This window comes from Dreissena polymorpha, chromosome 13 (genome assembly GCF_020536995.1).
Source record: "Dreissena polymorpha isolate Duluth1 chromosome 13, UMN_Dpol_1.0, whole genome shotgun sequence".
Lineage (NCBI taxonomy): Eukaryota > Metazoa > Mollusca > Bivalvia > Myida > Dreissenidae > Dreissena > Dreissena polymorpha.
Window position 1 is genome coordinate 10,171,730 of NC_068367.1, and position 60,948 is coordinate 10,232,677.

The following is a 60,948-nucleotide window of genomic DNA, read 5'->3' on the forward strand; positions in this document are numbered from 1 at the left end:
AGACTGCTTGAAGGGGGTTGAATCTTCTAACACAATCTTTTGTTTTCGAAGATTTGTACATCCTATATCAGTAGGACCTTTAGAAAACACCTGTGACCAATTTCCTAAGACTTGTTGAACCCTTTTTACTTGTTCGGGTGTTTGATTTTTAGTATCAATCTAAAATCCAAGGTCATTGGTACACTCTTTTACTGGTGTTTTCTGTTGAGAGTCATTCTGAAAACTTGAGGACAAATTATCTATGACCTCAACTTCAGAAATCTGACAAACATGAGACTTTGGTTTGAAAACAATGGGTTTGCCAGTCATATTGCAAACGTTTACAGAAATTTTGCAACAATTGCCATGCTGTAGCATTTTAATTACTCTTGGACATACAGAGTAATTAGCTGAGAGGTCATGATTTTCAGTTACTACATTGGCTAAAGCACGATTCACCCCTCTAGCAACACAATTCAAAGAAACCGTTTCAAACGGGCCTAGCTTGACTGGTCTTTTGCTTGATAATTTGGCTGCAAATGATGTCATATTTAAGGATGCAATTGCAATGTTCCATTCCTCTGGAATGACTTCACTACTATCATGTAAAACTATCATGTCACGTACAAGTCTGATCACATTAGTGCCCACAATAACAGGACACTTTCTGTTAAATGAGTTATCTTTGATAAGTAGAATTGGCACATCAAAAGCAATATTTGACATAAAAGGAACGCATATTGTACCTTCTATATACCCACAGTACTTAAGCAACGAACCATCTACTGTACTAAGTTTCAAACCTAGGGTATCTAACGGTAAAATTTGAAGTTTTTCACTCAAAGAGTTTAAACCATTTTCAGAAATAGTGGTAACTATTGAACCAGAGTCAATCAATGCTGTAAACAGACAACCGTTGAGACTTATTTTGCTGTTATTTGGTTCACCCACTAGTCTGAAATGCAAATTGTGTTTTTGTTTACCAACCCCTGTTTGGCCCGCAACAGAGGCAGTTATTATTTTGGGTCATTCATTTTATAATTGTGTTTGGGGTAGTTATTTTTATAATAACCCCTACCACGACCTCTATCTTGATAGTTAGGTGTCGGGTAGTATGGTCTTTGCTGTGGAGGCCTATTGTTGGGCAAAGCAGATAGCACTTGGTCCAATCTTTTAGTAAGTGCGTATACTGTTTGTCCACCCTTAACTCAAGAGATTTCAACCGACACTCAATGTCAGAGGAATCAGCTGACACAGCAATCTGCTGTACTCTTTTGGTTTGTGAACCAGTCTTGGTTGCACCTGTGTGAGGGTTTAAGGACATTTCATGTTCAACAACCCGCATTTCTCTTATAAAATGTTCAAAGGAAAGAACATTGTCAAACTTATGTCTAGTCTGGGACTTAAGTTTCTCAGAGTGAAGGAAAGTCCAAAATTTGCAACTAAGCATTTCATTTCTAGCATCTGAACTCATATTTATTGATTGTGATGAGTTTGACAAAATGTATTCCAATCGACAGGCAAAAGCAGTCACAGACTCATCTGAATGCTGAGAAGCATTGAAAAATTCTTGCAGAACATTATTTTTATCAAATGTTGTACCAAACAAAGAGTTAAATTTCAACAGAATACTGTCTAATGATGCAATCTCACCTGCTGAGATCAGTGTTTGACGGGCCGACCCCCTGATTGAACGTCTTACTGCTTGAAGAACATTGGGTGGTAACAAATTCTTATCATTCAAAAGCCATTTTACCTCAAACAACCATTCCTTAAAAGAAACCTCACCCTTAGGACAGGGTTCCTCTCCAGAAAAGAAAGGCAACTTTTGTACATTACCATAAACATGTGGAAATTCAAAATGTGAGACATTCTGTAGACTAGCACTAGCCTGATCAGAAAGGACTGCCTGCTCAAATTTAAATGTTTTTGGAATAGCAGATGGCTTTTTCTCAACCTTATCAAAGGCACTTGAAGAAACATAAGTATCTGGATTTTTTCCGGCATAAGTACCTTATAACCTGAAGCAATCAATTTATTAATCATATCTTGTTCAGACATTTGCAATGAAATTGGCACTTTAAGCACCTTCAACCACTTCAGTGTCTGACATTTTTCAGACTTAAATCAATAAAATCAATCAATATAGAGACTTTAAAAAATAAAAATAACAGGGTAATGGGTATGTGCAAAATACTCTCTCACTGTGATAGTGCTTAAATAGTTAGCAGTTGTTAGTATAGTTTAACCTATATAAGTTAAGTACTACATGTTTGACACAAGAATATTACAGAAAAATGTCTATTGATGTAAAATAATCACAAGTAAATTTCAAAAGAATTGAAATTATAATTAAAGCAATGTCAACTGGTGAGCAAGCTTAATTCAGATATTTAAATATTTTGTTATGACAATTAACAGTATTACACTATTATTTCAAAAAGAATTATCACAGTTATGCATACAATATTCAAGCAAAAACATTAAACAAGCATACTCTTTTAAAATGTGAAGATATTATTTTCTATAATCTGATAAAATCTTTACCATCAAATTTTACTAATGTTTACAATGGGTACTACTGTAGTGAAATAACTATCAAGGAAAATTACCTCTCCACATCTGTTGGTGTGGATAACATTGAAGAACGGTGCAGCAACAAGATATTAACAAATTAACTGGAACCGGAATAACACAACTTGTTCTTCTGGATCAGGAAATGCACACTGGGTCCCGGCGTTCTTTGCATCGGACATGGCCATCGGTCGGAACGGTCTTGTAACGGCTTGGTCATTTCACCACACTACACAAAAACTAGTGACGTCAAAGGTCAATACACTATTTAAATTCCAACCTACAAAATGTATCGGAATAGATCTACTCCACAATTGAGATTTAATTGAAAACTTTTTAAACAGTATTACGATTAAAGTTCTCAATCGATTTAAATCAATAAAGCATAGAAAATCTGCTTTATAATGAAAGTTCAAAATCAAGCACACTATCTCCAATTAGCTATCGACGTATCGTAAACAAATAGGAAATGTGTTTGCCTCACAATTGTATTTAATACAAAGTCTAAAAAGATACTTAAAAACACAGAATTTGAATTCTGTCAAATGCAATATTGTTCAATTATGATACAATATTTCTGAAATGACTATTAATATTAATAAAAAGATTGATATTATGTATCCGAATAGCGATTATTTAGAATTAATCTCTAATCTGTTCAAAGAGTTGCGAGTTTCAAAAATCGATGAAAATCAGCAATATGACTTGACGATAAATGTAATTACTCAAACATTTGAAACAATTTGGTACTTACATCAATTGCTGTTCCATATATCCTTTAAAACACATTTAAAACATTTAAAAAATATCATTAACTAAAATGTGTCCACAGATTTGCACAGTTCACGTCAGGGTAACTGTAGTGTAACTAGTACGCGGGAATTCGTCTTAAGCGGTTCTCGATCCTGGGTCGTCGCGCTTAATGTCACTGGAAGTAACTACTCGTCCTGGTTCGAACGTAAAATGTTCTATACGTTAAAGTAAGTCCATACTTTCACGTATACAAACACGTAATGTATTGGAGTATTGGGAGTCAAACTGTGTAGTCTGACACTCAGGAGGACGTCTACCTCCCTACAGGAACTCCTGGTTTTCTTGTGGAAACTCCCGAGTTTCCTGGTTGTCTGGATATCTGGATCTAGGATTAGATCATGGTAGAGCAGAAAGGAATCTGCCGTTGCAATATTGCAAGGAATCTGCCGTTTCCACCTTCTATTGGACAATGGCAAAATGTCCTCGCTAAGACTAACACTTGCCTTAGCTTCTTAGGTCCTGACCATCAGAATTTCACGTCGGAAATCAAGGTGGGATTCGCGTTGGAATTCACGTTGGAAATCACGTTGGAATTTACGTTGGAAATCACGTTGGAATTCACGTTTGAAATCACGTTGGAATTCAAGTTGGACATCACTTTGAAAACACGTTGGGCGCCATGTGTAGCCGGGGTTTGAGTTTATAACGCAACCTGGGTTTTACGTTCCAAGCTTTTAATACTATAAAGTATAAATGATGTAAATGGTGGCCTGAAACATGAATAAGAATCATATTATAATAAACAAATGACAATTATAATAACAATTTAAATAATTCATTGTAATACATAATAATATGCAATACAATACAATTACAATTCAAGAAAATACAATTATATTAACATAGAATAATGCACTCACCAGTGACCTCAATACTTATTGCAGAAAGTGGCAATTGGAAAAAGCCTACTACCTCTTACAAGGTTTTACAAACAAGTGACCAAATGTTGAGTTATGATTTAAAATTATATAGATGACTGAAATCATCTCACAATAAAAGAATGCACTGTTAGTAATTAAACTCACTCATACATCACAAAGTATCTCTCACACTGAACTTCTCTCTGTCTTTATTGGGTTAGTTTTGTTAAAATGATTAGTGTCAGAGTGAATACCCTGTTACACAAACAATATTTGGTCTTTTTAAATATAAATATGTGAAAAGCCAATGAACTTTCGTCCAAATAACATACCTCGTTTTACATCATTGTCATGCCTTTATATATATATAAAAAACAACCTTTTTCGAGCGTGACTTGTATTTAATTTGATTAATTTAATTTAATAAAATTAAACACTATGTAAACATGTAAAATAACACAGGATTTTGTGTTTTCTGATCATAGAACGGAACGTCATTTGGACGAACAATCGCTTGGCTGATCACAGATGTTTTTACAATTTTATTATGATAAACATCGCATTAAAAGTAAAACAGAAGCAGTTCAGTTGATGTACTTAAAACCGTTCAGACGATGTACGCAAACAAAAAACGTTCAGACGATGTACTATTATCCAAATTCCTCGCCACAGATCTATACAAGCTTAAACAACGCGCAAAACTATCTACGAAATATTCTAAGCATGTTATCAAGCAAAAAATGTTGTATTTATTTCGTTGTTTGTCGTCTTGAATAGCAAACACGTCAAAATAAAGTATGTTCAGACGATGTACAATTTTCATTGTTTATTGTTCCTGAAGTTTGAGAAATCTACAGAAATCTAAGAAAAACGACAATTACCAGAGTACATAAGGCGACTAAGCGGGTACTCTGCGCATAGTTATCATTTATTTTGATATTATAAAATATGAGAAAACCTTGATTTTCGTCATTCAGCGAGAGCTTTTTCCGCCATTTTGTGCATACGATGTACTTTTGTGATCACGTGATTCCCCGCAGTGATATCATATGTGTCAATCAGTCTAAGGCTAAGAACTTATCAGGACCTTTATTAACAAAAATATATCATACTGTGAATATGTATTGGTCTTAAAGCCTCTGACCTAAATGCTTGTATATCCAATCTATTAATAAATCATATTCATCAATCATTACTTATACAATATCTTGAGTATTGAAACACTATATGCCATTATCCATGTGTGTTGTGTACTCATTCATCCAAAACACGGACGATCTGTGCAGAAAACGTTGCAACGTTATCTGAAATGAAAGACGCTAATCATTTACTTCATCTTTGAGTAGGATCATAAACATAAAGGAGGCAAATGACACCCGCATCACGTGTATTAATAGCCCCTCCAGGAAAACGGCGTTTAGTTGCTGTCGTCGTAACTAGTGACTTACATGACTTACACGGTTCCTGCTTCCGTTGTTCACGACGGAACGTCATCACGCACATTTACGGACGAGATGTCAGTGGAAGACACGACCAAGGAAGTAAGTAACATATCTAGGTCCACAGCTTATAAATAGAGTCTTCCGTTCGAAACGAACGACGTAGATCCAGTTTGACAAATTTCAGTTCGATTACACAATAAGGTTCACACGTTTAGTAGAGAGTCTTTTGTCTGTACCACAAAGCTGAACATCTAAGGTTCAAACGTTTAGTAGGGAGTCTTTTGTCTCCACGCTCTGATTATCACCCTAGCATTGTTTGTGTGTTTTTAATGCAAAGAAAGTTTGTTATAACAGATTATTTAGCCAAGTATGGACAGCACACATTGTCACCCATTACCCGGTAAATCATATGCAGTAGAGACCTTCAATGTTCCTATCGTAAGAATACGGCTAACAATGTACATGCTAAATTGAATTCCTTATTGTTTGTGTTATCATACGATAATTTTGATTTACTTTCTGTGCGTTTTGACTTCAATGGTAATAAAATATTTGGCTGCAACAGCTAAATAATTCAACAATATCTTAAGAGTCAGTAAACAAACGTATATAATTGGTTCTGAACAACAAAGGTGATCATACTTAATAGTTAAACAACCGGTTTCATCAATTAAGATCTTACTTATCAAGTGAGTTAACTTTTGAATAAAACGTCGTTGTTTTTTAGTTGGTAACCACAACAACACTTCAGAGACCTATGAGAACTTAATCTTCAAAGACTTTGGATAAGATCAAGGTACATAAATATGGTTTACTGATATTTGTTATTTAACTTCATCAACGGAATATATTGAGTATTAAATCCAATTTAACGAGATGAAAGGTCCGGGCCTTCATGTATTTCTTGTTGAAATTGGGTTAACTTGAATAAGATAAGAATTTAGAACTTCGTATGAACATTTTGTCAAATTCACGGCACTATGTTCAGCTCAAATATGAAAACCAATATGTTAGTTTGTGTCATTGATTTTTTATTCGGATTTGTATACACTGAAGCCGTAACAGATGTCGAATTCCAAGATTTATTGATCAGGTTTTCTGCACTGGAAGAAAAACAAGCACTTTCCGATAAACGAATTGGTGCACTGGAAAACGAAATTTGTATTTATGTTGGTTTGTATTGTGCTGTATTGTGTTGTTTTGTACTGTTTGGGCAATCGGTCACTTGCCTTAAATAAAGGACCAACTACTTGTTTATAATGAGAATTCAATACTGGTTCAGCAGCTGGAGTTTCACTTCTTGATATTGATGTTATTTAGTAATATCATATTGACTTTTCTAGGTTTACCTATAACATATTTTTTTAATCATTAAGAACATAAACGCAAGTAATATTTGATCTGCTATATTGTTTTTGCAGAACAGCCAGTTGTTGCTTTTTCTGCAATGAAAAACGCTCACCAAGAGCATATCGGTCTCAATCAGAACATAATATTTGACAATGTCATTACAAACGAAGGAGGCGGATACCATCCTCTACACGGCGTCTTCATAGCCCCTCAATACGGCTATTACGTGTTGTCATCTGCAGCTTTCACCTTCGGGAATGGAGAGATAAATACCGCCATGGGTCACAACGGAAACATCATTGCATACATCTACGGTCATGGTGACAATGGAAGGCACGACCAAGGAAGTCAGACTGTTGTCACGTGGCTGGATGTTGGCGATGAAAAAGCTGTTCAAAATAAAAACTACACAGGTACCAGTATTTTCGGATATCTGTATTCGTCCTTCAGTGGCTATTTATTGTGACCGCAGTAAAATGTCCTCTTGTCTATGAGGACAAATATAGAACGATTTGCTTTTTAACCTTTATTCCTTATGGTTAATTATGGTGCTGGAAAAGCGCAAGCGTACTTCAATTTCTTTACGTTTATTCATGATAATTACAGACTTGTTTCAGATTATGTCAAGTCTTGAATCTGTGTTGAATAAAATACACCAATGCAATAATACCAGTTTGCTTGTTTGAATGTGTGAATTCCTAATAAACATAACACGAAAACATTAACAACAACAACAAAACCAACAAAAACAATAACCAGTATTGCATAGTGAGCATTTGAGATCTCCCTTGTTAGTTTGATAGATTGTCAACAATTGCTTTTAATAGTGAGTCCATTTGCTTTGTTAAATTATGGACAATCTGGCGACAAAGCTTTTATAGTAAATGTGTACTTGGCTTTCATTTTAGCAAAATAGGAAGTATACCGTTGCGGAAAATTAAATATATTAATGAATGTTTGATTGTGTAACAGAAAATGAAAGTAAATAACTCTGTAACACACTGCAATAAATAAGGCCAAAAAGTGTGGTTTTCAACTACGATCGCAAAAAAGCGGACGTAGGGTAGCACATTTGTTTAACTTTATTTTATAATACACACCTAATTTCACTTTTTGTTTGAAAATTCAATGACAGAAATTTCCCATATGTCGCCGTTTTATTATTATATATACAATTGAATTTTGATATTGTAATCGAAAATTGCAAACGATCGTTAACTAAACCTGGAATAACATGTCAAGGATGGCAACACACTTTAGGTTCGATCATATTAGTGACGGCAAATGACTTGGTTAAGCCTTACATGCTTTTCATGCTTAATATATACTTTCTATGCATATTAAACGACACGCAAACAACACTGTACATATCTTATACTCCGCATCGTCGTAGTGCGTGTTTTACATAATGTTTTTGTTCTTTTCTCTGCATCATAAACTCAATAATGGTTTGATATCCATTTAACATAAGATCAATCTTTCTGTTTTAATATTTTAAAACAAAGATAAATTAAATTCCTTAACTGTTGAAAGATTCAGTTTCACGACATAAAGAACGTAGAACGTGGACGACTTAGATCCCTTTCTGAAAGAACAAGATCAAAGAGATCAAATAATAGATCAAATAGATCAAAATATAAAATAACAACATACGACACATAGAAAATGTTATGTGAATCGTAACTGTTAACTGCATTTACATTCATGCTTCATAATAAATATAATGGACCTCGGCTACGATCACATGTAACTTCTAAAAAAATACATGTATGTATTTTTCTGAGAAAATGTAATCAACGGTCCAAAACAGCACCCTCTAATTCACCGTTATTAAAACGCAACAACCAGTAGTTTATCTTTTGAATCAGTACACCGTTTAAACCTTCATGGTTTTGATGTACAAACTCGATCATCAACTGAGTTATGATTGCTGTATTCACCTATCCGCGTACGACAGGCACGTAGGAACACATGCTTCATGAGCCGCTGAGACTAATTGTGTCGAACATCCGCATTTGAGATATTCGTATTGTTTACTATTAAATTAGCATGCCATTAATATACACAATTTGTTTGAAACACTTATAATAAAAGATCATCGATTATACTCAACCTGCAAAATAATCCTACCAAGAATGCAATAATGCTATTAAATGTTTGAACGGAATACAGATTACTGTACGCGATCATTAAAATCGTTATTAACAAACACTAACGTTGTGACAATTCAACACTGAAAGGCCGTTCCTTCCACCGGATAGCACTGTGATCTAAAGCATAAGATCTACACACCTGGAGTGTCTCGGTATCAACAAGAACATCATTGTCGAATACGCATGCATACAACCAAAACATGAACACATTGCAGGCACCAATAAACCGTTTAAACCAGGACGACGAAATACACCGTAATATACGACCGAGCATAAATACACCGCTTTAAAAGAAGCTCGCATGAATTCATAAAAACTAACTGCGGGCTGAAAAGTGATAACTTAAGTGTCAACATGATAACATCAACATGATAACATTATGCAATTGACTGTTTTTGTTTTCATGTATGAACAGATTCAAGGAACTTACAAAGAATTACTGCAATAATCATTCACAAGAACATTTACGCTACCTGTTATTAAGAGACATGTGGCAGCATTAGTATATGATACAGCTCTGAGGGGATGGTATGCCATTGTGCTTCTTTTGACTATAAATTAATCTTTATAAGCCAATAAGTCTAGGTGTGGGATTGATATTTGGCTATTTGCAACCACATAGGGACACGTGTTGACATGAAGCGTCAACTATGATAAGATCGCCGGATTGGAACCAGCATATGTTCTAGATCTGCATTTTCGTGTTCATGATGATATTTCTGTCTCTAATGTCGATTTCATCGTTTTCTGTACTTTTTCGGTCAGAATTATATTGCCTCAAAGTGAAAAAAGCTATTCAAAACGAAAACAATATTTAAAATATTTAATTTTTTTCGATTTAAAAAACACAATACGTGCTTGCTCGTGTATCTAAAATTTAGTTGGTTAAAATATTAAGTTTTGATATTTCAGTACAAACCGAAAGCAGACGGTTTGTGTCGCAACAGGTTTTCTGGCGGCCAAACATGTGGCAGTTAATCAAAACATTACAGTTTGTATATGCAAATCTGTCCTGATAAACGTCGGTTCGTATCACAGAACACTGCGTGTTCGACGACCAAACACCACAATGTACATGAACACACCCTCTGTACTCAGTAGCGAGGACAATTTTTGTAATCAGAATGTCGTTGAGCGCCTCTACGGTATTATATTTTTGGAAAAATAGCAAACTTTGTAACCAAGAAAAAATGAGCTATCCACTCATGTAATGAATGAGGAATCATTAAAAATAGTATGTTCAATACACAAGTACTAGTGTTTACTAAACATTCCTGAATCATTTCGATATATCATCAGTATACATTTCTTAATAATTACTTTAAGTTAACATCAAAAAAAAGATACAGATTACGTATCACTTAACAAACATCAATTATACCGAAATATTTTTCATTTCAAAATGAGAACAGCAGTTATAATACCATAACACATGTTTAATGTTAGATGAAAATAGCTTCAAACATACAAACGGCCTTACCAAAAGTGATAAAAACGCTATAAAAAAAACATCAAAGATACACATGAGGAGCTTAAAGAAACATTACTTATATCATTCATAAAACGAATTGAAGTAATCCAGAGCAATATGTTTGACCGGACGAAATAATTTGCGTCGCTGAAAGTGCAGCTCAATGCGAAGGGAAAGTGAAATCGAAATTTTAAAACAGTGTAATCAGACCGCAAATCAAACTTACAAGGCTAGTAGAAATGACCTTGTACAGTCCGGGCGCCGGAACAGTGTTCGTATATTTTGCGAACGAAGGCAAGATCTTTGTGAGATATAAGGACAGTGAACGCCATGAACATGTACGGTTTAACCAATACCAAAACTGGCTTAGCAAATGTGGGCAATTAAGAAACAGACTCGTACGCGAAGAAAGTGCAATCTACTGATGCAAGTCTCCGACCAACAAAACGTTATTAATTATGGGAACAAGGTATAAACGTCTAAAAAGTGTGAAAACAATTAGGTGTATTATCATTACGTAGCAGATGTCCTATACGCATTTGTATACCCACCTGTACCAGAAAATCACCAGGTTTTCATACACATATACGTGAATACATGTGTACATACATTTAGTATAAGTTAGAATGTTTCAAATGCTTACATACACCTACAAAAGCTAAATATTTGACAATAAATTTAGTTGTAACTCAAATTTAAATATTCAAGCGTACTGAAAATTTACCTCAGCGCAAAGTAGTAACAAAACATGAAAGAAAGCAGTATAGTTGCACTGTTATTGAAAAGCAATGCATGTCCCGCTAAAATATTATATTTTTCGTAAATATTATGTTTTATAAGTGAATGTAACAGCTGTAATATTATTCTTAAACATATAGGTAACTTTTCGGGATATTGGATATGAACTGTTGAAATATTAACGAAAAAACTAAAAAATTTGCGGGACATGCATTGCTTTTCAATAACAGCGCTAATATAAATGTTATAATCATTCTTGAAACATTTAAATGTAGCACTACGATATCCTTTGTTCATTTTAATACATACAATAACGAGCATATTTTTACGTACCAATAAACTATAATATATAGTAACAAACAAATATAAGATAGTTTACCTTGCATATTTAATACATATTGTGTATTATTCATTGAACATTGACATGAACATTGCAGAAAAAGTGTCGATATTGCTTATATTCGTCCATATCCGCACTTTTCGGTCATATCCGCGGATATGAGTCATATAGGCATTTTAAACGGACCGCTTTTTACTCGGGATACTCGTGATACCTACCCGAATGTGAGACAACTTATTAATTACGAAAATCCCGAATAGGGGACCGTCAATGCGTGAAATATAAAATGCTAATGAAGCTCACTGGTTCCGGGTCAATGTTGTCGAGCAATACAATTATGTTTCAGTTTTTTTGTTTGTTTCCAGTATTCTTGGTGTTCTTTTATACTGTTATAACGTTCTTAATAGCTTCATTTCAAATACAAAACATCGATGTTTGTGTTGATACTGCGTACTTTTATTTCTTTTTTCTTTTTTATTCAATATAAAACATATAATGTAAGCATGTACATAAGCAAGAACAAAGTGATAATGTTAAACATATTATACAATATATGTTAATATTTATATATTGTTTTACCTCTATATAATAATTAAACTATATATTCGTTGCATAAAGTGGGGTAGATAAATAACTGGACTAGATTATGAAAGTTTATTGTGTTCCCATTTTTGTCCAAAAATGTTAAGTGTATCGTTGTTGAGGGCTATTTCTTTTTCAATTTGGATCTTTAGTTTAAAATAATTTATAAAACAGTTCAAAGTAGGTTTTTGTTTTTTATAGTTCATGCTGAATATGAAATATTTCATTAATATAATAATGTGGTTAACTGTGTTATTAATTTCTGGTATTTTAAAAGTATTTACACCGAAACTGATATTTAAGAGAGACCGTTTTATTCTTAATTGTTGTTTCTCTAGAAATCAATTGATTCCATAGAGATTGAATGTTTACACTCCCTGAAAAGGTGTTCTATTGTTTCAATATGTTCACTACACATATTACATAGATTTGTGTTGGATAGTTTGCACTTAAAAAGATATTTATTTGTAGCTATGATTCTCTGTGTGTATTTATATTGAAAATTTCTCAGTGTGCTGTCAGTAGTTGATTTGGCATGACAAATATTTGTTTCTAATTAAATTCTTTTTCTCCAAGAAGGTTTTGCCATTTAGTTTGAGCTTTTGAGATTTCGGCAGGGTTTTTAATTTGAAGTGTGTGAAATATTTTGTTCGTTTTGTTTTGTTTTGCAATTATGTTTTCTACGAATGTTTTTTTGAGTACATGGTGTGTTGGTAGCAGCTTTAATATGTATGTGTATACTTTTGATCAATGTGTAGTACATCAGGAAATTACTTGAAGGTATTCCGTATATGTAGCATAAGTTTTCAAAAGAATAGATGTCGTTTATTCTGTTGTCGTACAATTGATCTACAAATTTAATGTTTTGTTCAAACCAATGTTTATAGAACAACGTTTTATTGTTAGTATTTATATCTTTATTGTTCTATTAAATGATTTTACTGTTTATTTTGGTTTATTTTGGTTTCTAAATTTTGAGTAACTTTACACCATGCCGAAAGAACATTCGATAGAAATATGATTTTGGTTGAAATTTCATCTAAGATGTTATTGTCGATATTACATTCAAAAAGTAAAGAGTCACCATATGTTTTTATAATTTTCTGGTAGAATAATTTCCATTTACTCGTATTGGTATTATCTAAATATATTTTAACCCAACTGCATTTGATTACATTCAGGAATGATTGTCCGTTAGTCTGATACCTCCATGCTCAACAGGTTGAATTAATTGAGTTCGCTTAATTGTATCACGTTTACCGTCCCATATGAAATTAAATATGTCTGATTTTATATCTACAGTAATATCATGTGGTGGGTTTGGGAGAAATGTTAGTGTGTAAATTAATTAAGGGAGCGCAAACGTTATCAACGCGGTGTTTTTTTTCGATTGGTGTTAGTTTACGATGCTGCCATGATTTTAAACAATTTTTAAATTTTTGTAATTAAGGCAATATGTTTTTTAGATTTGTTTCATTTTCATTGTTTGTAAAGGTTATTCCTAACGTTGTTTCTTAACCTGAAGTCCAGTTGAATTTCATTTCTTTTTTAAGATGTATATTACTTAGTTTAAATTTACCTACACGTAGAACAGTGCATTTACTTTTGTTTAGTTTAAGACCCGATGCCATTCCAAAAAGGGTTAGCGATTCTTTAAGATTATTGAATGAGTCGCTACTGTCATTTAAAAAAATAAGTTGCATCGTCAGCAAATAGGGACTGTTTAATTTCTTCGTCAGGTTCTAGCGATATTCCCTTTATATGTTCATTTGATTGGATATAGTGTGATAGATACTCGATGCATATAATAAATAGCGAGGATGAAAGTGGATATCCTTGTCTTACCCCTCGTTCGATGTTAAAACTGTTTGAAAAGAAGCCATTGTTAATAATTATTCTGTTTATATCGGTATAACATAATTTAACTCATTTTATTATACTTCCACCGAAATTCATAATTTCTAAGCAAGAGAACATAAAAGAATGGTCTAGTGAATCGAAAGCCTTTTCGAAGTCTGCAATGAGGCCAGAATTGTTTGGTTGGTTGAAATAATGTATGTATTCTTGTATCAGACGTACATTTTCACCAATGTAACGTCCTTTAATGAAGCCAGATTGAGATTTTGAGATGATTGATGGTAATACTTTTTTAATTCTGTTTGATATACCTTTAGTTGCAATTTTATAATCATTGTTCAGTAAACTAATCGGGCGCCAGCTTGATAAGGATTCCAAGTTTTTTCCAAGTTTTGGAATGAGTGATATTATACCTTGTTTTTGTAGCGAAGTTGAGTTTTTGTTGTTAAATGAATAGTTAAGTGAATTAATTAAACGTGTTTTAATATCATTCCAGAATATTTTATAAAATTCGATTGTGATGCAATCAGATCCTGGACTTTTGTTAGTTTGCATTTTTTTAGTGCTAGTCCACATTCATATTCATTAAGTAATCCATCACACAATAATTTTTCATCTTGCTTTAAAGCATGATGTGTATTTCTTAAAGGGTTGTTATTATCAACATGTTTTCGTTTATAGAGGGTTTCGAAAAATAAACGTTGTTCTTCTAGTATTTGAGTTCTGTTTGTTATATCTTTGCCATTAACTACTAATTTGTGTACAGTTTTTTGTTCACTTCTACGTTGTGCAATGTTTGCGAAGTATTTTGTATTTTTTTCATTGTGTTCAACATGTTGTGCACGTTCTCGTAGTATTATTCCATTGAGTTGTGTATGATGGATTCCTTCTAACACTTGTTTGTTTGATTTAATTTCGTTTTCAATGGCGGTGGTATCGTTTGTGTTTGTTTCATTCAATTGTTTTTCAAGTGTTTCAAAGATTTTGATTGTTTCAGTTTCAAGTTTGTGTGTTTCATTTTGTTTAAATGATGTGTATCTAATTGTTGTGTTACGTATATTTCCTTGAATTACTTCCCATACGGTGTTTGGGTTTGCATCTTTATTACTTTGAACTGTGTTTAATATTTCCTGTTTTATTTGTGTTTGATATTTTGTGTCTAATAAGATGCTGTTATTAATTTTAAAGTATCCTGGGCCTCTTTCAGGTTGTATTTTGTGCAGTGTAAGTTCAACTAGAGAGTGGTCTGTCATAAATCCTGGTTTAATGCTACATGTGTCAATAATGTTGCAAAGTGACTCGGATTTTAAAAAAAAGTCTAATCTACAAAATATTGTTGGTTTTATGTTTGAGTGCCAGGTGAATTTTCTTTCGTTTGTATTTACTGTACGTCAGATGTCTATTATATTGTAGTTTTCAATTATGTTATTCAAAATGTTTCTATTTTTAGGATGAGTATAAAGGTTTCCATTCTTTTTATCTACTGGTGGGTTCAGGACAGTATTGAAATCACCACCGATTATAATAATTTTAGCTTGGTTATTAATTATGAAGGATTGTAATGTTTCGTAAAATGTGGAATCATCTATGTTAGGACCGTAGAAGTTGATTAATGTTTATTGTGTTTCGTGTATTTTTATATCTATACTTGCTAGTCTGCCAATTATTATTTCGTTTAAGTTATCGACTGTGATCCTTGTATTGTTTTATATCAAAAAAGCAATGCCTTGTTTAGGTGTATGTTGTCCACTAAGATAGTTGTCTCCGTCGCATTCATCCTTTAAGGTTTGTACTAAAGAATGTGTCAAGTGACTTTCTTGTAGTAGGCATATAGTGTTTTTTTTTGTCTAACCATTTGAAGATTTTTATTCGTTTGTCTTTATTGTTTAGCCCTTTTTCATTCAAAGTACATATTTTAATCATTTAAAAAATGTTGGAGGGTGAAATTTGTGTGTGCTTGTCTAGTTGGTTTCGTTTTAAAAAATAGAGAAGAGCTATTCATCCTAAACAATATGTTTAGTGTAATTGAGATATGGGTCGTATGAGTACACTGTATGCGAAAATTCATGATCCAAGTTCCAGTGATGAATGTTTCATAAACAATACATTGTATTTTGCTTGACAATATCATTTGTGAGAACGTATTTTTCTCTCTATGCAACCATATAAAGATTATAAAGAAACAACAACAAAAATTATATGTACAAAAAAAGGATTAATAGTAACATATAAATAATGACAGATAGATTGGAACAAAGACCCATTCGGGTCAAACTATAAATTTCCATGGAACAATATAACAACAGTTTATAAGTACTGTAAGGTATATGAACAGTGAGACATAAAGAGTCGCCAAAACAATAATGCATGCACATGCATGTTGAATAAATATTCTCAATATAAAAAAACATAGCTGAAAAAAGAATGAAAATGAATCTTATTTCTAGATGCATGTGCATGTATATTGTTTACTGTTTTGAAGAGTGTTATCCTTCCTCACTTTACACATTTGTTAAAGTACATGTATACTTTGGTTAATATATAAGTTAAATATTTTGTATTACTTACTTTAAAAGCTTATTGGGCTATTTAGTTTATATGTTTTTTTATAAACTGCTAGAGTAGAAAGAACCTATTTTGCATTAAAGTGTATATGCATTGAACTTGATAGTTTTGATCCGATTGTGTCTTTACTCCTTTTGATCGTTTGTTTAATATTGGATAATTCATCTGTATTCATCCCCTGTTTTGTTTTGTTTTTTTTTTGTTATTGTGTTTTATGTCTAGATTCTTTTCACTGGATTAATTCATATTTGCATGTTTAAGGTATAGTCAGTTGTTTTCATCTTTACATAATCTTTGACCAACTGACTTGCAAACTAAATTTTGTTTCTTTAAATTGTAATGGATTACATCGAAAATTAATGAACTACTTAAAAGATTTAAATGTCAATATATATTGTCTGCAAGACACACATTTAACGCCTGCTATGTATAATATCAAGTATATTCGAAATGGGGATTTGACTGATTTTAAGCTATTGTTCAACAAATTCTAGGTTAACGGGTATTTTCATAATTAATAGCTAAGATTATAAAATAAACAAGTATTTCTCTTATTCAAATAGTGATTTTCTTGCACTTGGCGTTTCTGTTAGTGGATAACGATTTACTGTTCTTACTTCATATGGGCCAAATACTGACACCCCGTCATTTTTTACTGATATCTTTGACGTTATGGAAATATTTGAAAATGATGCTTTAATTATAAGTTATGACTTTAACTAAGATATTTATCCTTTATTAAATTATTTAAATTACAAAAAGGTAAATTATCATTAGGCTCCAAATCAAGTCCTAGAATCGATTGAATGTAATAATCTTGTAGATTTTTTCCGACAACATAACCAGTCAAATAAAAGATCAACCTGGTTAATCAAAGTATCCCTACAACAGGCTATGTTGAATCTATTCTTAATCACATCTGATTTCTTACAATATTTAAAATCAATGAAAGTGTACCAAGTCTTCAACAAATCACTCAATCGTTACTTAAAACTTAACTTTTTAGCATCTTTTGTTATACACTAGGTCTTTGGAAACATAATTTACCTCTGCTGGCAGACACTGCTTATGCACAGGAAATGAACAAAATAATTGATGGCATTCAAACTCAATACGCACTACGAATGAACAGTTATCAAAATATAAATTCCTTACGGTTAATTACAATTTAAAATAATTGATCAAATTTGTTAGACACTCTGCTTAAGGAATAAAGAGGAAAATCTATTTGGGTACAAAAAAAAGCAACGCAACCAATAGAAATCAAATTATTAAAAAGAATTAACGAGTTAAAAAAAAAATTCAGATAAGAATATTGAAAACAGTTGCGTAATAAAGTTTTAATTGACTTCAGATTATTGAAACAACATGTTATCAAAACGCACATTCAAAGAGCTTTACATTGATGAGATCGTATCGATTAATCGATAAATGCAAGAAACACAAGCGGGTAAATGTCAAAAAGTGTTTATACCAACTATACGACATATGTTTTCAAAGTCATTATACACGGGCGAGAGAGAGAGAGCTATGGCTTAATTATGTATTCATTGACCCTTTACTAGGTTTATGCATAACAGGACCCTGTGCGATACATATTATTATATTGCAAAACAATTATAAAAGGAGACGCAATAAGTATGTCTCTACAAATTGAGTTCACCTGTCCCTTTATAGTTCAAATCTATACAATGTGTTTCCTTTTGATAAGGTATGTATGCTAGTTGGTTAGAAACATGCTAATTTGTAAAGACTTGTCACAACCCTTGCGTCGCATGATTGAAATGAACACAGGATTGATTGGATTTATATTGTATATAAGTATCATCATAAGCCGAATAAGTTCTTAGTTTGTTCAAATGGACTCAATTGCCCTTTTTCTCGGATGTCACTTGCTTGCGTTATTGCTTGTATATAGCTATTACATTTTCGACATGCAGCTTACGTAAAGCTTTGTTTTGTCTATGTCTTTGTTACTTTATGTGTCCCGCGCCAATCTCGGTGGATCGTGAAGCATATCTATGACTGATTTCATGGCAATGTGATTCATTGTCTATGGATAATGCTTCCATTTGCACTTGTTCGCGACGACGTGTCCTTGCTGGGTAAAGTTAAACGGACATTAACGTCATTTGCCGACGAATTGGTTCCAATATGAATCGATTGGTGGGAGTCACTTTTGTGTGAGTGTCCATATACATGGATTTAAACGGTTTTGGATATGATTTTGGTGTCAAGATGCAACGAGGCGTGGAGATCACTACTGTTTGAGTTGGGGACGACGGGACATCGCTGAAAGCAAGAAATAATACTGATCCACATATATGCTATAAGGTTTGTTTCATATGAAAGATATGGATATAATCAAAAAGAAATAATTACACGTTTTTAAGTTGACAAAGACGTAATGATTATGTAATATGTTTATTTCTCAAGTTTGATCGTGCAAATTATAAATATGTGTAATTTCATGCAAATGATTACTTTCTGTTTAATCACACCGATATATTCAACGCACAGAACAATTGTTTGCCTACATTTTTCAACTTTCAACCATAATGTAACCTAAAGGTAAAATCGCTGGTTTACGGGACCCGTTCTTTCTTGACATCTAGTTGTGCACTGCGGAGCATACTTGACACACGATCCAGATGATGTCTGGATGGCCTAGCCGTAGTTAGGAGGCGGGCTTTCTTTTTGTCTGAACTGGAATACTCCTCCGCAGGAACAATCGCAGGTCCTGCAGTTATCCGACGGTCCTCAAATCTGCCTACAATATTGAATATTGGATGCGTCTGTTGTGTTTGAGTACACTGATACGCATTTATACGGTGAAACTGTTCAACGAATTCACAAACAAATCTTAATCATGCTTACGGTCTTTTTTTCATTAACGGCGATGCCCCTTTCCCAGATGGATGTAATATTCATAATTAAAGTGTTCCATTTATTGCATAAAAATGGGATTCCTTAATCGTGTCATGTCGGTCATGACTTTCCACTGTGTCCAGGATGCGAATAACGAACTATATTTACGTGTTCTGGTTTGTGTCATGCGTGTAACTATAAGAACATAAAACAGTAAAACAGAGTTCAGAACTATATAGCGTACGTTTACTTTCCAAAATCAAAATACCGTCCGTTCTTGAAGCAACGGATCTTATTAAAAAGGTTATAATGAGTTCAAATTTTGTCATTTTCTAAACGGCTGTTAGATTTCAGTTGCTTCTAATGAAAGCTAAAATTATATTTTATCGAATTTGAATCCTTTCTCCACCTACTATATATCAAATATGTGTGTAACCGCATAATTTTGTTAAGAATCTGTCGTGAGCGAATATTTTAATTTTTGTTATTCAAATTATAAAGCGGTTTATCACAGTAGATGTTTTAACAATTGTCCTTGCAACGTTGACTAAATTTATACACGCATGTCCGCGTAATACATGTATATAAAGGGAATATACATGACAATATCAACAAGTAAGCTTTGTTGAATATACGTGTTTTGACATTAATTGCAATGCATGCGATGACTTCGAACATCGGTACTTAGAAGTTCGTTTTAAGAATACATTTATTGTGTATTAAATGTCGGTTTTACACCATTTCTGAGTCGTTATGTAACAGGTTTGTTTTGTATATCTATTTTGTAGTATATATTCTGTATTCTACGGATATTTGTTGAAGCGAATAAAACGGTTCTTGCGTTTTATTATTGCAGAACCATAGATTGGTGTGCCATGACATTTTTAATTTCAATGAACGAAAAACATTCGCTGGCTTGTTACATAGATTTGACTTTGCATTATAACTGGACGTTTCGCTTTAACCATACATTTTATACTACATATTAATCGATTAAATGAAATTGAGAATGAAGGTGTGCAATTTCTTTTGAAACAAAATTACCCCATGGAATAAACTAGCCTGTATCCCACCTTGTTGAATATACCTGTCGCGTGCATGGACAACTTTTTATTCTACAACTGAATGGTTTTTCATAAGAAATATCTAGAGTCGAGAAAACTTTAGCTTTAAAGTTATACGACCTTCAAGATTTAGATCTAGTTAAAGGACATATGTTTTCGTCATCTGTAAGAATAAGAATAAGAATTGTTTATTAAAGCAATTACGGATCACATAAATAATGACATATGAATCACATAGAAATGTATAAAACAGAATTGCATCAGTAACACAATATACTAGTTCAATAATGATATTAAAGAAATAAAGCTTAATTCGTATTAGATGATACACAATTAAATACAGTTTGATAATGCAAAATAAAACGTATAATGAATCAGCTGATTGACGGTGTCATAAAATGACATACTTATTGCGTCATTTTCCAATAATATGTGATGTCATCTTTTGGTGTACACCAAACTATTAGTATTATGCGATGTCTGGGAATAGAACATTGAAGACGCGCATTTTGTTCGTGTTAATGTACCCTGGATGTAATTATGAAAAAGTGCTTATTCTATGGACTACTTACCTCGGATTGAACCGGTGAGACGAAGGATTTAGACCTATATGTAGATCTAGCTTATTCGTGTTATTGATTTTCAGAATGTGCGTGCATATTTGAATGTGAAATTATGTGTGTAGAACAGACTGATGGGTGTGTATTTTGGTTCAGTAGTTTATTCGAATTGTCTTGCTTTTGGATGTAAGTAACCGTAAGGGTATTTTCTTTGATGAATAAACTTTGTCTTTGTTATTTTATCAAAGACAGTCTATTCAGTAAGAAAAACCCGTTTGCAACAAGTGTTTCAAAGCTTAATATAATTATTATTATTCCATCTCTTTACAGTAGAAGAATGCGTACTATGGCTATTGAAACCTACACAATTCTGAACGGACTTGCGCCTGTTGTTCTTAATGACTTAATTGTTAAAAGAAATTCCTCAAAAGACTTCAGATATTCAAATATTTTACAGGTTCCTAGAGTAAAAACATCAACCTTTGGTAAGCAGTTTTTCAGGTTTGCTGCCCCTATGTTGTGGAATTTCCTCCCAGAAGAATTTAGAGCCAACATGAATTATAACCAATTCAAAAACCTTATTCAGTCATGGAATGGAAATGTCTGTAATTGTTCTTCTTGTTCCCGGGACAGGGCCAAAGCACAGGTACAGCATACTGCAAAATTAGTTGTTTTTTTATTATTTTTTGTGCTCTTCTTTTCATGCTTTTTGTGCTTATTGTGCTTTTGTGCTTTTTGCGCTTTTTAAACTTTTTTGTGCTTTTGTATTGCATGTCAACATTACCTTGCTGAGTTCTATTGTTTTGTACTGCCTGATGCTTGTGCTGAAATGCATATATATATTGTGTTTGTTTGTAAGTGTCTATGTGTTTAATTTCTAGTACTACCCAATGCTTGCTTTGCTTGCCAGTCTAATTTGTTTGATGCCAGTCCATGAACAGTCTTCACTATTATTTTGTTTGTCATTGTAATCTTTTTTTACCTTAAATCTATAACTTCCTTCTTCTTGCTGTGCTGTTCAGTTTTATATATGCTTATATGTACTTGCAACCTTTTATTGTGAGGAAACTGCTGACCAGTTCACTTCGAATCTGATTCGATCTGATACTTCGCTTTTACCCACTTTCTTAGTGGTCCCACATTTTGTGTTTGGTGTTTTTCTTAGTTTTTAAGCTCGCAAATTGTTATGGCAGTTTTTTTAGATCTACTTATAGATCCAGATCAGCGGCTTCCTCCTACAACTTTTGTAAATTATAAAAAAAACTAGTAGAGTGTAATACTTTGATTTTTTAACTTTCAGCATGCATATAATGTCTATTAACTTAAATTAATTTTGCTATATCTGATTTCCATATTGTAGCTGTTTTATACTTGTTATATTCATACACATCTTTATATAGTCGGTTCAAAAGCCTTAATGGCTTATGTATTCTATTTTCTGTCTTGCCTACTCAAAATAAAGCTTATCTTATCTTATCTTATCTTACGGATTATCTTGAGTTTGGGTCACAAACTACATGATGTGAAGGCTTGATATAGACGCCATCAAAATCTGCAACGTCCATGAAAAAATTAGGCGAGTATAGTTTGTTTGACAATTTATGTTTAGAAAGACTCTGTGTGTAAATCCACATGTACATGTATGTTGACATCGACATCATTTTTTTAGGTTCAATCGCCGCCATATTGGATTTTGATAATTTTCTTGCGAAAATAAAATAAATTATATAAAAGAAAAATCTTCTTTTCGCGGTCGTTATGTGTTTCAATTTGCATGCTGCGTGAAATTTAATCGAAGCATATGGTGATGTTTTTTCTCGTTTTACAGTTTGGGTGTGAATTTTTAAAGACTATTTTGCGTACCAAAAATGCATTATATATTACAACGCATGGTTAGATTCGTTAGATATATATTTTAAGCGCTTTTAAGAATGAATTAAAATTATTGTTAAGGATTTTAGATTTACTATCATGATATATTTATGTTAAATGTCACGTTGAAAAAAAAAATCAATAGGATAAATAGAATACTAGGTTAGCGTTGAATAGAGAGAAGTTTATGTTGCTCGGCTCAAACACCGAAAGGGCTAACCTAGTATTCTCTATGACTTTAATGAGACTGATTTAAAGAAAAGGATACGTGTTTAGACGTACACCATAAAGTATTAGTGTCTTTGTATGAATTTCCTGGATTCGATGTATACATATTTTTACACATGTTTATCCAAAAAATTTGAATCTTAAAACTAACATCGTTTTTAAAGAGATATAAAATAAGGTAATGTCTAACGGCCAGAAAATATTAGTTTTAAATGGGTTAATGACTTTCAAATACGTAATTGTGAGTAAATAAGTATAATAAACCCGCTAAAGGCTTGTTGTTAAAACATTATAAAACTAGTAACCATGACACTGTTGCTTATCACACAATACAACTGACAACGACATTTTACGGACAAAAAGGGAATACTATAAGAGAACATCTAGTTAGGGGACATAATTGGATAAACATATGTCAAATTGAAACGGATGTTATCGGATTACACTACTTCGTTGGCAGCAGCTTAATGCAGGGAAATGTGCGCTTTGAACCGTCGGTTTATTATCAATTTCAACGTACGCGGGTAAAATGATTTTGTTTTAATGTTTAAATATCGTTAACACTTTGACGCATGATTATCCTGTTTGGTGCATTTAATTGTTTCGATTTTTTAAAAGTAAATAGTGTATATATTGTTGTTCATATGCTTAAACTGGTTTAACGCTGATTTTTCGCTGGTGTTCTCACTTTCGTTTTTATTATCCCGAAATATAAGGTAAACGTTTCAACCAGTTATTCGCTTTTCTTCGTATGTGTTAGAATTTAAGATTAACATACCTTTTGATATTGTTATCATACGCAGTACCTTGGTACTAATGCATGTACAGGGTCTCTGGAACAATAATCGACAGGAAAAAAGTTTAATGTTCGTCATCATTTTATAAACCGTATGCATAAATACTTTTTTATTATATATGGAGAGATATCGCGAAATGAATGGATATTTAAGTATAATTGAATACTTTTGTACCAACAATTATTTCGAATTTATACAAATATTTTAAGCCATTCAACAATTGAGCCTTGTGAATGAAATCAACATATGACGTAAATTAGCTGAATACTACTCTATTTTTATGATAACCAATCAGTACAGCTAACAATAATAGATGAAAGCAAGCAGGAACTTAGCACAATTAAAAAACAATCTTCTATTTTGAACAACGTAGTGAATAGAAAGTAAAGTGTTTATCCTCATATTTTTCTTTCAACACTTGTCATATGTATGATCACGTAAAGCTTTTTTTCTGGCACATCGAATACAAACTACATTTGTTTTTAAAATACTCTCATGTATTGCGTAAATATAATTGCAAATTCTGATTTTGGTTTCAATCATTGTCTTATACTGATAGTATTGTGCATGATTGATATATACACTTATTTTCCAAAAGAAATATGTTTATGCTTAGTGTCGACTTTTCTTCGAATGTCAGGTTGTGTAAATTACCTAAACAATCATTACATCAGTGTATTCATAGAGGTGTGAGAATGTATTGCTTATTCTTTACCTAGTTCAAAAGCAAAGTATATTGAACACACTCACGTCGAAGTTTTTACGTCTGTAGGGTTTCCCTCATAACTCAAAGGGTCATTTTTACAAAATGCATGTGCGTAAAGTGTCGTCCCAGATAAGCCTGTGCAGTCCGCACAGGCTAATCTGGGACGACACTTTACAAACATGCATTATGCCCAGTTTTCTTAGAACAAGGCACATTTTTTAGATATCTGATACCGTTTTATTATTGGTTAAGGCGTGAAGAAACTCAGGTCAAATATTCCGAACTTGATGGGGTCGTTGCAAACGAAAAACTTGAATGGCATAACCAGATAATGCACAAAACGGGACTTTGTTGTCGGTGTCTGATGAAAAACTGAGTTTTACCAAACCCTCAGATGACGACCCCAACCACGTTGTTCTTAAGTTGTTGTTATGCTCGAAAGGAGGATTTTTTCGTCAATGTGTTTCTGAAGCCTAAGTTAGACAATAGCTAGTTGTTATTTTAATAAATATGTTTTTTCGAAGTCATTTACGCGAATTGCATTCTAATAGGTCAATTAAGCAATTATGGCAATGAAATTTATTTTTGGTATTTTATTAAGTTTTAACTTTTACTGGTTTTATACTATCATAGAGTTTGGAAGAAGCCAAGTAAAGTTAACTCAGATTGACATATTTAAGTCAATATATTTAAGAAATTTAAATAGATGTTTTTGTAAAAGCCTGGTCTGAAAGCCAGACTAGTGATATGTTTACCCCTCTGCACACCATTACAACTGTCCACAGTCCATCCCGCCTTTCTAATGAGACAATTGTACGTAAGCCTCCTTCTTGTGGAAGTTTTGTAGTAGTCACATTATAAAAATATACAATTCTTACATAAGGTGTATGTGTGGTGTCATACTCAATATATCCGCTTTAATTGGCGTTCAATTTTTTATATGATATTCCTTAAATAAAGAATTAAGTACCAACGTGATCGGTTAACGTTATTTCTCTTACCCCATTATTTTCCATAATCAAACAGTGCTTGTAAATGCTATATTGATTATTGGAAGGACTACGGAAGGACTATTCTCTAAAAATAATCCGAAGGTACAACATTGTATACCAGTATCGTAAGAAACCATAGTTCAAAAGCAAAGTACATGTAAAATGAACACAATCACGTCGAAGTTTTTAAGTCTGTAGAGTTTCACTTATAACTCAAAGAGTCATTTTTACAGACGAGCGACTTATATTTTAGTTATCTGATACTGTTTTATTATTGGTTAAGGCGTGAAGAAACTGATACGTAGTTCGAATATTCCGATTTGGATGGGGGTCGTTGCAAACGAGAACAAGAATGGCATTACCAGAGAATGCATAGAGCGGGACATTGTTTTCTGTTTCTGATGACAGACTGAGTATTTCCCAACCCGCAGATGACGACCCCAACCACGTTGTTCTCAAGTTGTTGTTATATTCGAAAGGAGGATTTTTCGTCATTTTGTTTCTGAAACCTAAGCAAGACAAAAGCGAGTTGTAATTTTATAAAATATGTTTTTCAAAGTCATTTACATGAATAGCATACTAATAGGTCAATTAAGCGATTATGGTCATGAAATTTATTTTTGGTATTTCATAAAGTTTTAACTTTTACTTGTTTTATACTATCGTAGGGTATTGAAGGCCAGTAAAGTTAACTAAGATTGACATTTTAAAGTCAATATTTTAAGAAATGTAAATAGAAGTTTTTGTAAAAGCCTGGTCTGAAAGCCGGACTAGCGATATGGATAGCCCTCCGCACTCCGTTAGAACTGCCCATAGTCCATCCCGCCTTTCTAACGACATATTTGTACGTAAGCCTCATTCCTGTGGAAGTATTGTATCAGTCCCATAATTAAACAATTCTTACATAACGTATATGCGTGGTGTCATACCCCATCACTCCGCGTTCATTGGCGTTGACATTTATTTTATATGATATTCCTTAAATAAAGAATTAAAGGAACAACGTGCTCGGTTAATGATATGTCTCATACCCCCTTATTTTCCATAATCAAAAAGAGCTTGTCAATGCTAAATTGATTACTGGAAGGACCAATTACTATCGTCTAAATATCGCGATAATGTTTTCTTTAAAATTAATCCGAAGGTACACTACTGTATTGCAGCATCGTAAGAAACAGTTCAATTAGTGGTTCCCGTCTTTTACTGAGCATATGAAATAAAGTCAGGGATGCTATTAATGGGAAATTTAAGCACTATTTGTTGGGATTTTCAAATATCTTAAGTCGAATTGTATCAACGGACTTAGAAGGAAAGCAAGCGTGGATAATTCTGCAATAAATATGGGTACAGCGCAATGATCTTTTCAATAGAACATTGATATACACTTGTATCACAATGTTCAAAATCGTGTCATATGTATTCACTTAATAGTATTGTAATAAAGACATAAAAATTGTATCTATTTATAAAATATTATATAATATATAATATATCTTAATTTTGGTTAAACAAAACGTATAAGTTATTTTTATAAATATGTTTGATGCAACATTCAGAACAACTACCTTTCATTTGACGTTATATTTATTTTATTTGATCTTTCGTTTACATCGATGAAGCTTACCTTGTTTGTTTCCTTGTATTTTTGAAAATGACGCCCTATTGTAAGCTTTTGAAAATATATTAAAAGAAGTTAATATACGTTGTCGAAAAATGAAGGTAGTATACATGAATATAGATCACATGGATAACATTTTTAAATATACAGACTAAGCACAATAAGGTCATGGTATAATAAAAAAATGTTTATGTCATTATTGTTGTCGAATAGCTTAATACTCTTCATTCATATTGTACGCGTATATATTCCTGAATCTTGGTTTTTGAACAACATACTGTGATATTTTTTTAAAGGGCATTGATACGTTCTGACAACGTTCTGACAATAAATCAATATGTACCTTTCAGATATAATGTCACATTAATCGCTTGTATTAAGCAAATCACACTTTGCGAGTATGCTAGTAATAATAGTAAGGACTCCGCAGACTAATATTGTATATTATATACGCATGTTAAATTCTTGTGGATGACATGTATACATGCTTCTTACCAAATACTTAACCTAAGAATCGTGTAGCTTCCAGCAGAAAACAATATGAGCAATATAATACTAAATTAAAGAGGTTACTCATAGGGAGTAGTCAATTAGGACAACATTATTTTTTCAATCTTGTATTGAACCATTAACCCATAATACATACCTAATATAACCCTTCGGGGTAATTAGGGTGTCAGACGGTTATTTTGATAAAAGAGTGAATGCTGAAGATGTGAATTTTGTGCGTTACAAGGGAACAAAAACGTCTTTGGAAATGTTTGTGACTGAGAGACGACGGACAGACATACGGACGGTCAGGCGTAACTACGTCCATGGTGATTCCGGCATAGCCCCCTCACTTTGTAGGCGGTGGATTATTATAAATACGTTTACTGTTTATTTAAGATAATGCGTTCATGAAACACTAAATGAAGGATTGTTACATGGCTAAACAATCTCTGATTATTAAATTTGAGCGATAATCATTAAAAATTGTCAATGAAGACTAAACAAACAAGAGCACCGCATAACGTGGGCCAACGCTCGGCTGCGGGTGCAGTTTTGAATAAATTTAAGCTTGTCAGAATTTATTTTTTTGAGGTCACAGTGACTTTGACCTTTAACCTAGTGACCCAAAAATTACTGTGGCATGTAGAACTCATCATATGAAGTTTCAATGTTGTAGGTGGAAGCACTTTCATTTAAGAACCAATAGGTTAACCTAGGTTAACAAAATGTTAAGGTTTTAGCACACGACCAGCTGGCTATGACAATACCTCGGGTTTTCTCCGAAAACAGCCGATCTAAAAACGCCGATGTGCTAGGGGAGCTGGTACTAGTCAAATTGCTTTGTCACATGAAAGTAAGCTGTTTGTGAGGTATAGGGGCATCAATCGCACTGAAGATGTGCAAACGTATACCAAAACTGGCTATTTCGTGTCATGATTGTTAACCGCGTGTGTGTATTTCGAAGTTTTTAATGTCATTTCCGAGCCAGAGGTAACATTAAGTTAGGACCCGGACTGCGCACCAGAACTCCTACCTAATTAAGGTACTAGGCGCAGGGACATAACGACAAATTTTGAATTATATCGGCAATTTCAAGTTTTTTCGTTGCTACCGACAGATTTGCCAATTTTGGTGTGGTATTGTGTTGTGTGGGGAAGCCGGAGTACCCACAGGAAACCCTACCTGCCCGGTAGGTTGACCGCCCACCAAACCCTAATGCCGCCGTTAACGCGAATTTAACCCGGATCGCCTAGTTGAGAAGCGAGTGTACCAACAACTGTGCTGGCGGAAATCCAATATTGAAAGTAAAGCGACATTTTAAAACCTATAAATAAAATAACAACACATATAGTAACATTGCTTGCTATTTAATTGTTGGAAGCTTTACATCGCAATGAAGCACGCTATTTATTAGGGTCTGGTTTAATTAGAAGACTGTGTTTCCTTGTCGTCATCATCACTGTCCCCTTCCCGTCTGTATCTTTTAGGGTTTCTACGTCTATCGCTGTTTGATTTCGAGGTATGGTGATCGTTTGTTCCCGATGTCTTGTCCTTGTGAATGTGAACATTCACGTTCTTGGATGTCTTAATGAAACGTGTCGACGGGTTAGAGTCACTGCTGTCTGAGTGTACATGAATTTTCACCTTTCTTGATGTCTTTGACGTGTCATGATGAGACGAGTCGGAGTCACTGCTGTCGGACTTAGGGTCGTAACATTTGTGGCAGCACGAACTTGGACTAAAATACACATACAATATACACATAAGGGCACAGAAACAATTAAGGTTGCATATAAAATATATTAATATATTAAGACTAAGGAAATTATTTCAGATACCTGTTTTCAATTGGACCAAGGCGCACGGATTTGTTAATTCTTAAGTTTGTTATTGTGCATCGTAAATCTTGTGTAAGTTCCCAGATATCAGTACATTAAATATCATCAAATGATGTATACAATAAACACAGCAAAACATTGCTTGCAGGTAATAACATACAATTATAAATTATACTTACGGGTAAAATCGCTCGCTCACAGGACACTTGAGGTCCGGACATCTCGTTGTGGCGCACTGTGGAGCGCACTGGACACACGATCCAGAGGTTGTCTGGAGGGCCGTGCCGCAGTTAGCAGGCGGACATTCCTTGCGTCTGCACGTGTAATGACCATAGTATGAACAATCGCAGATCTGGCCGTGGTCAGACGGGTTCTCAAATTGGCCTACAATTATGAGTAGTGGAAGCGTATATTTTGTACGAGGAAGTTCACATGCATTTTCGCCAAAAAGCTTAAATATGTTTATGTTGTTTTTGCATTTTTAATCGATGGAAGAAATATTCAGAATAAATGTTTCAATAAAAAAACAATTATGCTGTCATTCCATTACCTTTATTGACATATGTGTGCATATATTGATACCAATACAGAAAAATATTTTACACATCCATGTGATAATTTAAAATACTCGTTATTGCTGTGTCGTTATTGTTCTTATAACAAAAAAAGTAAACCACATATTTGAGAACTATATAATGTACGTGTACTTACCAATTCCAAAATAATGTCCGCCAAACAAGCACTGGTTGTGTCTAAATAAATGACCTAATAAAAAAAGAGATTCGTAACATGATGGTACTACTAAAGCTATAACCGCAAGTAGAACGAATTTCATGATGAGATGAAAATTGCCGTTGTCTAAACGGCTGTTGGATTCCAGGTGCTTTCCTTTTGAAGGGAAATAATTACTAGAATTTTTTACCGTACTATATATGCTGCCTTCTTTTTATCAAAAATGTATGTCCCCCGATAATGTGTATTTATAACCCGTACAGATTCAAATATGAGAGATTGCCATATTTGAATTACTATCATTATATTACAAAACATTTTAACTTATTGTTAATATAGATACTTTTAACTGCAGAATCCGCTAAATTAATAAACGTAGGTTCTTTTTATATATGATACGCTCAAACAATTAAATGGTAATACCTTATGGTTGAGATAATTTAATTGTGTTATATCTGCATGAATTCTCATGTAGTTGCCATTCTAATACAGTTGCAAGGGGTTTGAATAATCCTGAACGGGAAATTGATTTGAAGTATACTTTCATATTATATCAAAAGCCAATCTTAAACCACTACGATATCGTTTGTTATTGTTATTATTATTTAAAAGCTTGTTGTTATTGTTTTTTAAGGAAACTGGGCATTCTCTTAATATGATCAAAAAGCGAATACAACGAGTTATCATTAAAAAAAACTGTTTTATGTGACGCTACATTCTTTATTGTAAAAATTGTTGGAAATGTTCAAATACTAATATAAAATACCCATCGCTAGTTTGTGAAATATGTATTATTTTGTAATTTGATGATTTCCGACATTTTGCCATACAGTTTTCATCACAATTTTTATATATTATGTAGGACTTTAGTCAGTGATTTAATCCAGGTGTACGATAACAATTGGAACGGAATTACGTAACTCTAGCAGCTGTTTCAAATGGAAACTGTTTTGAGTTTAACGTCCTCAAAACAACAGATTATTAAGGGTAATCCTACTGATTGATAAAAAACATGTGTATATGTGAAATATAAAGTATTAGTGTCGTTGTCTACAGGTGAATGACCTGTTTCTTTTAATTCAAGTACTCAAGCACGTTGAAAAAAATCATTTTATTTTCAACTAACATCGTTATAACAAAGGTAACATCGTGCTTACCGTTTTTCTTTGGGTATTTTTGTCTTCGAAAATTATTGTTAAGTGGAATGCATATAAATTCGCCGAAAAACCAGGTAACAAAAACAACAGTCTTATTCGGTCCTTTTAAAATATACATGAAGCAAAACACAAATGTCGTTGACATAGAACATTTTAATGAAATAGGCACTTATAGTAAAATGTATTCATATACAACTGAGTTTGCTAAAATAACAAGGCAAGACATGACAAGACAAGATACTTTATTGAGACTTGTACAGAGTACATCGTCTAAATAAATCAATAACATATACATACATGATGTCACATTTTTAACATTTTGTTTAAAATTGTGTTATGGTTAGATAAATGTTTACAATACACAAAAAACAACATATATTATATATTTATACATTACTTCATTTTTCTTAGATTTACGTCTTAACGAGAAGTTATAATATTTAATTAAATGCCTAAGAAGATCAGACATAACAAGTATTCGTACAATATTACAGTGTTTAGGGGGAAAACCCTATTTGTACTACAAAATAGTGTTCAAAAATTTATTTCTTGCTTTTAACGCATATTTAACATATTTTGCCAACATTAATAGCTCATTTGTGTTATTACCATTGAGTAATTGGTGGAATTTATATACTGATGGTTTATTGTAGTAAAATGGTTTTATATATTTCTTTCTGATAGTGATATATGTAGTACATTTACATACAAAGTGGAACTCATCTTCTAAATCTGATTCGTTACATAATAGGCAATGCCGTTCGTTTCTTGGGGTGTTTTGAGTAGCATTTCTACAGGCTGTATTGTAAGTGGAAGAACTGTCAATCGTAATTTAATAATATATGCCCTCAGAGATTTAGGTAATGTTCATATACAAAACAGGTTTAAATACACAAAACATGTCCAGAACCGGGCTGTTGTCGACAATCCTATGCCAGTCCTGGATATACGTATCAATAACTCTACATTTAAATTGATGTAAAAATAGGTTTACATCGACGAAATTCACGTCATCAAAATCATGTGAAAATCCATATGTGTCTAACAGCCTTTTAATATTAGTAACCCAATTTATATGCCCCTTATGTCTATCTTGCAGGGCTTGTTAATATACACTTTTTATGCTCCCCAATAAATGTTGGGGGAGCATATAGTCGCCGCTTCGTCTGTCCGTGCGTATGTCCGTCCGTCCGTGGACAATTTTTGTCCGGGCTATTTCTCAGCAATTAATGACTGGAATTCAATTCAATTTTATGGGAAGCTTCACTACTAAAAGGAGATGTGAATATTATCAGCGGGTTCTAGTCAGATGATTTTTCACAGAGTTATGACCCTTGAAATTTTCCATTAACTGTACATATAGTGCCATTCTTGTTCTGGCTATTTCTCAGCAACTTATTACAATGAAACTTTGTGGGAAGCTTCACCACCAACAGGAGATGTGCATATCATCAGCCGGTTATGGGTGGATGATTTTTCACAGAGTTATGACCCTTTGAAATTTTCCATTAACTGTACACATAGTGCAATTCTTGTCCGGGCTATTTCTCAGCAACTAATGACCGGAATTCAATGAAACTTTATGGGAAGCTTCACTACCAACAGGAGATGTGCATATTATCAGCCAGTTCTGGTCGGATGATTTTTCACAGAGTAATGGCCCTTTGAAATTTTCCATTGACCCTTTGAAATTTTCCATTAACTGCACATATTGTGCAATTCTTGTCCGAGCTATTTCTCAGCAACTTATTACGGGAATTCAATGAAACTTTATGGGAAACTTCATTACCAACAGGAGATGTGCATATTATCAGCCGGTTATGGTCGGATGATTTTTTACAGAGTTATGGCCCTTTGAAATTTTCTATAAACTGCACATATAGTGCAATTCTTGAGGAGATGCGCATGTTATTTGTGGGTTCTGGTTAGATGATTTATTTAGAGAGTTATGGCCCTTTGACATTTTAAAGATGCTAAACCATCCCTCATATTATTTTGTCCAAAGTAATGCCCCTCAAGACTCATTCAATAATCTTATAGAATCGCTAACCCTTTATGGAATGGCATCGGACCTTAACCTAAACAAAAGTAAATGCACTGTGCTACGAGTAGGTAAATTTAAACAAAGTAATATTCATCCTAAAAAAGAAATGAAATTCAACTGGACATCATATGAAGCAACAATATTAGGAATAACCTTTACAAACAATGAAAATGAAACAATTCTAAAAAACATATTGACTAAATTACAAAAAATTAAAAATTGTTAAAAATCATGGCAGCATCGTAAACTTACACTAATCGGAAAAAACACCGTGTTGAAAACGTTTGCACTTCCTAAATTAATTTATACACTAACAGTTCTCCCAAACCCAACAAATGATATTATTGAAGATATAAAATCGGAAATATTTGATTTCATATGGGACGGTAAACCTGATAAAATTAGGCAAACTCAATTAATTCAATCAGTAGAATATGGAGGTATCAGACTAACGGATATAGATTCATTCCTGAATACAATCAAATGCAGTTGGGTTAAAAGATATTTAGATAATACCAACACAACTAGATGGAAATTATTTTACCAGAAAAATCTTAAAGCATATGGTGACTCCTTTCTTTTTGAATGTAATATGGACAATAATATCTTAGATGAAATTTCAACCAAAAACATATTTCTATCGAATGTTTTATCAGCATGGTGTAAAGTTACTCATAATTTAGATACCAAAAATAAACAGTTAAATCATTTTATGGAACAATAAAGACATAACTTCTAACAATAAAACGTTTTTCTATAAACATTGGGCAGAATAAAGGACTTCTATTCTTTTGATAACTTATGCTACATATTCGGAATACCAACAAGTAATTGTCTGATGTACTACACATTGATCAAAAGTATACCCATACATATTAAAGCTGTTACCAATACAAATAATACGCCATGTACTCACACAATATTCGTAGAAATCATAACTGCACAACAAAACAAAACGAACAAAATATTTTACACACTTCAAATTTAAAACCCTTCCGAAACCTCTAAAGCTCAAACTAAATTGCAAAACCTATTTTGAGAAATATAATTTAATTGGAAATAAAGATGTGTCATGCCATATAAATCAACTATTGATAGCACGCTGAGAAATTTTCAATATAAATACATACAGAGAATCACAGCTACAAATAAATATCTTTTTAAGTGCAACCTATCCAACACAAATCTATGTGATATGTGTAGTGAACATATTGAAACAATCTTTTCTGGGAGTGTAAACATATTCAATCTCTATGGAATCAATTGACAACCTTTCCAGAGAAACAACAACTAAATGTTAAACTATCTCTCTTAGACATCAGTTTAGGGATAAATACCTTCAAAATAAAAGAGGTTAATAACGTCGTGAATTACATAATTATATTTATGAAATATGTTATATTCAGCATGAAATACAGAAAACAAATACCCACAATGAACTGTTTTATCCATTATTTAAAACTGAAGATTCAAATTAAAAAAGAAATAGCCCTAAACAATGACACACTTCATATATTTAAACAAAAATGGAAACACATTAAACTTTCATAAACAAGTCCAGTATGCTTTCTACCCTCTTTATGAAACTCATCCTTATTTATTACTATTCTGTTGTTTTTCTTTTCTCTTTTTTTTTAAAAACACCTTTCACAAACATCCAAAGACAAAATACATATTAACCTTTTTTTTAATCCAAAGGAAACCACAAGGTCAAAAAAGTATATATACTAGCATATCTTGTATTACATGTCTGAACATTATTGCTGCTCCGTTGTATCACTTTGTTTGATGAACAAATACATGTATACATTGAATGTTTTATATTGAATAAAAAGACGTTTCCTTTTATCTGAATATATAGCGCAATATTGTGACAACAAAAAACTTTGGGGAGCATCACCCGTCTCCGACGGTTTCATGTTAAAATAATATTATCAGAATTTGAAATTTTCAACCAGTATTTAACAATTCTAAATAAACGATTAATAAATTAAGGATGCCGACCCATCTCCCCATATACTGCTGCATTACAAATGTTCTGTTAAACGGTCAGCAATCTTTTGCAGAATTTTTAAATGTATTCGTTCTATTTCTTTTGACTTTGTGTTGCCCCAAACTTCGCATGCATAGTAAGAATGGAACCAACAAAAGCATCAAACAACTGTCATATCGTTTTGGGTTTTAAATCAAATTCTTTACATTTAATGAATAAAATATTAAGTGCTTTTAGAGCTTTACCAGCTATATATTCTTGGTTCAAAGAGAAGTGTACCCAAATAATTAAAATCATGGACACCCTCTATCGGTTTACAATTATATGTCCAATGTTCTGATGATAAAAGACGACCACGTTTCCGGAAAACCATAATTTTCGTTTTAGTAATATTTACCTTAAGTTCCCAGCTATTGCAGTATTCAAGTAAACGGTCCAAATGAGATTGTACTTCTTCAGGCGATTTACCTATTATTGCCATATCGTCAGCAAAAAGCAACATTATAAGTATAATATCATCAATGAGCAAACCGGAAGAAGAACTATCTTGTAAAAATAATTCTAAATCTATAATTAATAGTGAAAATAGTAGAGGTGACATTACTTCCCCTTGACGTAATCCGACAGCATAACTTAAATATTCTGAATAGGATGAACAATGTCTTACACAAGATTTGACATTATGATACATATTTTTAATAATTCTGAGCAGTTTGCCTGCAATACCACACTTGTATAATTTAAGCCATAAACCATTTCTATAAATAGAATAAAACATTTAAAAATATCAACGTATATAACATATAACCTTTTATTTTCATTAACATATTTTTGTACTAAAGACATTAATATCAAAATAGGATCAACAGTGGACCGCCCTTTTCTAAATTCGAACTGTGCGTCCGAAATAATATTAAAGTTGTTACAAAAGGTTTCAATGCGTGCATTTACAACAGAGGTAAAAAGTTTAGATAAGCTAAAATAACAACTATTCCTTGGTGATTAGTTCAATTTAATTTGCTAGTGTAACAAATAGTATGTTGAGGCGAGTCCAATTGAATATGTTACAATAAAAAAATTACGTGGTAATGAGTTGAATTCAATATAATGGGGTAGCAAACAAATTGCGGTGGTGAGCATTATTAGATTTATGTGTTTTAATAGTTATTAGTCTTAAATTAATCTTAAACGAATAATTATGTTACAAAACAGATTTTATGTGGTCTGGTAAGGTCTATCAACCCGAATATGTGAGTCAAGAAATAAGTACTTCTTATTGAAATTCAAGATTTAATTGTGAGAAAATAAAGATCCACACATGCAGAAAGTTACTCTCTCCGAACGTTGTATTGTTATCATGATATTCGAGTACACAAAACCCTTATCTAATTCACGTGTTCCGTTCGCATCACATACTTATAGCCTGGAAGTAATTTGGTTAAGCAAATAAAAAATGCCCTGTTTAACTCATCATTAGCATAATAAAACATCTAAAATGGCACGGTTGCGTACCATACAACACGAATATTTAACGATTTAGAAAGCAATAATATCAGATAACATCTATTAAGCAAGCCGCATGATTGGATTAACGGTTGTCACTTTAACATTGAAGTAAATGGATTACACAAAGGTGTTGGTAGCAGCTGTAACCTGGAACGCTGTTAAGTACTAATATTCACTGCATTTCAATAAAAAAAATTGTTATAATTTCAATTTTGATAAGCTTAATGGAACTCGATTTCAATGCCAATAATGAAACCACACTATTTTCTTTATGAAGCAATTTGATCTCGCAATACAAACTTCCAATTATTTATACTAGAACATGAAAAATATTAACAACAACACTATCCATCATCGTTTAGTCTATGGATTGGTCTTAAATTTCTCACAGGCAATAATTTAACAATAACAATGAGAAATATAAGGTACCAATTGACCACCAGAATCAATACTTTAGTCAATAAGCTAGTCTTGCACTTCCCCTAATGCAATTAGTTTACACTATTAATATAGGACATCTCCACCACCATCATCATTAGTATTTGGTAAATCTGGTCTAAGACTCCTAAAATAAGCAAGTATTTTAACATTTGAAATTTAAGTGAGCACAACTACCAACACAATTAAATTAAATTCAATTCAATAATAAGCCTTGGAACTCTAACACGTAATTATTTTTATATAACAATAAGAAAAAAAGACGCAACCAAACTACCAAAACCAGCATCATATTTAAGATAGTTGTAAACTTTTTAAAGGGCAAGTAGTTCATCAGCAATTTAACACTTCACCATAGTCAACACTATTGTTTTAATCAATACGTGTGACTTACACTTCACAATTATTGTACACTAGCTTTGATCAATATATGACGTTTTCACCACCAGCATCATTGTCTCCCCAATAAGCTGGATTGACACTGCCTACGTGCAATTATAACAGTAACGAGAAATATAAGACATCGCCACCACCGAAAAAATTATTTTCAATAATTTTGCAATTCTAACGGCAATAATGACAATACCACCTTTTCATCTTAAAGTTAATCAATTAATTGGTATTTCACTTCTCGCGTGAAAAAATAATCAAGTATCATTCGTAATAAAAGACATCACAACCACCAATATCGTATATTTTTCAATTATACAAACTCGTTTTCTCGCTCGTGCGGTCGAATGGAAGATCCGGCGACCTTCAACGTTGACAAAGGATTAGGTGCCGATAGGTCCTACTAAACGACCTGATTCGATGGGAGCCATTCCTTCCCCGAAGTAAGCGCAACAGTTGCGCTCTGTTCTCGTACCAAATGTCAACATCGTTGACGTTAGTGCGACGTCAGCAGCGGCCGCATTTAGTGCAACTTGTTCATTTTATTTTTTCAGTCACGAACAAAATGAGTTTTAAAAAAAAATAACTCAGTAGACATATAATGCATTTGTTAAATAAAAAACCCTTCATATAAAACTATCGTTCATTAATATTGAGTACACATCGTTTTATTTTAGGTTATTTTCTAAGAAAGACTATGCGTATTCGGTTTGCATAATGAATAAGGAGCTGTCTCCCTTACTTTGTTTAGCGGCAAAGATGTCTTAATATCGCTCACTATTTTCTACGGATTATCGGGCTATATCTAGGTTTGGAGGGTTTTGGTTCACGCCGATTCGACCACATCGATAACATCAACATCTGTAAACAAAACAAACATCATTAAATTTGTTATTGCTGAAGCAACACAAAATGTAGGCAATGAAGTATGCCTCCTGTTTATCTATAAGTTCAACATTCGTTGCCAACCAAAATTATTGTTCAAGATTTAACAGTTTTCGCGACAGTGTTGGGCAATGTCAGATCCAATTTGAAACTTACTTTGAAATGAAAGGACATTAAAAACTGCATGCCTAACTGCAAAAGTTGATAAACACTAAGCCAACTGGGGGTCACCGTAACCATTCATTTATTCATCCATTTCATTACCGATGCCACTGCTGCATTCCTTCCCATACATATATGACTACACAAACGGTGGTGGATGGGAAAATAATGTTCTCCAACAAAACTTACCTAATGCGCATTTTTCTCCATTTAATATAGTATATTTCCTTCGTAAAAGGCGTGTCATGATCGAGGGGATCCCACTTTACACCGTGAATAGTTTAGAAGCAATATATGCATATTATAGCACATGGTATTCATTTTACCATCGATAGCTTTTACAATTTTAAAATTATTTGTTAAACAAATAAATGAGTATACAAACCGTCTTAAAATAGTAACAATAGTTCCGAGGCTTCACTTTGACGCACATCCTTAAAATAGTTAATTTCATGTAATGCATAGAATTGTCAGGCCATGTACGATTATTCTGCTTTAAGATTGGGTCCAGTTTTGTTCATTTTACAATCATAAGTATTCATTTAGATAAAAAAAATAAGGTTTCGTGTCATTTTTTTCACGTCCTAGCATAAAAGAAGGCATAGTTCGAAAAATCGAAAACGTATCATATCCAGAAAACAATGCGATATAATGACACATATTCAATCATTTTTGAACACTCACTGATGCAATATAGCGAGGTAGCATATTTTGAGTTTTCAAATCCACGTTCTGGCACATAGGTCTTTATATAATCTTATCTTATTGGCACAAATACCTCCGTTATTTTACTTTTTTCGTATAAAAATCTCGAAGAGTTAAAACAACAGTCAAAACACACACACACATCTTAAAGTTATTTTCTGCATGCAATTCAACGCCGGCCCATGAAGCATGTTTTTTATGTAAAAGCGCTTTTAAATCTCAATCCCTTTGTAAAATGATGGAGCTAAAATTGCTGTAAATGTAACCAATGCAAATTTCATAACGCTCTGAGTCGTTAATAACTTCTTAGTGCCCTGTACGAGGAATAGTATTAAATTAAAACTTTCTGCCTGGTTATAAATGTAATACTAATCGCTTCAATGACTAGTTGTTTGGTTAATTTTTTACATTTAGACAAAACGCATGATTGTTTGCCCGTGTTGACGTCTAAAAATAGTTACCAATGCAGCTATACTTATTTTAATCGATTGAGATTAGAACGGACCGACTTAAGCATGATTTAAAATACGGTGATCTATTGGATTGACTTTCACCACTAGCTGAATACATCAATATATTGGAAATAAGGAAAGCTCTGGTAATAAGCGCTCATATTCACCTCGTAGCTTCTCTGAACTGTAATTGCTTTTGGTGCTTTTTCTATAACTTATAATTGACGAAAACAAGCACGGTTCGACTTACACGCTTCTAAAATACCACTACGAAAAAAATAGAAATTGATAGTAAAGCGCCATATAAACCTCATAATCAATGTGCAAGTTCTGAAAGGTCAACGGTTTTTTAAATTTAATTTGTAATAATCTGATCACATAATTAATTAAAACGTAGAGCGTTTCAATATTGCTTACCTGGCAAGTTAATTGACGACACATAACAAATTACTTCCTACTTTGGTATACATCTCTTTTTATATGCAAGGATATATACGGAATGAGTAACCCTCGTTCACACATGGACGCCGCTTCTACTACGATCAAATCGTGGCCAAAAACGTGGCCGATCGTGACAAATCGAAGGAGAAACTTAGTGGAGTCTTCCTAAGCGAATAATGATCGGAGAGCTCTACGCTCTCGTCACGCTTATTCTTTACACGCTCAAAACAAGCGTAGCGGGATCGTGGCCAACAAGAATCGGTGTAAAGTCGTAAAAAGAGCGTAGTAGAAGCGCCGTAATCGTACAGGCAGCGCGGAAGCATCGTAGAGACATCTTCATGATCGTAGTAAAAGCGCAGTAAAAGCGTAGTACAGTCGGGAATTTATCAAGTGCGCTCCTACAACGTTCCCACTTCGTTCTTACAACGTTCCCACTACGATCTCTCTACGTTCCTGACGATCCTACAAAGACCTACAATAACCTTACGCCGATCATACAAGTAGATAACCACACATTCATTATAGGGTCAATATTATTTCATATGCTTGAGTGTTGATGCCTTTTGAACAAACGAATTTCCAAGCGAAAACTGACTGGATTCCGATAAGCAGTCAATTGATAATGATGCACGTTACATATTAAGCTTGCGTAATGGTAGAATTAATTAAAAGCCAAACTGTACAATATGACAACATGTTGTTTTCAATGTTAATATTCATAGCAGATGAAAACTTTGATAATACATTAATTCGTACTTATTTTCATAACAGATGACGGCGAAGTTGGTCCCAACAAGCCCTGCCGCTGCCGATGCCCAAGCTGATACCGCAATCGCACATTCTCGGCCCTTTCCGTCAAACATCGGATAAGTACCTCGAAGGAGATAGTATGAATACACATTTCGGAAGCGGTTTGCGGTCTACCTACGCGGGCCTACGCGAATCAAAATTACATAGTAAAAACAAACATGGCCGGTTTTGCGAGTTGTTTACATTTTGCACAGATGAAATTGGGGATTTTCTATGCTCTGAAGCCAGAGCAAGTACAAACTCTAGAGGAATTATGGACGCCATCGTTGTTATTGTTTTTGTTGTTGTAACATTCTTAGAATGGTATCACGTGGGCGGACTTCATTCAACCCGTATTTCTCCCGAGTCCGATTATGATAATCTGCGAGGGGTACCGAATGGCTGATACCGCTGGTACAGGAGCTCTCTACATTGACGCCCTCGATGATTTCACTACAACGGTATCCACTTTGACCAATGTTTCTTCAACATAAACGTAATCAAGAGCTTCCCGAACTCAAAACCGGTCATCCGATGATGCCATCAGCTTTGTTGTCAAGGAACGTTTGGTGCCTTACACGGGTTTGTGTCATATGTTTCTGTTTTATATACGAAGTACATTTGTATATGTATAAGAATAAAACGCATTAAACCAATTGCTTTTTTAAGTATACTAGTATTATTTATGACTCCATATACTTAGTCACATTATGCCTGTAATCTTTCTGCGGCAACATTTCTTCGTTGTTTCCATACCTTTACCGTATTTTACTTGGGTAAAGTTTTACCAAATTGCTCACGAATAGAGCTTAGAATGCTCACGGCAAGCCTATGCACAAGCACAGAGAATTGCGAGGCTTTACAGCTGCTGGCAAGTCATCAAGAGGGCTTGGTAAAGGCCATGGTTTCAACAAGACCAAGGGTGGCTCTCGCCGGGCTTACTGAAATAAGCAGAACACCCTCAATATGCGCAGAAAGCGTTAAAAATGTTTATAAATTTTTATTGTCTTTCATTTCAATAGATTACATATATTATATAAATATAAATATATTTCAAAATTTGGGGAAAAACATCATTAAAATACATAATTTTCATGTTCTATTGTTTGCAACAGTATATACGTATGTCGAACGATTTTAAGATGACTTCTTTTGTATATTAATTGCATAAAACACGTAAATTTCTTTTGCAACAACATACATAATATAACTATACTTTAATTCACAAATAACTGCAGAGATTTTTCACAATCTAAACTTACGCCAAAATTGCATCTTAAAAAAATACATATTCAAACAATCACTACACAAACGCCATCTGAGTTCGCAAACAGTAATTGTAAAACGTTACTCCAAACAGATATTTATTCGTTATTACTTTATTATACCGCACATATACTGCTTAAAATGTCCAACACTGTACACAATAACACATACTAGTGGGGAATCATTCTTTCCTGCCATGGTACCGATCCTACCGGGCTGTTAAAATAGATTTTAAGTGGTTCCCTCTGTCTTGTCCCTGTTAAGTCCTCCTGGCATCTCTATCTCTTGCATGTTAGCTTCTTGTCTCCAGGCACCGGGCTCCGAATTGTGATCATTATCCTCCTGGTTAAGTTGGGAATTTGTAAAGCCGGGAAGCGCAATCTTATGAGGTTATGAAGGCAAACACAACACTCTATGTCTTGTATTACTGCTGGGAATAGCTGAATGGTTGTGAGTTATACCCGCCATCTTTGTGCCAAAATACCAAAAGCATTTTTCAATCACACGGCGACCCCTTGATATTTTGTAGTTTGTGATAAAGTGCTCTCTGGTTATACCTCTCTGCGAATAAGTTTTCATCAAATATGTCCTCAACCCAAATTCATCATCTCCCAGAATAAAGTTGGGCATCGGCTCGTTGTCATAAAGAAGTCGGACTGGCGATGGAAATCCGATTGCTCTGTCTTCGAGGCACTGTTTCAGCTCAGGTTCGTTAAATATTGGAGCATCAGACATAGAACCAAGACCTCCACAGTCAATCAATAGTTATTTGTACTAAGCATCTGCCAGTGCTACTATCAGTACGAAAAAGAAGTGCTTGTAATTGTGGTAAAGTGAGCCACTGTTCGGGGAACATCTGATGACGTGTTTACCATCTAGGGCACCGCATGCATGTGGGACATTCCATCTGTTCTTGATCTCGTCTGCAATGAGAGACCATTCATATGGAGTTATTGGACATTTTATCTCTTCATTTTTTAATTCCTCACAAACAGCCTGGCAAACCTCAGGACTGAGACACGCTATCGTATTCTTAGCCATTCTGAACTTATACATTTAACTAGGGTACTTATCTCCTGAAGCGAGATGTCTGATAGTAATGGCAAGTTCGACACCTGGTTCTAGCGTTTCCCTCCAGCCTGTATTTTCCTTCTAAATCCTAGGGCCAACTCTCTGGAGCAGCTCATTGAAGATCGCTGGTTCCATCCTCAAAAAGTTGAAGAATGAATTGGTGTCTTCCATTTAAAGTTCTCGCAGGAATGTGTCATACTGTCAAAACTGGAGCCTCCTATCTGCAGATAGCCATGGCCGTACCAAGTATCTGCTTGGCCTTCTTCTGCGCCTCCGCCTATTAACCATTTGTGCAATATCAAGTGCAACTAACATGTGTTATTGCTGAAATAAAGCAAGAAGAATCAGATCAGCATTTATACGTCCGTTCATGTTTGACATTTGGAAAGAAGTGACAAATATGTTTTCCAACCTAAATATATATATACATCATCGTCAAAATTGTACTAGAAGCGCAATACAATCGTACTATGATCGGAGACATGTTAGCGATATCGTCGTTCACAGTCATATAGGTCTGCGTAGCGTCGTAGTATGATCTTGAATTTCGGGGCAGTAAACGCAGTAAACGCGGCCGCTGGTCGGCAAAGGTCTGCGTAACATCGTAGTAGAAGCGTGTTAGCAGCGCGTTTGACGTAGGGGCATCGTAGTACGGTCAAAACGAAGACCATAATTAACCAAATCGCTCTATTTAGACGCCTCGATCGGCCTCGATCCGCCCCGATCTTAACATTTTTCAGATCAGGGCTTGATTGGGATGATCGTCGTACATTCTTTATTGTAAAAATTGTTGAAAAAGTTCAAATACTTATATAAAAATAACCATCGCTAGTTTGTGAAAATGTATGCTTTTGTTATTTGATGATTTATTTTCGCCATTTTTCCATACAATTTACATCACATTTTTATATATTATGTAGGACTATATTCACCGATTTAATGCATGTGTACGATAACAATTGAATCGGAATTGCGTAACTCTAGCAGCTGTTTCAATTGGAAACTGATTTGAGTTTAACGTCCTCAAAACAACAGGCTATGGACGATAATACTACTGATTAATAAAAAAACATGATGTAAAATATGAAGTATTAGTGTCGTTGTCTAGAAGTGGTTGGCCTGTATCTTTTAATTAAAGTAATTAAGCACGTTGAATAAATCCTCTTATTTCCAACTCACATCGTTACAACAAAGGTAACACCGTGCTTAACGTTTTTCTTTGGGGGGGGGGGGGGGGGGGGTCTTTGAAAATTACTGTTAAGTGGAATGCATATGAATAAAAGCCAGGTAACAAAAACAACGGTCTTATTTGGTCCTTTTAAAATTTACATGAAACGAAACACAAATCTCATTGACATAGAACATTTCAATAATGAAATAGGCATTAATAGTAAAATGTATTCATATACAATTGAATTTGCTAAAATAACAACTATTCCTTGGTGATTAGTCCAATTGAATATGCTAGTGTAACAAATAGTATGTAAAGGCGAGTCTAATTGAATATGTTAGAATAAAAAAAAATACGTGGTAATGAATTGAATTCAATATAATAGGGTATCAAACATATTGCGGTGGAGAGCATTATTAGATTTATGTGTTTTAATAGTTATTAGTCTTAAATTAATCTTAAAGGTGTCATTATGTTACAAAATAGATTTTATGAAGTCTGGTAGGGACTATCGACCCGATAATGTGAGTCAAGAAAGAAGTAATGCTGTATTGAAATTCAAGAATTTAATTGTAAGTAAATAAAAAAAACATTCAGAAAGTTACTCTCTCCGAGCGTTGTATTGTTATAATGATATTCGAGTACACAAAACTATTATCTAACTCCTGTGTTCCGTTCGCATCACATACTTATAACCTGGAAGTAATTTGGTTAAGCAAATAAAATATGTCCTGTCTAATCTCATCACATTTGCATAATAAAACATCTAAAATGGCATTGTTGTGTATCATACAACACAAATATTTAACGAGTCAGATGGCAATAATGTCAGAGTACATCTATTAAGCACGCCGCATGATTGGAGTAACGGTTGTCACTTTAACATCGAGGTAAATTGATTACACAAAGGAGTTGGTAGCAGCTGTAATCACGAACGCTGTTAAGTACTAATATTCACTGTGTTTCAAAAAAAAACAATTGTTGTAATTTCACTTTTGATAAACTTATTTGAACTCGTTTTAAATGCAAATAATGGGACTAAACTATTTTGTTTATGAAGCAATTTGGTCTCGCAATACAAACTTCCAATTATTTATACTAGAACGTGAAACATATTATTAACAGCAACACTATCCATCATTGTTTAGTCTATGGATTGGTCTTAAATTTCTCACAGGCAATAATTTAACAATAACAAGGAGAAATATAAGGTACCAATTAACCACCAGAATCAATACTTTAGTCAATAAGCTAGTCTTGCACTTCTCTCATGCAATGAGTTTACACTATTAATATAGGACATCTCCACCACCATCATCATTATTTAGTAAATCTGGTCTAAGACTCCTAAAATGAGCAAGTATTTTAATATTTGAAATTTAAGTTAGCACCACTAACAACACAATTATATTAAATCAAATTAAATTAAATTATAAGCCTTGGAACGCTAACACGTTACTATTTTTATATAACAATAAGAATAAAAAAGACGCAACCAAAACACCAGCATCATATTTAAGATAATTGTAAACTTTTTAAAGGGCAAGTAGTTCATCAGCAATATAACACTTCGCCATAGTAAGCACTATTGTTTTAATCAATACGTTTGCCATGCACTTCACAAGTATTGTACATTAGCTTTGATCAATATATGAAGTTTTCACCACCTCATTGTTATCCCCAGTAAGTTGGTTTTACATTTCCTACGTGCAATTATAACAGTACTGAGAAGTATAAAACATCGCCAACACCAAAACATTGTTTTCAATAACTTTGCAAATTTAACGGCTAAATTATTGCAATAGTCATTATAAGACAATATCACCTATTTCATCTTAGTTTTGATCAATAAGTCGGTATTTCACTTCTCGCGTGAAAAAATAACCAAGTATCATCCGTTGTAAAAGAACCAACAATATCGTATTTTTTTAATTATACAAAGTCGTATTCTCGCTCGTGCAGTCGAATGGAAGATCCGGCGACTTTCAACGTTGACAAAGGATTATGTGCCGATAGGTCCTAGCAAACGACCTGGTTCGATGAAAACCAATCCTTTCCCGAAGTAAGCGCAGCAGTTGTGCTCTGTCCTCGTACCAAATGTAAAAATTTTGGACATCGTTGACGTAAATGCGACGTCAACAATAACTTGTTCATTTTTCCTTTTCAGTCGCGAACAAAATGATATTTTTTTTAATCAGTTGACATATAATGCATTTGTTAAATATTAAACCTTCATATAAACATTTGTTCATTAATAATCAGTTCACATTGTTGTATTTTAGGTTATTTTTTTAGAAAGACTATGCGTATTCGGTTTGCATAAGGAATAAGGCCCTTTCTCCCTTACTTTATTTAGCGGCAAATATGTCTGAATATCGCTTACTATTTTCTACGGATTATCGGGCTCTATGTGGGTTTGGAGAGTTTTGGTTCACGCCGATTTGAGCACATTGATAACAGTAACATCTGTAAACAAACCAAACATCATTAAATTCGTTATTGCTGAAGCAACACAAAATGTAGGCAATTAAGTAAGCCTCCTGTTTATCTATAAGTTCAACATTCATTACCAACCAAAATAAGGGTTGAAGATTTAACAGATTTCGCGACAGTGTTGGGCAATGTCAGATCCTATTTGAAACTTACTTTGAAATGAAAGGACATTAAAAACTGCACGCCTAACTGCAAAAGTAGACAAACACTAAGCCAACTGGGGGTCACCGTAATCATTCATTTATTCATCCATTTCATTACCGGTACCACTAGTGCATTCCGTCCCATAAATATATGACTATACAAAACGGTGGTGGATGGGAATATAATATTTTCAAAAAAAGAACTTACCTAATGCACATTTTTCTCCATTCAATATAGTATATTGCCCTCGTTAAAGGCGTGCCATGGTCGGAGGGATCCCACTTTACACCGTCAATAGTTTACAAGCAATGCATGCATATTATAGCACATGGTATTCATTTTACCATTAATAGGTTTTATTTTACGATATTAACTTTGTTTGTTAAACAAATAAAATTACTACACACAACTTTTTTAAAATAGTAACAATAGTTCCCTGGTTTTACTTTGACGCATATTGTCCGGCCAGGTACGATTATTCTGCTTTAAGAGTGGGTCCAGTTTTGTTCATTTTACAATTATAAGTATTCATTTTGCTCAAAATAAATATAACGTATCCGTGTCATTTTTGTCACGTCCTAGCATAAACGAAGGCATAGTTCGAAAGATCAAAAACTTATCATATTCAGAAAACAATTCGATATAATTACACATATTCAATCATTTTTCTATACTCACTGCTGCAATATATCTAGTAAGCATATTTTGAATTTACAAGTCAAAGTTCTGGCACATAAGTTCTTGTAATGCTTTATATAATCCTATCTTATTTACACAAATACCTCCGTTATTTTACTATTTTCATATAAAAATCTCGAAGAGTTAAAACAACAGTCAAAGCACACACACACATCTTAAAGTTTTTTCTACAAGCAAATCAACGCCGGTCCATGAAGAATGTTCTATATGTAAAAGGGCTTGTTCAAACTCAATCCCTTCGTAAAATGATGGAGCTAAAATGGCTGTAAATGTAACCAATGCAAATTTCATGGCGCTCTGAGTCGTTAATAACTTCTTAGTGCCCTGTACGAGAAATAGTATTAAATTTAAACTTTCTGCCTGGTAATAAATGTAATCGCTTCAATGACTGGATGTTTGGTTATTTTTTACATTTAGACAAAACGCATGATTGTTTGCCAGTGTGGACATCTTAAAACATTTTGCAATTCAGCTATACCTATTTTTATCGTTTAGATTAGAACGGACCGATTTTAGCATGATTTGAAATACGATAATCTATTGGATTGACTTTAACCACTAACTAAATACATCAATATATTGGAAATCAGGAAAGCTCTGGGAATAAGCGCTCATATTCATCTCGTGGCTTCGCTGGACTGTAATTGCTTTTGGTGCTTTATTTATAACTTATAATTGACGAAAATAAGCACGGTTCGACTTGCACGCTCCTAAAATACCACTACGAACAAAATTGGAAATTGATAGTAAAGCGCCATTTAAACCCCAAAATCAATGTACAAGTTATGAAAGGTCAACGGGCTTTTTTTTAAATTTAATTTATAACAATCTTATTACATAATTAATCAAAACAAAGAGCGTTTCAACATTGCTAATCTGGAAAGCAAATTGAGGACACACTTATAACAAATTGCTTCTTACTTTGCTTTACGTCTCTTTTTATATGAAATGACATTTGGAATAAGTAACTTTGCTTTAATAAACACGATAGGAAGCACCCGCATGTTTAAATATCTAATACTGCTTTATTGACTAATTGTACTTATGACGAGGTTATTATCATAAACCTAATGAGAAAAATATTCATCATTATGGTTATTTATTTATTGACACATTTATTGTAAACCGTTTAGTTAATAAAATTAGTAGAGAGTGCATCTTTAATATATTCGCTTTCTTTTGATGATGATGCGTCGTGTTCTTCTGATTTTTTTAACAACTTAAAAACGTAATTATGTATTATCCCAGAGGTAACCGTGTTATGTGCGTAGTCCACGTGTTTGTGGACTGGTAATATACTCGTTGCACCTTTCCCGCCATAGAAGCTCTTTTGTGGAACAAAAACCTGGTTGTGTAACTCATTCATGTTGAACAAAATATGGATGCCATACATGTCATAATAAGACGCAATTAGACACACCGAAAATGTTTATACATTAAGATTTCGCGTGGTTTAAATGACTGAAATAAAACATGTACAAATAGTTTTTGGTAACGCATCAAAGTTTATGCCTTCTTTCAAGTTAAAAGGTATTTAAACTTGCACAATCGGGTCATACCATCAAAACTTCATGAAATCAAATGCTTTACATTACCGAATTCGTATTTCAAACTTGCCGTTTCATATGAGTATATTTGCAAATCATTAGAGTAGTCTAGTACATTTCGAAAAACGTTCAAACTTACTTAAGAACATTTCAAAAATCTGAAACATATTCAACTATAAAAAAAAGTCTAGATATTTACTTAAAATGCGGTTTGGATTAAGGATTTGTTCAAATGGCAAAACAAGAAAATTTATACCAATTCCATAAACGCATCCAAATAACGAATGTACATTAAAGTCACACACCTTGAAATGAAATACATGTTAATCAATACATGTAGATGCAATTTGAAAGTGTGATAAATTGTCATTAAATCTATAGCCTAGTAAGCAATAATTTCTTATTGTTTAACATTTTAAAACCAAAATAAGATTTCTATACGTATACGTCCATTTCGACAAACGCGATTATTTTAAAGTTTTAACGCGCAAAAAAGACGTATTTCTAGCTTTCTACCACCAATATATATTCAAATTGGCATATATAGAATTAAATCTATAGCCTAATTAGCAAGTATTTTTTTTAATTTAAAAATAGAAAGTTGGATTTCTAGACGTATACGTCCATTTCGACAAACGCGATTATTTTTAAGTTTAAAGCGCAAAAAAGACGGATTTTTTATCTTGTTACTACCAGATATATTCTTATTGACATAGATAAAAATAAATCTATAGCCTAGTTAGCAAGTAATTTATTATTTTCAAACGGTACCGCTTTTAAAACCGAAAGTAGGATTTCTAGACGTATACGTCCATTTCGACAAACGCGATAATTTTTAAGTTTTAAAGCGCAAAAAAGACGGATTTCTACCTTGCAACCAACAGATATATTATAATTGGCATAGATAAAATATTTTTCTTATTCATACTTAAATTTATTTCCTTTTCAAGGTGTGTGGCTTTAATAGTTTGTTTTATTTAATGTTATTTAATGTTTGTTTGTAATGTCATGTTTTGTGCATGTAATTGGTTAATATGTCCAAGCATAATAAACTTGCGTATTCCAATAGCACATTTCTTCTAACAATACGTCTGGAGTTTTATAAGTCGTATATATCGTGTATAATCTTTGATACATTATATGTATCCATCAAAATAACAGTTAACTGACTATTATTTTTTTATTCAACATGAGTATAAGAAATAGGTTCTCTCAGTGAAACATAATTTCAACACGCATAATCGACGCTGTGTTTGTTTTGAAATCGCAACGTCTGTCTAGTTGAATCAATTTAAATGTGTATGCATGTGTTTATGTATAAAACTAACTCAGAAAGAGAATTGCACATGGACAACTGATCGGGTTTGTTCACTTTTCTTTATTCGCAGTATTGCAAAAAAAGAAAATTCTCTGTCATAATTCAATACACATATTGGTGACATCCATCCCGTATCTAATAGGCATTTGTATCTTTGTCGTTGGGCCAAAATCCACCTTTGCCGGATTTCGAGGTATGGTGATCGCTGTTCTTAGAACCGAATGGTCCGCGGCCACGATTAACACCATTTCTACCTTTGCTGGATTTCGAGGTATGGTGATCGCTAGTCTTAGACCCGAATGGTCCGCGGCCACGGTTAGCACCATTTCTACCCCTGCTGGATTTCGATGTGTGGTGATCGCTCGTCTTCAGGCCGAATGGATCTTGACCTTTATTAACTCCCTGGCCACGGTTTCTTCCATTTTTACCAAATGTCCCTCGACCACGATTTGGTCCATGCCCACCTTTGCTGGTTTTCGATGAATTATTATCGCTGGTTTTAGACCCAAATGATCCTCTGCCTCCCTTGTTTGCATTTACAAGACCACGACGAGGTTTATTATCAGAGCTTGTGTGGTGGTCGCTACTATCGCTGCTGTCTTCTTCTTTTTTATTTCCGGAGCATTCAGCACAGCAGGAATCAGATCTAAATACAAAATTTGTATTTAATATTATTAATCAAGATGAACATATTTTGTTTCCAAAAAGTTAACGTCGCGTCTTTGTTATTCATTTAAAAAAAAACTATGTATTATGCTACAATTATATATAAAGTAATCATTTATTATCATTATTATAGATTATTCAACAAGAATCATCCATTTAAACCGTAAAAAGTATAATGCATAATGTTGTCATGGTACGTCTATTCGTCGGTCTAAAGTGTTGTCACGGCACGTCTATTCGTCTGTCTGAAGTGTTGTCATGGCACGTCTATTTGTCGGTAAAGTGTTGTCACGGCACGTCTATTCGTCGGTCTAAAGTGTTGTCGAGGCACGTCTATTCATCGGTCTAAAGTGTTGTCGAGGCACGTCTATTCGTCGGTCTAAAGTGTTGTAACGGCACGTATATTCGTCTGTCTGAAGTGTTGTTACGGCATGTCTATTCGTCGGTCTAAAGTGTTGTCACGGCACGTCTATTCGTCGGTCTAAAGTGTTGTCGAGGCACGTCTATTCATCGGTCTAAAGTGTTGTCGAGGCACGTCTATTCGTCGGTCTAAAGTGTTGTAACGGCACGTATATTCGTCTGTCTGAAGTGTTGTTACGGCATGTCTATTCGTCGGTCTAAAGTGTTGTCACGGCACGTCTATTTGTCGGTCTAAAGTGTTGTCACGGCACGTCTATTCGTCGGTCTAAAGTGTTGTCACGGCACGTCTATTCTTCGGTCTGAAGTGTTGTCATGGCACTTCTATTCGTCGGTCTAAAGTGTTGTCACGGCATGTCTATTCGTCGGTCTAAAGTGTTGTCACGGCACGTCTATTCGTCGGTCTAAAGTGTTGTCACGGCACGTCTATTCGTCGGTCTAAAGTGTTGTCACGCCACGTCTATTCGTCGGTCTGAAGTGTTTTCACGGCACGTCTATTCGTCGGTCTAATGTATTGTCACGGCACGTCTATTCGTCGATCTGAATTGTTGTCACTTTGGTGCCAGTTAAATCCGCCATTACGCCAACACAAGTAACAACGCACGTCATTTTGTCGTATCGTCGCATATATATTTTGATTTATAGCGTAACCGCATGTTGGTGACTTTCAAACCCGCCAACAGCCCAGAAATACAAATCAGAGGCGAAAAATAATGGCTAAAGAAGTAGAAATTGAATGCATCTTTGTCGTCTTGTCTTTCTTAAGCGTACAAAATGTGTTACGTAGTTTGTCGTTTGGTTTGTTGGCGGTTTTGAAACACGCTAATTGACAGAACAATAAGTAAAAAAACATCCACCATACAAATCCACTCAAGTTAATTGTTTTCTATGTATGTAGAAATTTAAACGAACAGTGCTATAATTGTAATGGTGACTTATTATCATTATAATCAGTTAGCAATTTCAGATACTTGTATACACTTCTTTAATAGATATCGTTATGTCGTTAACGCATCTGAATGACGGCTTATTTGCAGGCTTTAAAAAATCTAGCGTTGCAAAATTCAAAGGAAATCTGATATTCAATTAATTACAGTATTATGTACATGGTTTTAAATAAGTTCACGCAATGTTTGGCTGGAATTCGCACTTTGCCGGCATTGAATTATCACACATGATTTTACCCCACGACCAACCCACAAGTAAAAAATGACTGATGAACAATTGTCTCACTATACTGTAGACTTGAAAAAAAAATGCCCAAGAGCCATGATGTTGAGGAAAAAGTCGTTCTAAATGTTGGGTCAATATATTCCATAATAGAAAAAGGGTACTCAATCTGCAAAATCTACTTACACCAAACAATTGTCTCATTGCATTTCAGACTTCAGAAAATGACCGAGTATCATTATATTTATGAAAATATATATCTACCGTGCTATGTGAAAAGGGGTTTAATGCATGTGCGTAAAGTGACGGGGAAATTTTCCGCTGTTATGACATTTTTCGTTTACAAAGAGTATATTCTCAGCAAATATCCAGTTTATGCGGAAAGTGTCGTCCCTGATAAGCCTGTGCAGACTGCACAGCCTAATCTGGGACGACACTTTACGCACATGCATTAAACCCCTGTTTCAGAGAGCGCGGCGTATATCAATAGTCACACATGACAAAGGTACAAAAACCTCAATTGGTCGCACGCCGATTACTTCCCGTTATTTTTATTTACAGAACAGAACAGAACAGAATAGAATAGTTTTTTGACTTAAGCATGTGAAGCTCATCGTCGTTAACATACATATATATAAATAAATAACAGCATGCGTTCAATTACACACAAAAACACACATCATTTTTAAGAACAGTTAATCTAAATAAAAACGAAATAAACATATTTCGTGAACATATTTCGTGAGAGGCGCACATAAATGGGGTTAATACATAGTGATCCAACAATGTTATGCGTATAGTTTTACAAATATATCAATAATTAATTAATTCTGATCTTATTGTCTTTGTAAAGAATTTATTACTATATTACCAGTAAATATATATGACATTTTCTCTTATTTAAAAGCATTTTAAACTAAACATGGCTAGCTTTCTTAATACAGTTTTGTTTTAACTATTAAGTAGTTTAATAAACTTGAACATATTTGGCCGGATTCTACAAACTTTCTGAAGTAATGCATTCCTAACATCATTATAATAAAGACATTTAAGAACAAAGTGAAATTCATCCTCCATGTAAGTACATGTCTTTCGGCTGTAAATCTTTAACCCATTCATGCCTAGCGTCCTGAAAAAAGGACATTGCAAACAGCGTAGACCCAGATGAGACGCCGCATAATGCGGCGTCTCATCTGGGTCTGCGCTGTTTGCTTAAAGAAATTTCTGTAAGAAATATTCTAAATATAGAAATAAATATACCAGACACCCCTAATTTTGGAAATAAATTGATCCAATTTAGTAGGATGGGAGAGTCCACTCGGCATAAATGGGTTAAGCAATATCAGCAAAAGCACTACACAAGGATTTGAAACATACGCATGTTGGAGACAATATGTCCCATACTAGAACAAGGAGAATACACATGCACATAATGTCATTTAGTTGTTTAAGTGTGAGCTGGAGACAATATGTTCCATACTAGAACAAGGAGAATACACATTGCACAAGACAAGTGCAATTCTTTGTGGGAGACACAAAATATCCTCTCGAATTCAATTGCTGATATTTTATTTATTTATTTTTTGGTCGACCATTATACATGTTGTTAAATTTATTAAACTAAGAAAAATGTCGCAGTACAGAAACAAACTTTGAAATGTCATTACAATCATTAAGCAGTAAATCACGTACGTCACCATATCATGTAGAAAGGACACGGTAACAACCTTTGTTTGGTGGATCTTCTGCCATGTGCGTGTGTGTATTTTGGCACAAGACGAGGCAAATTATACATTCTAAATAGTATATAAACTATACTTATATTAACGTATGGGAATGTTTTTACCGATAAAACACATTTTGTGAATACATCTTACCTAGTTGTGTGTTTTTACCAATTAAGGAAAGTGCGGTGACCTTGCGAACGAGAAACAATCACATTCGACGTACGATCGACTCACTTAATTTGACAAAAGTGTTGACGCATGTTCAAATTAAAGTTGCCGTTACTTGTGAACCCGGCTGAAGGTCTACGCAAATCGGTTGTGAAACGGCTTTAAATAGTTTTCATCCCAACCGCTTCTCACTGACCGGGTATAACCACCATTTTCATTCATTTCTGTAATTTACTTGTGTTATTCACTTAATTATATAAAAAATATTCGCAATAAAGAAAGCCTGATAATAAGTTATGTTCATTAACATAAAACAAGAATAGAGGTTAAAAAATCCACACGTGAATCCCACCTGAATCTCCTCTGGTTTGCGGGACAGTTCAGCGGGGGGCACAGGGCGAAGGCACATATGGGTGCGCACGTGCGGCAGCAGCCGTCAGACGTCTGCAGGTTCTTGCCACAGTTCACTGCTGGGCAGACCCTCTTGGAGCACTTGTAATTACCACCAACAGAGCATTCGCAAGTATTACACTTATCGCTGGGGTCAACGAAATTTCCTGAAATTGTGTACGTTAGGATAACGACCAATGGATAGTAACCGTGAACATAAATGTGTTTGTAAATATCTTATAATTAGTAAATACAATTTCGTATATTTGGTGCAAAAATGTAGCACGTGACATTGAAATTAGAAGGCACGTGGTATCTTTTTGCCCCAATGGGGCGACATGTAAACAAACATATATACCTGCTATACATTAGTTTGGGTCATAGTTCTTTTTATAATACATACATTATAATCATTTATGACACTCTAAAACTTATGATTAAATATGGTATAATACTGAAGAAAATATGTATTTATTATGGAACCTGGATTTGGCGCTTGTTTCCAAAACTAAATAGAGAAATTGACTTTAAGCCATTTTCTTCTATGGTCTTAGGTCTTTAATACCATCAGATGAATAAACATATTTTTCAAGTACTGTAAAAGCTGGTTTCCTCAGACGTGTTTGCTATTTTATCGTTTAAGAAACTTTTAAGACGGATATTACAAAAAACGTTTTCGCCGTCCACAAAGTATATACATTTAAATGCTTGGATATGGAAGAAACTTTGTTGTTATTGGAATCTCGAACATAATTGTATATATATATTTTTATATATATTTATACATATTGTTTAACCAAAAAACGATTATAGTATGCATATGATCAAACATTGTATGTATAGCAATGCCATAATTGACACACAAAATCAGTTTAATGATACAAGGTTTTTTTCCAAAGCATCGTTTACCACGCACACATTACCGAATGGTTTATTTATCAACATAATTCAACAGTTTATAGTCTTAAGAAATAATATATTGGAAAACAACAGTCACATGAATGACAATTACGAATTAAGTAATGATATTCAGATATTCATTGTCACGGCGCTCAACGCAAAAAGTTCCATCTTGTGTAAAAAAAATGCCTTATATGGCCTTATTAAAACAAAAAAATACTGTTCGTGACAACAGCCAGAGAGGGAAACCTTAATATAACATGTGGTCCTTTACATACGGTAAAGAACCAAGTGTAAAAGAATTCGGCCGTGCTCTGTGAAAAGGGGGTTTAATGCATGTGCGTGAGGTGTCGTCGCAGATTAGCCTGTGCAGTCCGCACAGGCAAATCAGGGATGAAATTTTCCATGTAAATTGGATTTTTGCGAAGAACAGACTTTCTTTAAGCAGAAAATATCATAAATGCGGAAAGTGTCGAACATGCATTAAACCCCTTTTTCACAGAGCACAGCCCAATTACAATATAAAAATGCACCAGAAAAGACACAAACGTATATATAGAGAATACTAGGTTAGCGTTGAATACAGAGAAGTTTATGTTGCGAGGCTTAGAACGCGCGGCCGGAAGCGCGAGCCTTGGCGAGCGCTTTCGGTGTTCGAGCCGAGCAACATAAACTTCTCTGTATTCAACGCTAATCCTAGTATTCTATTTATCCCATTTGATTTTTTCAACGTGACATTTAACATAAATAGATCTAATAACCTTAACAATAATTTTAATTCAGTCATAAAAGCGCTTAAAATCTAACAAATGTAACCATGCGTAGTGATATACATGTATTTGTTCTGGTACGCAAAATAGTCTTTAAAAAATTCACACACAAACTGTAAAACAAGTAAAAAATATCACCATATGCCTACATTCAATTTTACGCAGTATGCGAATTTTAACACATTACGACCGCGAAAAGAAGATTTTACTTTACTATAATTCATTTTATTTTCGAAAGAAAATGATCAAATCCAATATGGCGGCGATTGCTCCTGACAAAATGCTGTCGATGTCAACATACATGTACACCATCGACGACCTAGTTCTGGCTACCATAACTTTAAATGTCGCTTTTTATGATTTTTGACTGGCGCGACTTTGTACAGGTCTTTCAATACTAAATAAACTGTACGCTGAAGTTTCTTTAGCTATCGAAGACCTTGACAATTTTGACGAGTAAACAGACAATTGCAGCGACTGACACTTTATTTGACAAAATATACAGGGCAATACGTTTTCCGACTTCGGACGACGAATTTAAGGACGCGCAGAACGTGTTTTTTATATAATGTTATGGGTATGCCATGTGTGATCCGATGCATCAATGGCGCCCATGTTAAAATCATTTCCCCGAGAACAGGGAACGACAAAAGTACAAACAAAAATCAAAACACGTAAGAACTAGTATCTTACCTTTAGTTATCCTTTAAAATCCATCTAATAATCCATTTAACTCAATAATTGACGATTTTGCATCTAGGGTCATTAATAATTATTTTAGCATAGTTAAATAAAGACCCTTATGCCATTCTATCACTTTATTCAAATGAGTTTATGAACGCGATAAACTTTCTTCTTCGTCACACGCTACGTCATTTACTCTACATTTCTGCTGTTCAAATGAACCGGAGCAGTTTATCTAATAATAGCCGTTGGTAAACTCGGTTGCATTTGCAGATTTCTGCATACAAACATAATTATGTTTAAACTTGCACAATGTTTTATTTATCTATGGTAAATACACTTATTGTACGAGAAAATAATTTAATATATAAATACACAAAGAATGGAAAACATTCCAGTACACAACAGATAAATGAGTAGAAAATACCCGTGTAAAAAATGGGACGTTCCCAATTCCAGTGTGGTGCTATTTTTACCATCTTATACTTTACACAGTTCTATGCCTAACGTGAATTAAATAGGAAAGCAAACATAGCAGATTATTCATGAACTGTGCGATATGTGTATGGCTTGTTGTACATTCTTAATATTTAAGTTAAATGTCAAAAGTATATGCTTTGGTTATAAACAATGCACATTACACTAAATAATTTCGTATAATTTTGAAGCTCAAGTTTTGTCGACTTTGTTTCTTATGAAAAATCATTCAGTGGTAAAGTAAATATAAATAAAAAAAATAACAAAACAAAAATCGTGTAATTTTATATTTTATTTCAACATTTCTTTTGGTGAATATGTCATATATATTTTTTTCTGCAAAATATGCACATTTTCTTTTAATGGGTGACCTTAAAATTCGATCAATGAACCAAACAATATCGACCTAATTTTAGCGCATATCGCATGACGTCATTTAAAAAGTAGTCCGTGCACGCGACAGGTATATTCCACAGTGTTGAATACAAGCAAGTATATTCCACAACGTGTTATACCGTCAATGTCGCGGTGAAAATGGGATAAAACAAACGCACAAACATGAATATGAACACTGTAACGATTTTATACCACATATAATGGTTAATGAATGATTATCACGTTTAGGGTATCGTTGGATTTTTATGAATAAAATTATGTATTAATTCTCAACATCGAGTTTGTAAAACAAATTTCATAAAAAGATTCCCTCGATACATTTTTTGCAGTAATTATTTATAATTTAAAATAGATCTATTCATATATTAATTTTATATTTGATAAAACGCAAATTGACTTTTCAACATACATGGTCTATATTACCTAATTGAATAAAATTGCGTATTTCATCACATCATGCCTTTGCCGATGAATGCTGGTCTATCTTAATATCTTATGACAGTGAGTGTTGTATATTGATGGTAAAACGACCGCTCTTATTTTACCGTCAAAAGCCGTACTCAAGCAAGCAAGAAATCAAATATCAATTTAAAAATAAACATTACATACCACATGGAAAGAAGCGTCCATCCTTTGTACACCCATTGGGCCTAGGCGGAAGAATTACAGTTGCGTCGTAGCACGTGGGTACCAACGCTGTCAAGGCAACCAGCAATATCAGTCTCATGTCCTGTTTCTGCGAATTGACAGTTTATGCGTCTGTGTAAGGCATACAGCTTTATATAGGCACTGACGGCGGTGACGGCGGTGACGGCAGTGACGGCGGTTCCGCCAAAAATGTAATCACTATTCATTTAACGATGTGTTGCAGCAGTTAAACAATAAGTAGGGAAAAAAGGTTATTTCGTTCAAATGTACATAATCTGTTGTTGACAACGTAACCTATATCGGATTAGACCTCACGCGTATTACTTTTTCCGCGACAGTTCGCTATTACAATAATTTAATGTGTCAACAGCTTGGTTATACGCATTACATTTTATTTCAAGGAATTAAGCTTAAACAATGAAATTGTTTTTGCAACAAACGTACGTTTATTAAAGGTAACTTCGGGTAAGGTAGGAATAGTGAAAACAGATGATAGCAGTTGCATTAACCAAACCTTATAATGTAATGCTATAATGATCAACTAAAGTAAAAGAATGTTCAATTTCACAATTGGCATGTTATTCTAATAGGAATTTAAGAAAAAGCATTTCAAAACAAGAATGATTAACACGTAATGTTTTGCCTCAAACATTCATGCGATCATATAACCAACAAAAAACAAAACCTTATTTAACAATTTGAAGATTTGTTTGAAAACTACGTGATTTGAAGAATCTTTCCTTAGACAATGTTATTAAGACTACCGTACGTGTCCTTTAACAATGCATGCCAGGTACTCTCAATATCCTCTTGAGCCTTTGTTTAGACAGATGAGTCGCGTTCTAAAAACTGGACATAATGCATGTCGTAAAGTGTCGTCCCAGATTGGCCTGTGCAGTCCGCACAGGCTAATCAGGGACGATACTTTCCGCCTCAATTTGATTTTCGGTAAGGAAGGACTTCCTTGAAACTAAAAATACCATTAAAGCGAAAAGTGTCGTCCCTGATTAGCCTGTGCGGACTGCAAAGGATTATCTGGGACGACATTTTGAGCACATGCATTATGCCCAGTTTTCTCAGAACGCGTCTCATATGTGTATGGCACTTTTCCTATAACGACGCGTGTCAAGATGCATACCAAGTACTATCGATAACAAGACGATAATCACTTAATCCTGTGTAAAGACAGACTTATGACTCGCGTTTGACAACATATTATGACGCGCTGTGCATGTTCTGTGTGAATTCGGTTGGAAGAACATAGTCGTGTTTGCCTCTTTGACAGGTCATGTCAGTGTGACATAGCCAACATTATAATACGGGCAAGAGCCATGCCGGGTATGCGGAAACTTTGGTAACGGATGGCACTTCCA

The 60,948-nt window shown here is 33.8% G+C and overlaps 2 protein-coding genes across 2 annotated transcripts; both read right to left on the reverse strand.

The window, feature by feature from the left end:
• Window positions 1-29,288: 29,288 nt before the first annotated feature.
• Window positions 29,289-30,637, reverse strand: LOC127854928 (uncharacterized). Its single transcript, XM_052390037.1, has 3 exons — window positions 30,471-30,637; window positions 29,939-30,143; window positions 29,289-29,659 (listed from the first exon to the last, which is right to left on the reverse strand). Exons 1-3 carry the CDS (start codon window positions 30,592-30,594, stop codon window positions 29,344-29,346), a joined length of 645 nt encoding a protein of 214 aa, XP_052245997.1. The 5' UTR covers window positions 30,595-30,637; the 3' UTR covers window positions 29,289-29,343.
• Window positions 30,638-51,095: 20,458 nt separating this feature from the next.
• On the reverse strand, window positions 51,096-59,669 carry LOC127855723 (hornerin-like). Its single transcript, XM_052391513.1, has 3 exons — window positions 59,537-59,669; window positions 55,663-55,867; window positions 51,096-51,808 (listed from the first exon to the last, which is right to left on the reverse strand). Exons 1-3 carry the CDS (start codon window positions 59,652-59,654, stop codon window positions 51,298-51,300), a joined length of 834 nt encoding a protein of 277 aa, XP_052247473.1. The 5' UTR covers window positions 59,655-59,669; the 3' UTR covers window positions 51,096-51,297.
• Window positions 59,670-60,948: the final 1,279 nt, after the last annotated feature.

What these genes read in the sequence shown, in the direction of transcription:
- LOC127855723 (XM_052391513.1), bottom strand. Translation starts at nt 59,654, where the DNA reads ATGAGACTGATATTGCTGGTTGCCTTGACAGCGTTGGTACCCACGTGC. An exon ending in TGGACGCTTCTTTCCATGTG is followed by an intron (nt 55,868 to 59,536) that starts GTATGTAATGTT and finishes ACACAATTTCAG; the next exon opens with GAAATTTCGTTGACCCCAGC. An exon ending in GCAAACCAGAGGAGATTCAG is followed by an intron (nt 51,809 to 55,662) that starts GTGGGATTCACG and finishes TTTTGTATTTAG; the next exon opens with ATCTGATTCCTGCTGTGCTG.
- LOC127854928 (XM_052390037.1), bottom strand. Translation starts at nt 30,594, where the DNA reads ATGAAATTCGTTCTACTTGCGGTTATAGCTTTAGTAGTACCATCATGT. An exon ending in CGGACATTATTTTGGAATTG is followed by an intron (nt 30,144 to 30,470) that starts GTAAGTACACGT and finishes TCATAATTGTAG; the next exon opens with GCCAATTTGAGAACCCGTCT. An exon ending in GTGAGCGAGCGATTTTACCC is followed by an intron (nt 29,660 to 29,938) that starts GTAAGTATAATT and finishes TGTGTATTTTAG; the next exon opens with TCCAAGTTCGTGCTGCCACA.